The 72,089-nt window shown below is 30.6% G+C and overlaps 5 protein-coding genes across 5 annotated transcripts in view; 2 read left to right on the top strand and 3 right to left on the bottom strand.

Annotated features, from left to right (window-relative positions):
• Nucleotides 1–11,744: 11,744 nt before the first annotated feature.
• On the bottom strand, nucleotides 11,745–12,641 carry Phum_PHUM221120 (uncharacterized protein; the record flags this gene model as incomplete). Its single annotated transcript, XM_002425754.1, has 2 exons — nucleotides 11,745–12,535; nucleotides 12,629–12,641. The coding sequence occupies 2 exons, from the start codon at nucleotides 12,639–12,641 to the stop codon at nucleotides 11,745–11,747; spliced, it is 804 nt and encodes a 267-aa protein (XP_002425799.1).
• Nucleotides 12,642–28,477: 15,836 nt separating this feature from the next.
• On the bottom strand, nucleotides 28,478–30,899 carry Phum_PHUM221110 (uncharacterized protein; the record flags this gene model as incomplete). Its single annotated transcript, XM_002425753.1, has 3 exons — nucleotides 28,478–28,674; nucleotides 28,912–29,110; nucleotides 30,642–30,899. The coding sequence occupies 3 exons, from the start codon at nucleotides 30,897–30,899 to the stop codon at nucleotides 28,478–28,480; spliced, it is 654 nt and encodes a 217-aa protein (XP_002425798.1).
• Nucleotides 30,900–34,819: 3,920 nt separating this feature from the next.
• Nucleotides 34,820–36,753, top strand: Phum_PHUM221100 (zinc finger protein DHHC domain containing protein, putative; the record flags this gene model as incomplete). Its single annotated transcript, XM_002425752.1, has 7 exons — nucleotides 34,820–34,874; nucleotides 35,134–35,397; nucleotides 35,480–35,643; nucleotides 35,751–35,900; nucleotides 35,996–36,145; nucleotides 36,256–36,530; nucleotides 36,609–36,753. 7 exons carry the CDS (start codon nucleotides 34,820–34,822, stop codon nucleotides 36,751–36,753), a joined length of 1,203 nt encoding a protein of 400 aa, XP_002425797.1.
• Nucleotides 36,754–38,730: 1,977 nt separating this feature from the next.
• On the bottom strand, nucleotides 38,731–59,443 carry Phum_PHUM221090 (uncharacterized protein; the record flags this gene model as incomplete). The annotated part of the gene is made up of 10 exons (XM_002425751.1): nucleotides 38,731–38,815; nucleotides 38,959–41,080; nucleotides 41,164–41,279; nucleotides 41,358–41,512; nucleotides 44,656–44,844; nucleotides 44,934–45,108; nucleotides 46,022–46,310; nucleotides 49,994–50,191; nucleotides 53,045–53,194; nucleotides 58,804–59,443. The coding sequence occupies 10 exons, from the start codon at nucleotides 59,441–59,443 to the stop codon at nucleotides 38,731–38,733; spliced, it is 4,119 nt and encodes a 1,372-aa protein (XP_002425796.1).
• Nucleotides 59,444–69,215: 9,772 nt separating this feature from the next.
• The window catches only part of Phum_PHUM221080 (uncharacterized protein), a gene marked incomplete at both ends in the record, with an annotated part of 49,640 nt that continues 46,766 nt past the window's right edge, over nucleotides 69,216–72,089 (top strand). The window contains 2 exons of the mRNA XM_002425750.1: nucleotides 69,216–69,275; nucleotides 69,603–70,050. Of these exons, the coding sequence (XP_002425795.1) occupies nucleotides 69,216–69,275; nucleotides 69,603–70,050 (508 nt within the window). The remainder of the gene's footprint in view (nucleotides 69,276–69,602; nucleotides 70,051–72,089) is intronic.

Raw genomic sequence — 72,089 nt, 5'->3', positions numbered from 1 at the left:
GGTAAAAAAAAATCGACATTGAAATAATTTTTTCTTTTTAGGAAAAGAGTGAGGAGAAGGGAATAGGAGCGGGGGGGGGGGAATTTAGAAAAAGTAAAACCTGTAATTGCAAGTCGTAGTCGTTAACACGTCGAGTGTGTTTTATTCATTATTATTATCATCATCATCATCGCCATTGTGTGTCGATTGTTGTTAATCGTGATGTAAACAACAAAGTAATAAATTAATTAAAAATCGATTGTGATTTTATTGATTTTTTTCGAAATGTGAGAGAGAGAGAGAGAGAAAACGAGTTTATCGCGAGTTGTTGCGTTTTTTTTCTCGTTCTTACACCTTAGAGACTGATAAGTGCTGCTCTCGTATGGAAATTATTACGACTAATTGAAAAAGAAAAAAAAAATTTTATTTTTTGAGTAATTTTAAATTTTATAATTATGAGAGAGAGAGAAAGAGAGACAGAAGGAGGGAGAGAGAAACAAATAGAAAATATAAAGACCGGGCGATAGAAAAATAGAGAAAGAGAGAGAAAGAAAAAAGGAAAATAAAAAATGAGAAAGTGACAAAGAGGGGAATCGAAAGAAAGAAAAAAAATAGAAAAATAGAGAGAGAGAGAGAGAGAGAGAGATAGAAACAAAAATAGAGACAGACAAATAGAGAGAAATTGATAATCCTCAAATAGAGGAAAAATAGAAAAAATAAACAAACAGAGAAAAAGAGAGAGAGAGAAAAAGAGACAAAGAAATTAATAAAAAATAGACAAACAAAGAGAGAGAGCGAGGGAAAAAAGAAAGAGAAAGAAAAAAGGAAGATTTAAAGAGACAGAAAGAAAGAGAGTAAGAAAAAATATGAAAACAGAGAGAAAAGAGAAAAAAAATATGGGAAGTGAGAGACAGAAAAAGAGAGAGAAAAAAGAGAAACAAAAAAAAGGAGAGAAAGGGGAGAGAGAGGAGAGAGAGAGAGGAATTTTGTGTAAATAAAAACATGAGGGATTAATTAATTAATTAATTTAATATATTTATTTATTTATTTATCGTAGGAAATTTTTAATTCAACACGCGCGTGAAAATTTAGGGTGGGGAAGGGGGAGGGGAAAGGAAAACCGCGAAAATTAAAAAAAATATATTTTTATTGTTATTGAATTCAAAAAAAAAAAAAATTTTTTTTCATTTTTTTGTTTGTTAAACAAACGCGAAAAAAATGATTTAGATAAATTTAAATTAAAATAAACAACAACGAACAACAACAACAACAAATTTTCGAGGAAAATTGAGAAGAAAAAGTTTTTTTTTTTTTTTTTTTTTTTTTTTTAACAACAAACGACGTATTCGTAATTAGTTAAAAAAAGGGGGCAAGAAAAAAAAAGTTTTTAAACTTTTTTTTTTCTTCATTTCTCGCTTTACCGACTCTCTTCTCCCCTTTTCAGCATTTCCTCCACCATTTTCTCCCCCCCCTCATCCCTTAAAAAAAAGAAAATCTTTAAACAAATAAGTATAAATAATTAAAAAAAAAAAAAAAAAATGAAAAAGTTTCGCGAGAATTTAAAAATTTAATTTGAAAAAAAAAAAAAAAACTTATTTTTTTTTATTATTAATTAAAAAACATGAATATTATTATTATTATTATTATCATAATCATAATCTTTATCGAAAGGGTCGTTGACCCTTAATTTTAATAACCAACACGTTCGGTAATATGCAATAATAATAATAATATTTTTACGTATTTATTAAAAAAAAAAAAAAGAAAAAGATTATTGATAAAAGCCAGGTGAAAATATAATTACAATTATTATTATTATTTCTTTATTCTTCTCGTTAAAAAAAAATTCGTCTGCTTTATTATTATTATTATTATTATTATTATTATTATTATTATTATTATTATTATTAAAAAAAAATTAATTTTTATGTACGAGTGACTGGTGGTGGTGGTGGTTAACTAACTGTACGTAAATATTTTCTATAAAGAAGCAGGTGGCGTCGTGGTGGACACGTAAAGAAATCAAAAAAAAAAATTTTCTTTCTTTTGTTTTTGGTTAATGACCAGAAGGCAAAATTAGCAGACGACGAGTCTTAAAAATATTTACGACGAGAAGCAGAAAACGATAAAAAAAAATATAAACAAAAGAAAACGAACACGGTGACGAAAGTAGGCGAAAAAGGGAAAAATCGGTCGAAAAAAGATTTTTTTTCTTTCTTTATTTTTTTTTTTTTTTGCGCTAATCGTTTGTCGTTTGTCGTTTGTATCGATAATAATAATAATTGATATCGATTTAAAATCCGTGAAAATTAATAATAAAAAAAAATCCATTAACAGGTGAGAAAAACTTGTTAATTGGATTATTTACGAGTTTTTAATTTTTTTTTATTTATTTATTAAATGAAATTTATTCAAAATGACCTTTTATTATTATTATTATTATTATCATCATTATTATTAATAAATTTTTCTGGGCATTAAAAAAAAAAATTAGAAGAGGATACGAACGAGATACGATATTTGCTGTTCAACGGGACGAATTTTCTTTTTTTTTGTGACGTCATCAAAAACCCCGTTAATAACGAAAAGTTTGTTGTGGAAAATGGAAAAACAAACGCAGCGTCTTCGATAGGAATTAAACGAAGAAAAGGATTTGTCGTATGTAACAAACAACGAAATATCAGGATGACAGGAGGAAAAATAAAAATGGCGATCGAGTTCACAGAGAGAAAATCGAATTCAATGGAAGAACGACAAAGGAAGAGGACGGTTAATCTCTTGCAACAACAACAACAACAACAACAACAAAAAACCACGTGGAAAATTATTTAATCGAAGGATACCGTAAAAATGCCATAAAAATGGCAACACTGCTCGATGGAAAAGTCCGACGGATTCGTATTGAAGTTTTTCTCGAAACACACTCAGGCGAGCGAAAATGTGTCAGGAGACAAACCGGATGTGTCATAATAATTACGTAAAATAATATAAAAATTTTTAGAAAGGAGGTCTGAAAGGGGAGAGTGAGGAGGGCGGGGGTTGCTTCGGGCACGATCGCCAAATGACGAATTTTTTTTTTTCAAAATTTAAAAGAGGAAAAAAATCATACAAACGCCGTCGCCGTCGCCACCATCATCGAAATATCTCGAATCTGAAATTCTGAAAAAATTCAATATATAAAAAAACTTTTCCTGATTAAAAGCGATAATAATAATAATAATAATAATAATAATAAGAAGGAGGGCGCTGGTGTTCCATGGTTGACAAGCCTTTTAGTCATATCGTTTTCTTTAATTAATTTTAATAGTTTTTTTTTAGGGTTTATTTATAAGTTATATATCAAAAGTTTTGTAATTTAGTCTAGTTTACAGTGATATAATTAGTTTTTTAAATTATTTAGTAATAACTATATTATCTCAAGTTTAAATTTACAAATTGTTCAACGATTCCATGTGACAAAAGGAAGCGTGGGCAATAAAAAACCTTAGAAGGCACCTTAGTACATATAAGTTAAACGGATAAGTACCTCATTTTAAGACTTAAATTTCAATTGTAAAACGTTAGGCTAACAAAGAAATTGAACACATAACCAAAAAATTTTTTTTATTTTTATTTTTTTTTTTTATATTTCTTTGATTAATTATAAGTGATTTGACTATTTATATCTTTATCTTATTTAACAAAATAAGAATTAAAATATTTTTACAATAATATAGGTTGATACATGATTTTTTCAGGGTGTAATTTCTATACCCCTATTGTTAAGTGTTAACTTGTGATTGTATGCTATTTTAGCCTTGTCTTAAGCTAACTTAATTCATTGTAGTAAAGTTTATTAATAATAACATAGTGTAACTAATACCTTTCTTAAATCTGAATCAAATTAGGAAAGTATAGTAGTAGTCTTTATATTAAGTGATATTAGTGTGAAAGGGTACAACAGATTTCTCTTTAACCAGACTTCATTTAATAAATTTTGCATCTTTTGAATTACTTATAAGAGTTAAATATCATTGTCATACTAAATAAGAATAGAGGTAGTTCAATATAAATACTCATTATTTATTGGTTTAATGTAATGTATAGCTGGATATAACATCTCTGTACTCCTGTGTTAATCTACTGATTGTTTTAATACAGAATATTTTGCCATATACTTTATGCAAATCTCCATTTTGATCTACATTAACACTAGCAGAGATCAATTTCTTTTATACTACTTAATAATAGTACAGAATTGTAATTTGTATGTTGTGCATACAGTTAAGTGTAGTCTATGTAATCTCTTTTATCCTTAAATTAGTTTGTTTTGTTACTGCTTAGTTTATAATCTTGATAGTGTAATATTGCCTGTAAATTTGATTCAAGATCAATTAATTAAGTTATAAATAAGTAGCCTTTTAGTATTTGTTTCTAATGTAAAAATTGTGAAAAAGCATTATACATTTGAGGGACCACAACTTAAACAAACCTTATACAACTTAAGTTGAAGTCTAATTGCATATTATAACTAAATAGTCTAGCCAAATATCTCTACCATACTCATTGAAAATAGGGATGGCTTAACAAAATAGGTTAATAAGATAGTTAGTAATATCTGATTTAATATATCAATTGGGTAAAAAATTGGTTCTGTCTAATCCAGTTGTCTGATAACTAATGTTCTAATTGTATAATATTTAACCTTACATTAAATTGTTTCTGCCTTATTGCAGCATATTTTACATGATTTACAGCAAATTGACTTTTATAAGTATAAGAGACATAAGTGATAAGTTTAATTAAAAATTTTATAATAGTGAACTCTAAATACTGAATTAGAAAATGTTTTGTTATAAAGGTGAATGAATTTATAAATTTATATATAGGTAAAAAGAGCAAAATGAGAACAAGACAAAGTAAGAACCAAAACAAATCTTGTTCTACTGTCGACCTGAGGCAGCTCGACGAGAATGTGAATTTCACTGCTTCTGACCCTGGCCACTCCAACGATGTTAGTCACCGGAGCCCAGTTCAGGAGACAACTCGTTCCCATCGAATAAGATGGACTCAGGAAGACCTTCAAGAATTGATGTGGTGCTATTTTTACTCTCAAAAATTTGGTTCAGGATCGGAAAGTGACACCTTTAAAATCTGGAGAGGGAGAAACCCAAACAGCAGGAAGGACATGACATCGAAGAAGTTGGCTGCCCAAAGAAGATATATAATAAAAACACAAAAAATTGAAAATGATAAATTAGAAGAAATTAAGAAAAATGTAGACTCCTCGTGCAGTAATGTTATACGAGATAATGCACAAATAATAACAGAATTAAATGAGTCTAACCACAAGAGTAAAACCGATACTGACGAGCAATTGTTGACTGATGCAGAAATGAAGAGCATCGAAGAGAGACTAATTGAAGAGATAAAAAAAGTAAAGATGTGCCCATTAATAAACAGGGAGCCATTAAGGAAAATTTACAAAAATAAAAAGGCAACTGAAGTTTTACATCTTATAGATAACACCCTCATAAATGTATTAGAAAAAGTGGTAGACATTAATTTAACCACAATTAATGAAATTATATATGCTGCGGGGGTAGTTGCCACAGATATTATACTTGGGCCAAGAAAAGAAGCTCGTCATAAAGGAATGGAAACAAAAAAGTCAACATCACCAATATGGATACAAAGAATAGAGGGAAAAATAGAAAGAATAAGATTACATATCTCCCTGGTATCCGAAATGAAGAAGAATAATAATTTAAAGAAGAGGACAATAAAGAAACTGGATCACCTTAAAAGGATCTATAAATTGAAGACCATGGAAGATATAGAACTTACCATGGAAACTTTAAAACAAAAGGTATTGCTCTATTCTCAGAGAATAAGAAGATATAAGAAGAGAGAGCAGTTTTGGCGACAAAATAAATTGTTTGAATCGGACCCAAAGAAATTTTACAGAACAATTAGAGAGCAGAACATACAAAATGGATCCAGCACCTTAAATGTAGAAAAAATGGCAGACTTTTGGTCAAATATTTGGGAAAAATCTCATCCATTAAATAAGAACTCTACATGGATGAATAAAGAAAAAGAAGCACATGCCTGGATTGCTTCTTCAACAATGTCGGATGTAAGAATGGCGGATTTAGAAACATGCCTAAAAAACACGGCCAATTGGAAAAGTCCCGGATTAGATAGGGTACAAAACTTCTGGATTAAGAATTTTACAAGTACCCATAAGTATTTACTGGTATCCATAAATAAATTAATAATGGGACGGCAAGAAATGCCAGAATGGATAACCACAGGTAAAACGTATTTGCTGCCTAAAAAATCAGGAGCTACGGAACCGAAAGATTTTCGGCCGATAACCTGTTTGCCCACAATGTATAAAATAATAACAGCTATTATTGCTGAAAAGATTTATGGGCATTTAAGAAAAAATAACATTTTTCCTCCTGAACAATATGGATGCAGAAAAGGGTCTTACGGCTGCAAGGAGGTTTTATTAATAAATAAATTGATCATGGCCAGTGCAAAACAAAAGAGGAAGAATTTAAGCATGGCATGGATTGACTATCAAAAGGCCTTTGATAGTGTGCCTCACGAATGGATTATTGAGGCATTGAAAATATATAAAGTAGACCCTAATATTACAGCGTTCTGCGAGAAGAGTATGAAAAATTGGTGCACCCAGCTGGAAGTGCAAAAATACTCTTCTAGAAAAATATTTATAAAAAGAGGAATTTTTCAGGGAGATTCATTGTCGCCACTTTTATTTTGCATGTCTTTAATTCCTCTATCCAGACAGCTTAATATCAAGGATCAAGGATATGAGTTGGTACCGGGAGGCAGGAAAATTACCCATATGCTATATATGGATGACTTAAAAATTTATGCCAAAAATGAAGAGGAGTTAAATAAAATGTTACGGACGGTTCAAACCTTTTCCTCTGACATCAACATGAAATTTGGGTTAGAGAAATGTGCCAGAATAAATATTGTCAGAGGAAAGTTAAAACAAAAGCAAAATATAGAAGACTCCGAAGAAGAACTTATTAAAGAATTGGACCCTGGATCATCATACAAATATCTGGGGATTGAAGAAAATTTTGGGATAGCCAACAAGGAAATTAAACCTCGATTGAAAAAAGAATATTTTAAAAGATTGAGGCTTATATTACAGTCGGAACTGAATGGAAGAAATAAGATAACCGCCGTCGGCACATTAGCAGTTCCTGTAATAGAATATAGTTTTGGCCTCGTAGACTGGACGAAAGAAGAAATCACGCACCTAGATAGAAGGACAAGAAAAATATTAACCATGAATGGTGCGTTACATCCAAAGGCTGATGTGGATAGATTGTACGTCAGCAGGAAAGATGGAGGAAGAGGATTACGACAAATAGAAGCGGCATACCAGAATGCCATAATTGGAATGGGAAAATACATAGAATCCCATCGAGAGGACCCCATCTTAGCCCAAGTTATACATGCAGAAGAAAAAACTACAAAAAAAGGAGTTCTAAAAAGGGCAAAACAAATCGTCCAAGAAAATAAAGAAAACGAGATAATGGAAGAGGGGCAACTTGCAACTTATAATAGCAAAGCCCAATCTCAGAAGAAATTAATAGGCAAATGGGAACAGAAAAAATTACATGGGCAATACCTAAAAAGAATAAATGCCGAAGATATTAATAAGAAGAGCACGCACAATTGGCTACGGCGTGGAAAACTTAAAATTGAAACAGAAGCCTTTATTACAGCGGCTCAAGATCAGGCATTGCGGACCCATAACTATGAAAAAGTAATTCTCAAAGTCCGCCAAGATGACAAGTGCCGAATTTGCCAATCACAATCGGAAACCATCGATCATTTAATTTCCGGTTGTCCGATACTGGCAAAACATGAATACTTAGAAAGGCACAATAAAATATGTCAATATCTCCATTGGAATATATGCCGAGAATATGGAATGGATGGATTACCCAAGGAGTGGTACAACCACATTCCAAGCCCGGTTACGACAGTAGGTCCATGCACAGTTCTATATGATCAACAAATCCACACTGATAGAACTGTGCCAGCTAACAAACCGGATATCATCCTCAGGCATAATGGGGAAAAATGGTGTAAGTTAATTGAGGTATCCGTGCCGGCAGAAAAAAACACCACAGCCAAAGAAGCAGACAAAAGGCTGAAATACAGAAATTTGGAAATTGAAATAACCAGGATGTGGGGAACAAAAACTGAAACGATTCCGGTCATCGTGGGAGCATTGGGAGCCATGCCAAATTCAATAAAAGGAAATTTAAAGAAGATTATGAAGAACCTAAAAGAAGAAACCATCCAGGAAATCGCACTATGTGGGACGGCCCACATTCTTCGGAAAATATTATAAATAGCACCACCGATATTCGAGTATTTGTCCCTAAGGAATCGGGTAGAGACCTGGGATAAATGCTTAAAAACCCCGACAAATAAGAGCCTTGTCGTGTTTAAGAGTGACCATAATAATAATAATAATAATAATAATAATAATGATAGTAATAATAATAATGATAGTAATAATAATAATGATAATAATAATAATAACAAAAATATGATTATTATTCAAAATAATTTTTTTTTGTTCTAAACCGTTTTGATGTGTCGAAAAGTTTTCTTTTTTTCTTTTTTCTTTTTTTTTTTACTTATTATCATTATTATCATTCCGATCGGGATGCTAAAAAAAAAAAAAAAAAAAAAATTTCAATATTTAAAAGTTAGAAAAAAAAAGGGAAAGTTTTTAAGTAGTTTTTTTTGTTTTTCCATTTTTTTTTTTTTTTGAAATTCAATTATTTTACAAAAAAAAAAATTTCCCAAAGAAAAAGGAAAACTTTTTTTTAAAATAAGTTTTAAAATTCTATTGAATGATAAAAAAGAGGAGGAGAAAAAGGAGAAGGAGGAGAAAGAGGAGAGGGAAAATGGGATGAAGAGGAGGAGGAGGAGGAGGAAGAAGAAAAAAAAAAGCTTTGGACAAAATCAATTTTTTTTTTTTTTTAATTTAAACCTCATTATGAATAATAATTATTTATTATCATCATCATCGTCATTGTATATAATAATAATAATAATAATAATAATAATAATAATGATAATAATAACTCCCGTATTTTGTTCGGAAATGATAATTTTTAAACGTATTCGAAGATTTGTTTGTTTTTGTTTAAAGTCGTGGCATTAGATTTTGTTTTTTGTTTTTTTTTTTTTTTTTTTTTGAAAATTATCCAACGAAAAAAAAAAGGGTTTCGAATGTTTAAAAATCAATGGTGAAGAGCATTTCCGGTTTCGTTGACATCTTGAAAAAGAATAATTCGGTTGGAAAAAAACAAAAATTTCAATTTAAATTCGTTTATGTATAAAAGATTTTCTCTCTCTCTCTCTCTCTCTGTAAAAAGGAAAAACTGGGAATAATTTACAAATCAAAAGAGAATATATAATGATAATAATGATGATGATGAAGGAAATAAAGTATTATCCTTTTAAATGATAAAATTACAACGGTAATGCGATTATTATATATATATTTATATGTATTTTGGCAATGACCCACTAGCCTTAAGTTATATAAGAGGTTTAACCCATTCTTAACGTTATTAAAGTCGAATTGAAATTGACAGTAAGTGGCAGATGGTTTTAACTGTTTTATGTAATTTTATTTTTATTTTTATTTCACTCTCTCTCTCTCTCTCTCTCTCTCTCTCTCTCTTTTTATCATTCATTCATTCTCTCTCTTTCTCATTCTATTTTTTTTTTATTTTCTTTACCATTTTTACTTTCTTTTTTGTTTATTTTTTTCTCTTTTTTTTCCTCCCTTTCGTCCATTTCTTTTTCTCTTTCTCTCCTTTCTATCATTTAGTTCCTTTTAGTCCTTCTCTCTCTTTTTTTTTTCTTTCTTTTATTAATTTTTTTTCTTTATCATTTTTTACTTTTTTTTCTCTTCCTTTTTTTCCTTCCCTTTGTTCATCTCTCTCTCTCTCTCTCTCTCTCTCTCTCTACCTTTTTCCTTTCTTTTTCTTTTTTTTTCTTTATTTCTCTCTTTCTCTTGTTCTCTCTCTCTCTCTCTCTCTTTATTTTTTTCTTCTTTTTTTGTTTTTTGTTTTTTTCTTCTTGATTTGTTTTTCTATCTGAAATTTTTTACTTTCTTTATTTTTATTCTCTTTTTTTCCTTACTTTCCTTTCTCTCTCTCTCTCCCTTTCTTTTCTTTCACTCATTTTTCTCTTTATCATGTTTTACTCTCTTTTTTTCTTCTCCTTTTCAAATTTACATTTCCTTTTACACTTCTCCTTCTCTCTTTTCATTCATTTATCCTTCTCTTTGTCATTATCTCCCTTTTGACCATTTCTCTTTCTTTCTCTTTTTTCCCTTTTTTTTTATTCAGTTCTTTTTCATATACTCTCTCTGCCTTTCTCTCTCCCTCTTCTTTTCTCTCACTCATTTCCTTTTGTTTACTGCGTTTCACATTCTTTCTCTTTTCTTTCTCCCTCTCTTACTATTTTTTATTCTTTATTACTCGCCCTCTTTCTCTCTCTCTCTGACACATGATATTAACATAAACATCATCATAACCATAAAAGTGTGAATGATGCAGTAGTAATAATAATAATAATAATAATAAATAACAAAACATGTTTGTTAAAGGATATTCGATATGCAATAAATCGAATATCGGAAGAGTAGCAGAAGACAAAATTGTTGTTGTTGTTGTTAAACGCGTTTAGATAATGATAATAATAAAATAAAAATACGACGTTGAATTTTTTTTTAAAAAAGGAAAAAACAAAAAAATTTGTTGTTAAATCGTTCGGAAAAATAAATATTATAATATATGTAAAAAAAAAAAATTTCGACCACCTACCGAATCCAATATTCGTCTCAATATTTTTTTCTGTCGTGCCTTTTGACCCCCGCGTTTTTTGTTTTGTTTTATCGTCGTGACGGGACGGGAAAGCAAGAAAAACAATTATTGGGAGGGGGGAAGGGTGGGGGGATTTTCTTAATTTGTTTCGCAAATTTAAAAAACGACGAATTTTTTTTTTTTTTTGACGTGTCAAAATTACAATTTTAATCTAAAATTGTAAATTTTTTTTTATGCCGGTGGGGTTGGTAGGCGTGATGGATTCCTGCTGTTTTTTTTTTTTTTTTTTTTTTTTAAAATCATTCATCAATTTTCGAGGGTTGGACTGAGCCGCCGCTGCCGAAACCCCCTTTCCCCGCCCCCCTCGCCATCACCCTTAAATATTTACACCTTTAATAAAAAAAAAATTTGTTACGTGTTACGATCCGATACTTTGCCGACAAAGGAAATTTTTTTTTTTTGTTTCCTTTGTCGCAAAAAAAACAATTGCAATATTGTAAATTAATGATGCTCGTAACGTTTTCCAATAGAGCGAGAATAATGATGATGATGATGATAATAATAATAACGACTCGCAACAGTTATAATAATAACGGAAAAAAGGAAAACGATGACGATACGCGCTGGAGGAAAAGGGGAAAAAATTTATAATTAAAAAAAAAAAAATTTTGTCGTGGCACCAGAAAAAAAAAATTTTATTTACAAAAAAAAAATTGACTAGAAAGTGATTTGCATATAATTAAACAAAAAAAAAAAATAATAATAATAAAAACTCTCGTGTGCATCATACAAAAATCACAAAAAAAAAAAATAAATATTTTTCATAAGTTGGCAACACTCGTGTGCGATCGATATACATAATAATAATGATAATAATCATAACAAACCCGATTTTTCTCTTTCTAATAAATCGCAAAGTGCGTGTATGTAACTTTGAGCCATTTGTAATGTTTCAAATTTTGATAATTTATGATCGGCTCCCAATGAGGGTATGACTTCTCTCAATCTATCGAACGCTTCGTTCAAACCGTTCATTCTCCTTCTTTCTCTCGCGTTTGCTGCCAAACGTCTTTTTTTTAAAACGGCCGGCGGCGGCGTTCTATCAATCGTCATTTTTCTCCTTCCACGTCCTCTTCCGCCTCCACCACCGCCACCTCTATAACTTGGAATTTTTCGTAGTTTTAAAAAGCTCGCGTTTTTTATTGGAAAATTTGGATGTTGTACGAAATCCCCAACGTTGTCGTTCTCGTTGTTGTTGTTGTTGTTGTTTTTTTCTGACGTCATACCAAACGTTCCTACACCGTAATCGATATTTGTAACGGTTTTATTTCCAACCGGAAGTGACGTAAATGCCGAATATCTCGAATGATCCGTTTTACCGCCACCACCACCACCACCACCGCCACCTACGCAATAATTTTCTCCGACGTTTGTTTGATAAATTTTTGTCTTTGGTTCACCGTAAAGCTTCGAACAGTTCGGACTAGATGATATATCGTGATAATCGTTTAAATTCGTGACGTAAACATCGTCGCCATTTTTTTTAAATTTTGTTTCGTCTGGAATTCTTAAATAACAAGATTCAATATGTCTCGCTGATTGCACGTCGAATATGTTATCGTACCTTGATTGTTTGTAATCGTCACAATACGAAAAATCCATTTTTCCTACGTAAAACGTAACGCGAACCTGAAAAATAACGATGATGATAATAATGATAAGGTTTTTTTAAAATTAAAAAAGAAAAATTTTGCACTCACCGATTCGTGTCATGTCTTCGAAAAAAATTTTTTTTTTTTTTTTCGGCTTAGTTTACGTTCGGCATGGTTGAATTAAAACAAATTAGGTACGGGTAGCAAATTAAGAATAATACCTGTTTTCTTTAACGAAATGAAAAAAAAAAATTTATTAGGTTCGTTTGATGCAAATTTTTTCCAAATCGATTAATTAAATTTTTGAATTTAAATTAAAAAATTGGATAAATTTAATTTTATTTTTTTTTGTCGTGCCTTTAGTTATTCAAGGCACAAAGCCAAAATTACTTTAGGCGTGGGTGTACCTTAAAAAAAAAAAATTTTTTTCTTTTGCCACTTTCTCGACCTCAATAAAAATTGCCAAACTTTTTTTTTTTTTTTTTTTAAATATTTTAACTCGTTCGCGTTTTTTTTTTTTTCGTACACGTCAAAAAAAAGTTATGACGTGGAAGTAGAAAGTTTTTTTTTTTTAAATTAACTCGAAATATTTTTTAACGAAACGGAAACGGAAAAGTAAAAATTTAAAATTGAAAACGTAATTTAAAAAAAAATTTTTTTTTTTTTGTTTTTCTACTGACACTTTTACCGATTTAAAAAAAAAAAATCGATCGATAAATTTTCACGCACCGATTTATTATTATTATTATTAAAAAAAAAAAAAATGAATGAATGATGAAATTTTTTTTTTCGAAAATCACAAATCAAAAAAAAAAAAAAAAAAAAAATCACTAAAAAATAATTAATTTAAAAAAAAAAAAAAAATCACTAAAAAATAATTAATTTAAAAAAAAAAAAAAAAACTTGAAACTGGAAAATAGGTACCCAAAAGAAGCAACTGGAACCTTCGACAAACAAAAATAACCTCTTGTCTATATACCAAATGTTGTCCAAAAATAAAAAAAAATGAATCCAACTGTTCCTTCCTTCCTTCCTTCCTTCCGTCCTTCTTTCCTCTTTTTTAACACTATAATTTTATTAAGAACACCACCACCCTTGTGGTTCGGGGGAGGAGAGGGAGAAAAGAGGCGCGGGGAGCGGGGCGGTACGATCGAATATTTACAGGTCTCACAAGACGTTTGTTATATTATTTTAAAAAAAAAAAACAACTAGAGTCACGTGATATTTAAAATTAACCAATCGCGAGGGTCCCACACCGCGAAAATAACATTTGAGTGGTAGAAAAAACGAAAACAAAACTAGTTCGCGAAATCTTCTGCTTTTTTCGTTATAATCACGTGACACGTCCGCCATCTTCATTTGTAAATTTTGCAGTACTGACAACATAAAAAAAAAAAATTGATTTGATCGACTCAAACGTGTCTTTAATTTATTTATTTTAGCGAATTCATAAAAAGTGTCAATAGAAAACAAAATTTTATATTATTGGTTCGGAAGTTTCAAAAATTTTCCGACGGAATATTAGAATGAAAAAGAGGGGGGGGAATACAGTAACAAACGAACGTTTAAGGTTTGCTCCAAACGGAAATGAACGGGGATTAAGAATGGCGTTCGTCTAAGGTTTCGTCGTGGTTTTTATTTGTACTAAAAAATTTTTTCGTTAGCAGATGACACGTCTCAACAAGAAAAAAAAACCTGAAAATTAGTTTTGCACCTGAATGCAAATACGTGGGAGTCCATCTCAATAATTTACTTTTTTGAATTAATAACAAACCCAACAACAACAACCGAGTTGTTGTTATTGTTTTAGGTACCGTAAAAAAAAAAAAAGTTGAAATTTTTAATTTATTAGGTCGAGTTTATTATTATCATTATTATTATTATCATCATCGTCGTCGTCGTCGTAGTTTTACGTTCAGGTACGCACAGGTGAGAATGAAAAAAAAAATTAATGTGGTTTTTTTTTTTTAATATGAATTTTAAATGCGTTCGTAATGAGATCGATATATGAGATAACGCGCGCGTATCGTAATATATTGTAATGACGTATGCACGCGAACGCGCACGCACTCACTTCCACACCTTTCCTATCTCTTTCTTTCCCTCTCTCTCCAGAAGAAAAAATTTTGCATTTCGATTCGAAACACACAAACCAACCGAACGTCGTCGGCAGTTTATTATTATTATTATTTTCACTTTTGAACGCGACGACGACGACGACGACGACAACCTTCTTTAAATACTTGTCGGAGTTTTATTATTATTATTATTATCATTATTATTATTATTAGGATTTTGTAATAAAATTTAAATTGTTAGTCACAAGTGACCCATTTATTTGATAACTCTCTCTCTCGAAAAAATTTTAATTTAAAATTTTTTTTTAATCGAATTTTTCCCTCCCCACCCTCCCCCCTCCTTCTCTTCATTTCTTTCCTTTTTTTCCCTTTTCCCGGATAAATAAGAAAAAAGGAATGGGGGAAGAGAGGGGGAAAGGAAGAAGATAATAAGAAAGAAGGAGTAAAAGAAAAAGAAGAAGAAGGAGAAAAGGAAAACAACTTTAAATTTTTCGTTAAATTTATAATTAATGAAGTAATAATAATAATAATAATTGTTGTTTTTTGTTGTTGCGATTACGTCATTAAAAGTTATCATTATTATCATTATCATCATTATTATTATCATCGAGGGGTGTTTTTTTTTTGTTTTTAATTTGATGTTGTCGGTAATGCGGATTTAAATTTTTTTTTTTATTATTTTAGGTTTTCCGATTTTGTTGGTATTGTTGTTGTTGTTGTTTTTTTTTTTTTTGGAAAGTTCTGGAAAAATGATGGTGGAGAAATGATAATAATAATAATAATGATAAAAGAGGAAACCGCGTCGATAAACTTTAAAAAATATTTTTTTTTGTTTTTTATTTAAAAAAAAAAACGCGTCGCTTTAAATAGAATCAATTTTTTAATAATAATAATAATAATAATAATAATAATGATAATTTACTTCCATAAATTTTTCTTTTACCTCCCCACCTTCTCCTCCTTCTTCTCTTCCCCTCCTTTTTTTCAACATCTTAAAATTTTTCGACCGTTTCCGGTTTATTTATTTAATTCTTAACCGACGGATGAGAAAATTTGCAAAATTCTCTCTCTGATGTCGGTTCCAAACGTAAACGATAACGAATTTTTACGTCATCATTTTTTTTATCATTATTATTCTTATTTTTTTCGGGATCAGGTTTGCCAACTTTAGGAAAAGAACTAAAATAAAATTTAAATATTACGTAACGTTACGCGTAAATCGGTCGCGTGTCCGTCGCTACGCCCTCGAAAAAAAAATTCTTATTTATTTATCTGTGATTGCAAAATAATAATAATAATAATAATAATAATAATAATAATAATAATAATAATAATATTAATAAAAATAATAATAATAACAGTGACGTAAAAACGTGTTTTATTGTGGGGTTCGTGGCACCAAACGACAATTTTTTTTTTTTTTTTTTGAAACGGTGGAGAAATGATTCAGGGAAAAATTTCATTTATGACGTACGAAGAAAAAAGAAAAAATTATTTTTGTTTTTTGATTACGCGTGCGTATGTGCGTGTGTGCGTAAGTACGTACGTGCGTACGCACGCACGCACGTGGCACGATCCAATTGTAATTATAAGACAAAAGAAAAAGATCCGAAAGAAGATAAATAAGAAATTTCCGACCTGGCGTTGTAACCGATTCAAGATTTTTATGAACTTCCGGACACCTTTTGACTATTAACGATAAAAAAAAAAACCTGGAAAAAATTTGCATTTTTTTTTTTGTTTTTATTAAGTTGGTAGTAATTAAAATTTTTTTTTTTTTTTGTAATTCACAAAAATGATAAAAATTTTCTGGGGAGAAATAAAAAAAAAAAAAAAATTTTCGATGGTTTTCCATAAGCTGTAAATGATTTTCGATTGTTGTATATATATGTAATAAACGTTTCCGTTCCGGTTGTTTGGTTTTTTTTCTTTTCAAGCGTTTGTTTGTTTGTTTGTTTGCGTTTGCCCTGTCATCGATTTAATAATAATATTTTAAAATTTTTCAATTTGCAATATGGAATTTTTTTTTTTTCGTTTTATTTTGAATCGAAAGGAAATTAAAAAAAAAAAAGTTGAATGTATAAAAGGTACGACGACGACGACGACGAATTGCATTAAATTAACGTGGAACGAGATTCATTCATTTTTTTTTTCGCACGATCGAACGAATGCATGGATGAACAACGCAAAAAAAATTTTTTTAAATTTTTTTGTTGGTGACACGGCAAAAAAAAAAATAAAATAACGTTCGATCCTTTTTTTTTTTTTTATTTTTCAACAGGAAATTATTAGTTTGCCATTATTATTATTATTATTTTATCGAACGTGGTTTTAGATAAAGAAAAAATTTATTTATTTATTTTTTTACACGTTATAAAATTTTTTTCTATTTTTTTTTCATTAAAATTTTAAATAATAATAATAATAAAGATCGGGTGTGCGTGATGTAGTTCGCATATGTGACGTTGTCTAATTCCACGTACGTATCGCACGATCCGATACACGGCTAATAATAATAAAAATCATCATCCTACTGTTTAATATTTATTTAATGGGGTGCCATAATTGGCGAAGTGTGTCATTTTTATAAACCATAAGGAGGGATCCCGTCCCCCCCATCCCTTTATACCTTTTTTTTTTTTTTTTGGGTACCGTGACGAAAGATTTTTTTTTTCTCCATTCGAGGGTAAAAAAAAAAACAACGACTGGAGAACATCTACGTCATCACCTTTTCCAAAAAAATAAATAATAACCGTAATTTATTGAATGAATTATTATTATTATTACTGAATTTTTTTTTTTTTTTGTATTTACGATTTTATCGGTTTTGAAAAGTTGTTGACGTCATTTTTTGTGCGTGAGGTGCGTAAGGTGGTGCGTAAGGTACGTGAGGAAAGGGGTTGATGAAAGATTGGTTCTGTCGCAAAATCAGATTTCATTCTTTTTATTTATTTATTTATTCTTCTTCCACGATTTTCAAGTCTCGTTATTAATAACGTTGAAAAAATAAATAAATAAACGTAATAAAAAAATTTTTTTCTGTTCTTCTTCTCCAGGTTTTTTTTCTCCAGTTTTTTGTTCTTCTTCTCCAGTTTAAAAAAAAAAAAAGATTAAATAATTTAGATAATGAAAATTATAACTTCCTAATGTCGTTTTTGGTTGTTGTTGTTGTCGTGGTTGACCTTTTTTTTTTTTTTTCGAACAATCTCGATTGTTTTTTTTTTTTTTTTTTGTTTTAGTTGTCAGATTTTTATCGTTTCTTAAATGTATATTCTATTGCCACGATGTTGCTCCCGGTAAATTTTTTTTTTTTATCGTTACGTAGGTTAAAATATTTAAATAAATTTTAATTGGGTTAACACTTTAATCAGGTATATAAAGGTGTTGTTATAAAAAACAAAATGGCGGACGTGATTCAAGCAGAAAAGAAAAAAATTGAAATTTTTTTGAACGGAAAACATTTTTTCAACCGGAAAAAGATGAAAAAAAAATAATAATAATTATCCATTCTTCTTATAAATTTTTTGATAAGATTGATCAAGTTTTTGTTTTTCTAGAAAATTCTATTTTAGCTATTTTCCGCCATTTTGTTTTTTAAGTTCGCGCGCCATTTTTTTTTTTTAAATTTACCATTTGATTACTTAACGGAATTTTATTAGGACTTTAAATATAACGATACAAACATATATATTCGAAAATGTTTGTTTGCTGTTTGTTGTTTGTTGTACTTGATATTATCATTATTACTATCATAAATTATTATTATTATTATTATTAAAGAATTAGTAAAGTAAATAATTTCGAGGGAAAAAACGTTAATTTAATTTAATTTTTCTTTTTTTTTCGGGAATTTTCTGGAAAATGGAAAATGAGGGAGAAGGAAAAAAATTAAATAAATTTAAGGATTTATCATTATTATTATTATTATTATTATTATTATTATTATTATTATTATTATTATCGTTATCATCATTATTATTATTATTGCTATTTGAGTAAAGAACAAATTTTTTCACTTTAAAATGTCAAATTTATTTAAGGTCGATTAATTAAATTTATTTTTTTTTATGATTACTCATGAAATGAAAAAAATTTCCAGGCGATAAATTTTTCCTTTTTTTTTTTTTTTTTTTTTTTTACAAATTTCATTCGACGACGAATGCATTATTCATTTGAATTGGAAAGAAATTTAAAAAAAAAAAAGGATAAGGAAGAGAGAGAGAGAGAGAGAGAGAGAGAGAGAGAGAGAAAGAGAGGAAAAGACAAAATGAAAATGAAGGAGACAGAAAGGGATTAAGTAAAAAAGAAGAAGAAGAAAGAAAAAAAAGATAGGAAGAAACAGTGTGTGAGTGAGAAAGAGAGAAAATGATAAAAAAGAAGAGGAAGAGAGAAAGAGAGATTTAATGAACGAGAAGAAGGAATGAAAGAGAGAGAGATAATGTGAAAAAGAAGAAGAGAAAGAGGGAAAGAAAGAAAGATTAGGTAGGATCTTGTGGGTGTGTGTGTGTGAGGGAGAGAGAGAGGGAGTGAGTGAGAAGAGTACGGGAACTTGAAGCCCCCCCCAAGTAAAAATTTTCCTTTTCCTCTTCTCCCTTCCCCCCTTCCCGTTTTTTTTTTTCATTTCATTTCCTTTTACTCCAGTTATCCGACAAGTTTTTTTTCCAATATTCATTTAAAACTCACTTTTTTTTTCTTCTTTAAACGTTTCTTAGACATTTTACAACTTTCTATTAATCATTGTGAATGATTTAACCGCCCCCCCCTTTTCACCTCCTTCTCTCACCTCCCCCTCTGCTTTCCTTTCTTTCTTTCGAAGAAAAAAATTGGAGAAAAAAAGAAAAACAATTTTTTTTACCCTCACTTTGACGAACGAAAAATAAATTCACAAAAAGAAAATTTTTTATTTTTCGAAATTATCAATCGGGAAAAAAATGGGGGGCGGTGGGGGAGGGGAAAAAACGTACGTAACGATTTTTACTAGTGCCACGATTAATTTTATTATTATTATCTACATACGAATTTATGGAAAAAAAATTTATTTGTTTTTTTTATACTACCCTAATTTTTTATTTCGTAAAAAAAAAAAATGCGTTACTGACTGTCTTCTGTCTAATTCCACGTATTTTTTTTTTGTTGGTATTCAATTATACGTGGGATCATCTGCTTTTTTTTTTTTGTAAATAGAATAGTTGTAACCTTAGCACAAATAGATATTAAATTTCCGTGAAGGGGGGAAACCACCGACAACAGGTAGCAGGTGAATTCCGATCGAACCTCGTCGTGAGTCGAGTAAAATTATTATTATTATCATCATCACTACTTCACAGGGGTTTACGTTAGGTTTCTGTCGATTTCGAATTCCTGGATAAATTTCCAACCGTCGATTATTCCTTTACAAAAAGAAAAAAAAATTTTCTGGAGTTTTTCTAGAAGGACGTACGTTAAAAAAAAAAAAAAAAAAATTTCAGGTTCAATGCGGTTGAGTTAAAAATTTTTTTTTTGTTGTTTGGTGGGTAACCGACCCGCCCCCTCTATAGTAATTAAAAAAAAATGACCCTCCGCCATGATGGCACGTGTTAGTTTTGGATTATCATGTTATTATATTATAATTTGAGTTTTTTTTTTTTTTTTACTAATTAATCATTTTCCTTTTTTTCAAAGTCCGTGACAAAAGAGAGAGAGAGAGAGAGAGACGATGATTTCAGCCGGTTTTTATTATTATTATTATTAGTTCGTAAGGGTTGTTGTTAGAGGAGGAAGAAGAGGAGGAAGGGGGAAGTACGTCGATGCATAATAAATAGATAAAAAAAACGTTTAACGGCGACCGGTTTATCATAAAGATTGATAAGAAACTTTGACGTAATTTCCGAAAAAATTAAAATAATAATGATGATGATGATGATGATGATAATTGTTCAGCCGTTCCAGAACTCGTGGAATTTAAATGATAAAATTCAAAATTTTCGCGTTTTTTTCCCGTCGGAATTTTTTCTCGCTGATTCACTTTCCCGATTTTTTCGAATTGTTTTGAACATTATTATTATTATTACCATCATTATCATTATTATCACCACCACCAACAGCACCAACAGCATCATCATCATCATTTGCCGTTGGTCACGTGAGCGTGTAGTAAATAAAAAACTTACGCAACGAAAAAATTAACGATTTAAAAAAAAAAAAATTAATTTAAACGTGGAACTAGAATTTAAAAAATTTTTTCGTTTAACTCAAATTCTAATGACACGATATTCGAACGAATTCTTAAAATGATAATAATAATAATACTACGCCTGTTTAATTTCGAAAATCCTTTTAAAAAAAATTTCTTTTTTGCTCTTTTTTCGTCATTTTACGATCGTTACCGACAATTGACTTACCTTATGGGGTTGAATAATAATAATAATAATGATAATGATGATAATAATAAAACCATAAAAAAAACGGAATTAGTCGTATTTAGTTTAAAAAAGGTTCACGGTTGGGTGATCAAGTGTGTGAGTACGCGCGTGTGTGTACTGAGGGGGGTGGAATGGGGTGGGGGGCAAAAGCATCATCATCATCATAATGTGTGTCGCGTGCCTCATGTCACCTTGTTTCTTTCGTAAAAAAACTTTAACATTCTTTTTTATTATCGTCGAATCATCTAGTTAACTTCTCCCTAATTATACCTTATTATTATTATCATTATTATTATTATTATTATTATTATTCGAAACACGAAAGTAAAACCGTGGCGTAAAAAAAAAGCCATGTGGATATGATGATGATGACGTCGGAGAGGGACGGCGGCGAGGAGAGAAAAATCGAAAAAGGGATTAATAAAAATTTTTTAATTGTATTAACTATTGACACGACAAAAATCATTTTTCCGGTACAAAACTCGTCACTTCCGGTACTGAAAATATTTTCCTTTAATTCGATAAAATTATTATTATTATTTCACAAGACTTTTCGTTAAGTTTTACCCCCGATTCCTTTTTTTTTTTTTTTTTTTTTTTTTTTTGAATAGGAAACGGAAAATACGACGGACGAGTCGTGGCACTAGAGACACGTGATCATCATCCTGCAGTCAAAATTTAACGATAATAAATATTTTAAAAACGTTGACGTGTGCGCGGTTAAAAATTGACGTGACGTACGATTCCTGTTTTCGTATACACATATAAATTTTTTTTTTTTTAAATGAACGTATTCGCACATGTTGAATTAACGAAATGGATTGGTCTTTTTACAAAAAAAAAAGAGAAAAACTAATCGCGTGCTTGCTCTTCGTCACTTTTTTAGTTTTTTTTTTTTTTTTGCGTTCCTACAAAATTATTATGTAAAATTTATTACGACGAGGGTTTTTTTTTTTTCGGCTTTTGTTACTTTTTTTTTTTTTTATAGATTTTTAACGAATTTTCCAGATGTTGTTGACCGAAAAAAAAAAAAATGTAATAAATAATAAGGGGAGGAAAGATGAAAACACGATGAGAGATTAAAATGTCGTCTGCTTGATTTTGTTTGTAACGTAAAAAAAATGGAAACTTTATACTCGATGCAAATTAATGTTGAATTTTCCGGACGAAATCGAAAACGTCGGAAAACGAACGCGAACGGGGGAAGTGAGAGGTCAGGAGGTCAGGGAAAATAAGTTCGGAGTATTTTAAACTTGTTCAGAAAATCTGGAGAGAGAGAGAGAGAGGAGAGAGAGAGAGAGAGAGAGAGAGAGGAGAGAGAGAGAGAGAGAGAGAGAGAGGAAAAAAAATTTAACTCGCGAGTATATGCCGCGATTCGAATAAAATTTTGAAAAATTGGAATTGTGGGGAGGGAGAAGAGGAGGGGGAGAGAACGGGGGGAAATGATTTTCCGTTATAGATTTACTCTTAAACTACATAAATTTACCGCGTTTTTTTACCGCACTCCCCCCTCCCCCCGATTTGAAAAAAAAAAAATAAAAGTTTTCTCATATCGAGAGTAGAAACATTTTGTTTATTATTTTTATTTTTCGAAAAGTCGTCGTCTGCTAGATGACGAAATAAAAAAAAATTCAGGTATCGAAAAAATAAAATCGATGATGGACACATAAAAAAAAAAAAAAAAAATTTGTTATTTTCTCACGATGGAAACAAAACAAAACAAAAAAAAAAAAAAAAAAAGAAAACGTTTTCACACAAATTTATATTGAATCGGAAATGAAAATGATCTGCCAAAGGGTCGGAAGACATCATTTATCTCCGAAAGAAAAAGGAAAAGAAGAGGGAGAGAGAGAGAGAGAGAAAAAAAAAACAAAAACAAAAAACTTTTTGTTTGTTTGTTTGTTTTCGTGTCGAAAGACAAGCGATGGAAGTCGGTTTCCTTTTTTTTTTTTTTTTTTTTTTTTAACCGCCGATTTCACCGCCCGCCATTTTCAATCGATAATTTTTTTTTTTCGATATCCCTTCGTCGATTTTTTATTTTTTATAAAACAAAAAAAAATCTCATTTCGTTTGCCGCCGCCTTGGGAAACAAAAAAAAAGAAATAATAATAATAATAATTTTTTTGGTTTTTTTGTAAAGGATGGAGAGAAAGTGGAAGGAGGGAGTAGGGGGAAGGAGTGAACGCGGGGTAAAAATAAAAATGGTTACGAACAAATGACACGTCAGATTTTTTGTAACAGAAAAAAATTGCCACCAAATTTTTTTTTTTTTTTTTTTTTTTTTTTTTATCAGACTTAAAAAATCTTTATCGTATCTTTACTGAAAAAAAAAGTTTACTTCCGGTTTTAAAAAAAAATGTTTTCGAACCTTTTTTTTTTTAACTGATTTATTATTAATTTATTATTTTATTAATTATGTTGGTAGCTTTGTTTTCTGTTTATTTTTCCTAACGAATTTTTTAATTTTATTCGTTACACATTAAATAACAAACCGAAATGATAGATAGATTGAGAAGAAAAAAAGGCAAAGGAGAGAAAAAAAAGAGAAAGAAAGGAAGATAGAAATAAATATTGGAAGAAAAAAAGAGAAACAGAAAGAGAAAGGAAAAGAGGGCAAATGAAAGGGAAGGAAAAGTGGAAGAGAGGAAGAGAGAATGAAGGAAAAAGAGAAAGAGTGGAAGAGAGAGAGAGAATGACGAAAACAAACAGAGAGGAAAAGAGAAGGAATGAAAAAAAATGAAAAAGAATAATAGAAACAGAAGCAAAAAGAAAAAAGTAGGAAAAGATAAAGATAGAAATAGAAATTTGGGGTAGAATAAGGAACATAAAAAAAAGAAAGAGAATGAAGGAAAATGAGAAAGAGTGGAAGAGAGAGAGGGAAGAAGAGAAAAAGAGAGAAAATAAAGGAAGAAAAAGGAAGAAAGAAATAAAATAAACGAAGAAAAAGGAAGAAAGAGAGAGAATGAGGTAAAAAGAGAAAGAGTGGAAGAGAGGGAGAGTGTAAAAGAGAGAGAGAGATAGAAACAAAGACGTAGAGCAAAAAGAGAATTTAAAAAAAGAAAAAAAATAGAAACAAAAGCAGAAAAAAAAAATTAGGAAAAGATAAAGAAAGAAACAGAGACATAGGATAAAATAGAAACATAAAAGAGAGAAAAAATGAGAGAAAGAGAATGACGGTCAAAGAGAAAGAGTGAAAGAGAGAGAGATAGATAGAAACAGAAGCGGAAAGATAAAAGTGAGAGACGATAAAGAGAGAGAAACAAAACAGAAAGATATATAGGGAGAAAATGAAGGACATAAAAGAAAGATAGAAAGAGAGAGAGAGAGAGGCGAGACCCGATATTGTTGTAGGTGATAATTTCAAAGTTGAAAAAGGTAATTGCCGCCGTCTCGAGTAAATCACCAGAAGAAATTGATTGCAACAAAAAAAAAAGTTTAAAACCTTGATATATATATTTAATGAAGGTGTTGTTACCTTGGACAAATTTTTATAAAATTTATTCGGAAATAAACCCCCTCCCCTCCCTCTTTAAAAAAGAAACCGAAAAAAGAGGAGAAAAAAAAAAAACTTAAATGAATATAATTTGATAGTAAAGCAATTCATCATAAAAGAAAAAGTGGAAGAAGAAGAAGAAGAAGCGGATCGAATGTTCTATCGAGACCGAACCCGATAAAAGATGCGACTTATTTGTGAACCGATAATTTTCACGTGTTAATACAACATCATGACTAAGAAAAAAATTTTATTTTTCGAGGGGGGGGAGGTGGACGAGTTTTCGATTTGTGTAACGATCAATTAGGAAGGTCGTTTGATGAAAACGATGGTGATGATGATGATGATGATGATGATGATGATAAATAAAAAAAAGGGTCAAAGGATGATTTTTTGTGAGGGGAAACATTTTGGAAAGAAAACAAATGCGAAATTTTTATGTTTTTTTTTTTGTTTTGATATTCGTAAACGGCACATTGGAAGCAAAAATTAAAAGGATAGGTAGGGGAGGAAAAAATGAAAGAAGAAGGGGAGAGAGAAAAAGAAAAAGGTAAAGATGTGGGATGATAATATAAAGAAAAGGAAAAACGTATTGGATTTAAAGAAAGAAAAAGAAAAAATAATGGAAGAAGAAGGAAAAGAGAAAAGGATGGAGTACTAAATGATGAGAGAGAGAGAGAGAAAGAAAAGAAGATAAAGAGAAAAAGAGAGAGAAAGAAAATAAGACAAAGCGAGAGAGAAAAGAAGACGAAGAGAGAGTCATGAAACATTTAAAGCTTAAAAATATTAACACAAATTAATAAAATCCGCCATTTTTTTTTAATAATTATTTTAAACGATTCGATTAAAAATAGAAGAAATAAACATAAAAATTAAGAAACATGACGATCTCACGCACACGCACACACACACACGCACCGAACGTTGATTAAATAAAAAAATAAAAATGTCGTCGTCGTCGTTCGAATTAATTTTTTTTTTTTAATAGCGGATTCTCATTAAAAAAAAAAAGTAAATAATTATAAAAATTAACGAAGTAGTAATAAAAAGTCGTGTCACTAACTAATTCGCACATTCACTAACGCCACGTCACCTACATAACGTCGTCGATTTTTTTTTTTTTCGAACTAAACGTTTGTCAGTCATTTAATTTTTTTTACACTCGCACGGGGATTTTCCGACGCGCCGCGAGTTCCCATAATTTTCCTCTTATTAAAATGTCGTGGAAGAAGAAAACACTTTCCCCGAACTCCCTTCCTTCCTCCCTTCCCTCGTACCCAAATCCTATTCTTAACGATTAAACCGGATATTAAAATGTGTAAAAAATAATTAAAAAACGTTGTTGGTTTCTGCTTATGGAATATTGCGTGCGTGCGTGAGCGAGTGCGTGAATGCGCGCGTGCGTTCCAAGTTTTCACCTGGAATTTTTTATTAAGCAAAATCATTATAATTAATTTATTTGAATTAATAATAATTTTTTTAATTTTTTTTTGTAACATTCGGAGAGAAAGGCATTTAATTTATTGTTATCATCATCATCATTATCATCTTTATCATCGTCATCATAATAATCATTATTATTATTATTATTATTTATAAAGTTTATATTAAAAAAAAAAATTAATCGAGAAAAATTTTTACACGCGAATAAATACAGAAATACGTGCGTGCATTCCGGAGGAAAGGAGGAGAAGAGGGGTTCGAGATTTGGGAGAGGTACAAAAAATTCCTTCCTCTCCCCCCTCTCCTTAAAAAAAAAATAAATTATCCAGGGACTCGTTTTTACTTTTTATTTTTTAGTGACGTCACATTTAAAAAAAAATTTTCCGATTGTTTTTATTTTCAAGGGTGAAATTTATTTTTTCAAAGGGAGGAGGTAAGGAGGAGTTGAAATTTTCGAAACCGTCGGAAGGTGGGATGGGATGGGGAGGGGTGGAGGGTGGGAAAATGTAAAAAGCAGAAGACGTTTTAAATTTTTTTTTTTGTTTGTTTTTTTTCGTTATTACATTCAACTTATCGTTATCAAAAATCGAGAAATGTATATATATATAAATTTTCTTATCTGACAAGGAACGACGTTATCATCGCCTCCACCCTCTACCCCACCACTCCTTCCCCATTTCCCGAAAAACCAATAATTTAACGCCGCGTTTATTTATTTACTTATTTTTTTTTTAAAAAAATTTTTATTTTTTTCTTTTTTTTTCGGGTTGAACCGGAAAATTTTTTCTTTTTCTTTTTAATTTTCGTGATAAATTTAACAAAAAAAAAAAAAAAAAAATTTCAACAGATTTTTTTTTTATTTATCGATTATTTCGATATTCGATATAAAACATTTTTATTTTTCCAATAGTTTCCGGTTTTCTGTTTCCTTCCAAAGAAAAAAGAAAAAAGAAGGAAAAACAAAAATTCTTTTTATTGCCATCCATAAAAGTTTATTTATATATAAGTTTTTATTTTCTCTTATATTTTTCTTTTCCGGTTGTTGGGGCAAAAAAAAAAAAATTACTCTTTTTCTCTCTCTCTATTTCTTTTTCTCTCTTTCTGGCTCTCTCTTTGTTTCAGTCTTTCCTTTTCTTGTTCTCTTACTATCTCTCAGTCTCTTTTCTCTCTCCTTTCTTTCTGCTTTCTTTCTCTCTGTTCACACTCTTTTGCTTCTCTCTCTCTATTTATCTCTCTTCTTCTCTTTTTTTCTATTTCTGGCTCTTTATTTCTCTCTCTCTCTCTTCCTCTCTTCTTCTATTTTTTTCTTTCTTTTTCTCTCTCCCTAACATTCTCATTCTACTTTTCTCTTTTTTTCCTGTCTCTTTCTCATTTTTTTTCTTTCTCTGTTCCTCTCCCCTCCCTCCCCTCCCTCTCTTTTTTTCTCCCCTTTTTCCCCATTTTTCTTTGTATCTTTCTGTTTTCTTTCTCTCTTTTCCTTTTTACTTCTCTTTTTGCTCTGCCTGTTTTTCACTTGTTTTTTTTTCCTATTCCTTTGTGTGTGTGTCTCTCTCTCTCATTTTCCCCTTTCTTTCTTTGTATCTCTCTCATTTTTTCCCTTTCTTTCTTTGTATCTTTCTCTCTCTCTCTCTCTCTCTCTCTCTCTCTCTCTCTCTCTCGTTCTTTATTGTCTATTTTGTCCTTCTCTCTCTCTCTCTCTCTACTTTTTTGTTCTTTATTTGTATATAGTAATAAAACAGTAAGAGAATAAACGGAACAAATTTCCCTTTTTTTTCAACCAGTAAAAACAAATCGTTTGAAAATGAAACGCTCGCCCCCCGTTCGCCCGCACGTTTTTCACGTTCGTTCTCAAAATTTTCCAAATAATTAAAAATAATTTTCAGAATAAAAAAACAACAAAACGTTTGTCTTAATTTTAATTAATTAAATTTATAATAATTAAAAGAGAGAAAAGAAAAACGATTTTTTTTTCTGCTGGAGCTGGAGAAAATTTTTTATTATTATTATTTTTAATACTCGCATCGTCACACAATCGTAATAATAACAACGCGTTATTATTATTATTATTAATACCGGAACCATTACCCAAGAAGATTGAAAAAAGAATAAGAAGATGAAGGTGAAGAAGAAGAAGAAGAAGAAGAAAACATAGAAAAAAAAATTCCAGTTGAACAATCCCTGGAATGATTTACGAGTATTAAAAGTAATAAAAAAAAAAAAAATTTTTTTTTTTTCTAAAGTTCGCCGCCGCGTTTATAATTGAGATGTTTTTAAAAATTATTATTATTATTTAATTACGGGATAAAAAATGGCACCGAGCGTACTTTTTCATTATTATTATTATTCTCCTGCCACGTGATTCTCTTCGTTTTTAGTTTTATTAATAATAATAATTATTATTATTGTTGTTGTTGTTGTTATTACCACGTCGCGAACGATTTAAGTGAGGAAAGTCGTGAATTTTTTTTTTTTTGTATTTTCCGGATGTGTTTGTAAATAATAATGATAATAATAATAATGATAAATAATTTATTATTTCCGGTCAATCTTTTAACAGAGCATAAAGTGCGCTTATATAGGTTTGAGCCATTTGTAACGTTTCGTATTTTGATAATTTCCGGTCGTTTCCCAAACTCGGTACAACTTCACGTAGTCTATCGAAAGCATCGTTAAGACTGTTCATCCGTTTCCGTTCTCTCGCGTTCGCCGCCAAACGTCTTCTTTTTAATATTTCTATTCCTTTATCGTTTGTTATTTTTGTTGTTCTGAACGTTTTGTTTTTTATAAAACCGCCACTGCCACTGCCACCGCCACCACCACCACCATCAACATGTTCGTCGTCGACGTCGCGATATTTTTCAATCGAATTATCACACACGTAATTATTATTATTATTATTAATAATTTTTTTAAAAAATTTTTTATCGTCGTAGTAGAAGTTTGTTTTCGTCACTCGCGTCGACGCGGTGACGTCACCGTCACCATCCTCACGATAGTTTTCCGTCTTTGAATTTCCACGCCGATGATTTTCCGTGAATGATTTTTTCTTACTCTCACATCCTAAATATTTTTTTTCCATTATGGATTCGCCATTTTCCATTTCGTTTTTTTTACCCAGGATGACAGGCACGTAATTTTCTTTTACGTTTCCTTCGTATGATTTTTGATTAACGCCCTGGAAATAAAGTAATAATAATAATAATAATAATAATAATAATACTAATAATAATAACTACAAAGACTGTGTATTTAATATGGATTTAAAACTGTTAGTGATGATAAAAAAATAAAGATGGTGGAGGAGAGAAATTAGGAGGAGGAACGGGGAAGAGAGAGAGAAAGTGGGAAAGAGAGATAGGAAAATGGAGATAGGGAGATAGAGGAGAGAGGAAAGACAGAAAAAAAGGAGAGGAAGAAAAAAAAAAGAAAGGGAAAGGGTGAGAGAAAGACAGGCAGAGAGAGAAGAAGAAAAAGAAAAGGGGTGAGAGAAATACAGACAGGGTGAAAGAGAAAAAAAGATAAAGAGAGAGAGAGAGAGAGAGAAAACAGAGAAAGAGAAATGGTGAGAGAAAAACAGACAGGGAAAGAGAAAGCAAATAGAAAGGGAGAAATTTGACAGGGTGAAAGAAACAGAAAGCAGAAAAAAAGAGATGAAGGAAATAGAGAAAGAGAGATAAGAGAGAGAGAAAGAGAGATAAGAGAGAGAGAAAGAGAGAGAGAGGTGGCGACAGGATATATAGCCGGTATAGGATACTCACCGTTGTTTTTTTAAGACAATGATAATGATGATGATATTATTAAGGAAAATATTTTTCCAATTCAGGCATTCATATATTTTCAACTTGCCCACATGCATATATTAATAATAATAATAATGATAATAATGATAATGATAAGGGAGGAGTATGAAAATAGGTAATCTTTTTCTTTAAGACACGAGGGAAAAGTTTTCCTTCATTTTCCTTCTATTTTCCCTAGTGGGGAGTCCACGTTAATTTTTTTTTTTTTTGTACTAACGCCGTAAAACTTTTTTTTATTTTATTGTTAATAATAATAATAATAATAATAATAATAATAATAATAATAATAATAATAAATTATATTTAAATTCATTCGAAACCACGTAAAAAAAAAAAACTTTTTTTTCAAAAAAAAAACTTTTTTTTTTTATTGTAATCGTGTATAAAAAAAAAAAAACTTTTTAACAAATATGGAAGTTAAAAAATTAAACAATTTATTGTCGAGTAAACTTCAATTCAAAAAAAAATGACGATGATAATAATAATAATAATAATGATAATCATGATGATGATGATGATTAGAGTTTTACAAAAAAAAAAAAAAAGGAAAAAATTAATATTTTATTATTATTATTATTATTATTATTATTATTATTTTATAATTATTAATCTTGTCCTTTATTTTTTATTATTATCATTATTATTATTATTATTTTATTTCGTTCGGAAAAGAATTGAAAAAAAGGAAATCAAAAAAAAGAAAGGAAGAAAGGAAAAAAAAGGAATAAAAAAAAGGAAACGGGAATGAAAGAGAGAGGAAAAAAAAAAGAATGAAAAGGTTTAAAATTATTATTATTATTAAAATGTAGGAATGTTCAAAGGGAAAATTTGGAAGAAAGGAGGAGGAAAAAGGAAAAAAGAAGAAAAAAAAAATGATGATGATGATGATAAATTAATAATAATTACCTTTGTGAAAAAATCATTGAAATTTTTAAATTCTTTTAATTTTGATTCATCATCGGAAAAGGGAATTCCTTCCGGTTCCGTTATTTGAATATTTTTCATTTTTCCAAAGCAATTAGAATAATATTCGTTTGATGAAAGGTTGGCTAATGTTGATGAATGAGTAGACGAATAAAAGGTTTCTGGACTTGATGTCGGACTGTAAAATCCTCCTCCGGAGGTTTCAAATTCACAAAAGGTTTTCCGACCTTTTACGAACATTTTCATCCAAAAATTTTCCCCGTCGTCGACGTCGTCGTTGTCGTTGTGTGTGTTTGTGAGCGTATGGTATAATGATTACATTTCGATTTTATTGTAAATTCCTTTTTTTTGGGGGGGGGTTCCCTCCTTCACGCATACGCACGCACTTCTTACATACACGCACCTGCGTTTTAATAAAAAATTTTTTCATTAAAAAAAAAATTAATAATAATAATATTAATAATAATAAAGAGAGAACGTAAAAGGATATCGATTAATTAATTAAATAATTATTTTTTTTTTTTTTTGCTTTTTTTAACTGTATCGTTTTTCTCTCTCTCTCTTTCTCTTTCTCTCTCCTTTCTCTATTTCCTCTCTCTCATTTCTTTCTCTCCACACTATTTTGCTTCTCCCTCTCTTTTCTACACTTTCTCTATTTTTTCTCTGATTTTTCTTCCTGTTTTTTTTCTCTTTTTTCCTCACTCTTTTGCTTCTCTCTCCTTCTCTATTCTTTTTTCTTTTCCTATTTTTTCTCTCTCTTTTCTTTCTGTCTTTTTCTCTCTTTCCCCACTCTTATTCTCCCTCTCTCTTTTTTCCTTTTTCTCTCTCTCTCTCTAATTCTTTTTTAACTTTCTCACTTTCTCTTTTTTTCTTACTTCTACTTTACTCTCTTTCTTTCTTCTCTTTCCTTTCTTTCTGTTTTTCCCCACTCTTTTGCTTCTGTCTCTCTCCCTTTCTCTCTTCCTTTCTCCCTTTCTCTATCTCTTTTTTAACTTTTTCATTCTCTCTTTTTCCCCACTCTTTTGTTTCCCTCTCTTTCTCTTTCTCTCCCTCTTTCTCTCCTCTCTGTCTCTATTTCTTTTCTAACTTTCTCACCCTCTCTTTTTCTCTTTCGCTCTCTTTTGTAATAAATAATAAACTTTTTATATAAAAAAATTTTCCATTTTTAATTTCATTCTCGACATCTTTCTAAACAATTTTCTCATTTGGAATAAATCGCGTTACCAAATTTACAAAAAAAGAAAAAAAAAAAAGAAAGAAAACTTTGAAAAAATAATTTTATTTATTTACCTATTTATTTATTTATTTTTATTATTAGCAGAAGACGCGAAAACTTATAACGTTTTTCAAACACACACACACACACAGAAAAAAAAAAAAAAGAAAAAAAACTTTTCGAATAAAAATAAAATAAAATAAATTAAAGTTTTGAATTTTATCGAGCGAAAACCTTTTAGTGTAATTTTAACTGGGAGGCGCGCGGGGGGGGAGAGTCGAGGAAGATGGGGGGGTGGGAAACGGGTATAACACGACAGGAAGAGGAGGAGAAACAACACCCACAGCAAAAAAAAAGTTTTTTCAAATTGACTCCTTATTTACCGAATCAAAAAAAATTATTAAAAACGATTCGTACGCGTTCTTATCACTCGTACGCGGCGTAAAAAATCTTTTTTTTATTAAAACGCAAACGGAAACGCAACGCGACGTATTTTCATACGAACCATCAACCGTCAGGTACGAGATAAAATTAATAACTGACAACCTGTTCGTTAAACGTGAGATATTTAAGGTATACGTTATGGGTTGTCGTGGGTCCAGGGAAGATGCTGAGTTTGCATCATTAATTGTTACTTTTTTTTATTGTATATTATTTACGAAACCTCTTCATTTTATAATTTTTTTATTATTTTTTCCCCCTCCCCTCCCTCCCTCAAATCATTCGAAAAAAAAAAACTACGAAAAATTGTGAAAGCGAGAAATTGTGTGGAAAACATTAAAAAAAAAAAAAAAAAAAAATTTATTGATTGATTGATCGATTAAAAAAAAAAAAAAATATTAAATTAATATTTTATCTGATATCAATAAATTTATTATCATTATTATTATCATCATCATCATCATTATTATTATTAATAATTAAAATCGTTTCGCAGGGGGACAGGTGTTTATTATATTAATTACCACCTGGTATTAAAAAACGGTCATAATGTTTTTGTCATTCTTTTTCACCACCACCATCATCATCATCATCATCATCATCATCATCATCATTATCATTAATAAAATGCGAAAGGATTTGATGCGTGAGGATCGTTAGAAAGAGATGAGAAGAAAAGTGAGTGAGAGAGAGAGAGAGAGAAAATTAAAAAGTTTTATCTCAAACCAGGTTTTCTTTATCGATAGGAAAAAGCTTATATATATATATATATACGCACCACACACACACATGATTTGCTTTTGATAAAATTAAATAACTTTTTAGAAAAGTTTTTATAATTTAAAGAAAATATTTTTGGAGGGGGGCGACGGGTGTGGGGGTAAGATGGGAAAGGTTAAAGTGGGGGGGGAGCTAATTAAAGTTTCGAAAATTAAATTAATAGTTTCCCGGGTTATTTAATTAACAATTTTTCCTTTTTATTTACGAGACTTTGTCAAAACTTATTAATTTATTATTTATATATATATATACGTACGTGTACATATGTTTGAACGCGCACACACGCACTCACGCACGTGCACACGTGCACACGCATTCCACTCTTTTCATTAAAAAATTTTTAATTAAATTCGCATTAATACTCTCTCTTATGTAAAGTGCATGCGTACTTAAATCCCGTTCGTTAGTGCGCGCGTACTTTCGTGTCGTCGTCGTGAGGATTCAGGTACGCGCGTACCCACACATAATATTTCGTTTATATAAATCGATATATCGAATCGTCGAGATATGTAATGCCTTTCGATTTAAATTTTTTTTCTTATTATTAATATTCATTCACGCGCGTGCGAAATTTATCATATGACGCCATTTTGAATTTTATTTATTTATTTATTTACTTACCTTACGAATGAAAAATCAATCTCGATTGATGGAAAATAAATTTTTTTTTTTTTTTTTTTTTAATTTTTTTATTACTCGCCGCCATTTTTTATAAATTCAAATGAAAATAAATCACGATGAAATTAATTATTATATTTTATTTAAATTGTAAATATAAATCTTGTTCTTACAAAAAAAGGAAAATAATAATAATAATTTTTATGTATATATAGAAAATGTTTGTAACGAACGTCAAATCGCGATCGTCATCATTTTATTATTATTATTAAGCGAACTTGTTTTTTAGTAAAAAAAAAAAAAAACGATAAATTTTATCGGTACCGTTATTATTATTATTATTATTATTATTATTATTATTACTGGACAATTGAATATATATTTATATATATATTGACTTCGTGTCAATTGTTTAAATAACCCGTTAAATAAATTTTTTTAATATTTTACTACTAACTGTAACCGTGTAGATTCAATTAGTCTGTTCGTTTTATAACCATTATTATTATTATTATTATTATTATTGTTATTATTATTATTATTATTATTATTATTATTATTATTATTATTATTTACGACAAAAGGAATAGTCATTCTTTGTAATCATTCCGTACAATCTCCGTTTAATTATTATTATTATTATTATTTTATTTTTTTGTTAATTAATTAATTTAAAATTTTCGAAAGTTGTAACGACGAATTTTTTTAGTGCCAACCATTAACGGGGGGGGGAAAAGATTCCCGCCATTTTGTTTGTTTTGTTTTGTTTTGTTTTCCGGTCAAAATGACGTCGACGTGGTTTTAACGGGATTTTTTAAAAATATTTGTTAAAATAAATTATTTTAATTGTTAGCGGTCATCAATCAAGAGCACGCGATTAAAATTTTTTGAAAAAAAAAAAAAAAAGAAAAGAAAACCGTTAAAAAAAAATAAAAATAGTTTATTGTTTTTTTTTTTTTTTGAAAATCAAATGTGGCAGCACTGCAAAGTCGTAAATCAAATAATAAGAAGAGGCAATGAAGATAATGTCTTTATTACATGTGCCAGTGAATATTTTTCTTTTCTTTTTTTTTTTTTTTTTGATTTATTAAATTAATAGTAAAATATGTGCGTTACTCCATTCGATAGATTATACGGATGGGGACCCATAATCACTCTCTGTTAGTAAAAATTATTTAATTTTTTTTTTTTTGATTTGGATTTGGTTGTTTTTACTAACATAACCTAACCTTGTCAACACTTTATTAAATTTTTCATCATTCTTTATATTCATTATTTATTTTAAATGATGTTAAAAGAATAATGATAATAATAATGTGTTTGTGTGTTTTATGTAATATATAAGAATTCACATGATGAATTGACATGACAATAATAATAATGATGATGATTTGTTTTATTTTTTATATATATTTTCAGTAATTATAAAAATAGTGTCGTTGACAACAGTTTATTGTAATGCACAGTGGTGGCCCCCACAACATTCAATAGGTGGACTTTTAAATGCGACAACATTTCTTTTTTTATGCGTGTTAGTTATATCAAATTTTTTATCAACAGTTTTTAACGGACCTGGTTTTCTACCTAAAGAATGGAAACCTGGTAACAGTGATACTAAATATTTACAATTTTGTAATGTTTGCCTCGGTTACAAGGCACCCAGATCTCATCATTGTAAAAAATGTAAGTTTTTTTTTTTTTATCGCTCGAGTTTAAAATTTTTCTGTTGTTTGTTTTGTGTTTGTTTTCAAATTGAATATTTCAGGTCAGAGATGCGTTTTAAAAATGGATCATCATTGTCCATGGATAAACACTTGTGTTGGTTTTAAAAATCAAGCTCAGTTTATATTATTTCTTTTATTCGCTTTTTGTGCCTGCATTCAAAGTACTGTAATATTATCATGTTCCCTTTACAGAGCACTCAATCGAGTAAGTTGATTTTTTCTCTCTCTTTCTCTCACTCTGTCTTTTTTCTCTCTCTCTCTCTCTCTCTCTCACTTTTCACCACATCTCACTTATAAAATTTTTATATTAAGACGTGGAAATTTAAGGGATGGTATTTACATTTTGGAAGGGGTACAGATCCTCTTGTGACACTCAGTGGAATCGGAACAGTTTCATGTGTTTTTTCATTAGGTTTATCAATTGGTGTTGTTTTAGGAGTTGGCATATTACTTTTCTTTCAAGTGAGTTTATTATTATTATTATTATTATTATTATTATTATTATTATTATTATTCCAATCAAAATTAAATTTATAATAATAATGATTTTTTTAAAGGTGAGAAGCGTTATGAGAAATCAAACAGGAATTGAAGATTGGATAGTTGATAAGGCCGTTCATAGAAGGTTGGTGGCACATGCAAAGGGTGAACCCATTGAACCTTTTGTTTTTCCATATAATTTGGGACTCGTTCAAAACGTACTTCAGGTAATGAATAAGAATGTGAAAGGTTTTGATTGTTTTTATTTACGTTTTGCGAAAGTTTTAATTTTTTCCCTCCTCCCCCTTTCCCCTTTCCCCTCACCTTTTTCCGATAGGTTTTCAATCGGGATTTGACACCGATCGGTGATGGAATTTATTGGTCGATCGCATCGAATTTAAATTGCGATCAATACACTCTCACGAGAGAACAAATCGAACAAAAAAGTGAGAAGAAATCAAGAGCGAAACCTTATGCCGTTGTGAAAAAATATTCCGGACGTTGGTTTCCGGTTGTTTTTGGATTCAAAGTTTTATTTTCGATTCCGTGCACGGATGAAAATAGATTACGATTAAACGTCGGTGATAACGTTTTGGTTACCAGATGGAGAAAGTTTGTTATCAATTATTATCATTATTATTATATCTGTCTGGAGAAAAGGATGTTTAACGTTGTTTTTTAAAAATACAGGAATTGGTTGTTTGGCGAAATGATAAACAAAGAGGGTGGAGATCAAATTGAACAAAAGGGTTGGTTTCCTCGTTGTTGCGTCATTGAAATCAACGGTAACAAATTATCTAAATCTGTGACTGACGACGATAAAAAAACGCGATGAAGGAGAAGATGGAGGAGAAGGAGGAGAAAGGAATGGGAAAAGAAACGAAAAGCCGAAGAGGAAATGGGGAAAAAAAAAAGTATTTATTATTATTATTATTATTATTATTTTTCGCGTCATTTCTTCTCGTATTCTTTTCTTTTCTTTTTTTTTCTACGATCGGAGCTTTTAAAAAAAAAAAAAAAAAAGTGAATTTGTTCTCATGAAAAACGTTTTCATTACTCTGGAAAAAAAAAAAAAAAAAAAAATGGCAGCTCGACGACGTAACGTCAAACGGTTTTTAATTTTTTTTTTTTTTTTTAAATTTTACGCCGCGGAAAAATCATTATTATTATTATTATTGTCACGTTACCACCGCCGCGTTTTGTAAAACGATCTGATTTTTATTATTATTATTATTATTATTTATTTATTATTTTTTCTAAAAAGTATTACGCGTCATGTACATATTATTATTATTATTATTATTATTATTATTATTTCGTCCGTTATATTAATTATTTATTTATTTATTTAATATAAATATATTATTATTTTAATTATTTTAATTATTTTAATTATCGGTAATGTAAAGAGAAGTCGATTAAAATCTTTAAATTGTGTCACGCGCACGATGTCGATATATATATATATATATATATATATATATATATATATATATAGATCCTGTGGGATCTTCGCGTGAAGTCAATAAAAAGTAAAAATTTCCTTTTTGATAAACGGGAAACGGGAAAAGAGGTTCGTGATGAAAAAAAAAAAAAAAGAAGAAAAACCGACGACGTAAAAGAAAACGTGAGACGAGAACGAACTCACAAAAATGCAAACAAAACAAACGCAAACGTTTTCGATTCGAACGAGGAGCAGCAGCAGCAACAGAGGGTGAGAGGGGGTTGGGGGAGAAGGAGGGGGTTTCGTAAGGGAGAAAGCGCAAGCGTCGGAGAGAGAGAGTTAGATAGAACGGGAAAAATGTGAGAGAGGGAGAAAGAGAGAGAGATTCACTCAACCTTCCCTATACTTTTTGACGTAAGTTGAAATCGATTACGTTCGAACCCCCCCTCCCCCCACAACCCCTCAGTCCCCCCGTATCTCTTCCCCTCATCAGAACATGTTGTTGCTACCGCCCATCAAAGGTAAATTAAAAAAAAAAAAAAAATTAATTAACTTTTTTTTTCTTTTACCTGTTCGATGTATCGCTCGTATTATTATTATCATTATCATTATTATTATTATTATTGTTACCGTACCGATTTTCGCGACTTTCGAGAGAGAGAGAGAGAGAAAGAGAGAGGGTAAAATAATGGTGGAAGGATAAGGATTCGTTTGACTTATGTAAATATATATATATATATGTAAGATAAAATTAATTTAAAATACCGGAAACCGAATTATACCGGAAATAGAATCGAAAAAGTCAGAGTAATGAATAAGAGAGAGAGAGAGAGAGAGAGAGAGGAAAATTGAATTTAAGACGAAATTTTCTTTCCGTTTAATTTTCTTTTCTTTTTTTTCTGTTTTTTTTTTTTTTTTTTAATTTTTAATTTTTTATTTTCTTATTCGTACGTTTCCGTTTCCGGTTTTCGATAATCTCGAACTTCTTTTTTTTTTTTTTTTACCTTTTCGATTGTTTTTGTTGTTGTTTGTCTGTTTGTTTGTTGGTTTGTTGTTTTTTTTTTTTTTTTTTTTTTTTTTTTTTGTAAATTATGATTTATGTAATGAAAACGATACTCTGCGAAATAATAATAATGATTTTTACAAGGTGTTCGAGAGGGAAAATTAAAAAAAAATTGTTCGCATCGTCTGCTTCGAATTGAGTGGGGAGGGAATGGGGGAGGGGAGGGGAGGGGGTGGTGGACAGGAAAGAAAATAATAGAGAATAAAAAAAAAGTATCGCGATGATGAAGTGCCTGTGAATTTTCCAGTTTTTTTTTTTTTTTTTTTTTCGGAAAAGTTGTAAATCAGTTACATATGTGGCAGGTTCTATTGTCTTGTGTTGCCAACGTATCCTGGACGTAACCGCACTTCCGGTTTTCTATTATTTTCTTTTTCCTCTTCCTTTCCCTCCCTTCCCCCTCCGAAAAAAAAAATAAATCACTTTTTTTTTTATTTCTTTCTTTTTCCTTTTCTTGTTTATTATTATTATCATCATCATCATTATCATTATCATTTTTTTTTATTTTTTTTTATTTCTGGCTCTCTTTATCCGACGGTCCTTTAGAATCCAAAACCGGAAAATTTTTTGACTTTTCCACTTGGTTCAATTGAAGATTTACGTGAGCTTTTTTCGTTCCGGTTTGACTACTGCTACCACTACTACCACCACTATTATCATTATTATTATTTTCTCGTTGGCTCGTTTTTTTGGGCCCTATTTTCGAACGGATTATAATTGAGGGTTTTAAACCGGGATTTTTAACCGTTTTCGTCGGTAGCGATTTGTCGAATTTATTAAAATTCGATTTATCGATAATCGATTCTGTCGTTTTTAATTTTTCTCCATCTGGAAAATTATTATTATTATCATTTTTATCATGGAGGGTTTCGGTTTCGTTATTGTTATCGACGACGACGACGTTTTGATCCGATGTCGACGCCATCGTCGTCGTTGTCGTCGAATCTTTCAATTTATCGTCTTTTGTTGTAAAAGTTGAAAGTTTTGTTTCGTTTCCTTTCGTTTTCTCTTCATATTGTTGTTGTTGTTTATCTTTTTTACGTAGGGTCGAAACTCTCGGTGGTGGCGGTGGGGGTGGTGGTGGTGGTGCTGGCGAACACGTCGACGACGACGACAACGACGATTCTGGAACCGAATGTAATTTATTCCGATTCGATTCGTTAAAATATAAAACGTTTGTAGAAGGTTGCGGAAATGAAAATCTTTTATTCGATATAAATTCTGGAAAATCGGGGAGAACTTTTGGAAAATTTCTTCTCTGTATGTTTTCCAACGGGTCAACGCAATGTTTCCCATTCGAATTTTTATCATTATTATCGTAATCACGCGAATCGCGAGACGTGACGTTTACTATGACGTCGTTTTCTTTCGCGGAAAATGTTTTTAAATTATTAACCGTGGAATTTTCACGAACTTTCGGTTCGAGTTTAATTATATCCGGTTCGAATTTCCCATCCGACGTTGGTAATAACTGTAAACTTATACTCGTTTGAGATTTCACAATGGGTTTGTCTGCGTCGGTTATGACGTCATCAACGTCGTAACCGGCGTCGACGTCGACGACTTCCGGATTCGTTCGTGCGTTAAAAGTGATTCCTCTATCCAAGGATTTTGTTAATTCTATCGGGATTTGTTTTAAAACGCTTTCTGGTCTCGACGATGGCGTCGCATCTATGCCGACGGAAATTTTTTCAATTTTCTTTTTATCAAATGAATCAATTTTTGAATTTTTCAAAATGGGTTTTAATATGAAATTGTCTTTTTTAGGCGGGTGTGGCGGCTGTGACGACGGTCGTTGGTGATTTTTCCTAACGGATTTGAATTTATTCGGAGTTTTAATTTTAAATTTCGCCGCGTTTCCGGCGCTGTCGCCGTCGTCGTCGTCGTTTCCGTATTTTTTCTTATATATATTCGTTTGCAACAACCATTTTTTAAATTTTGATCCATTTTCCGCCGCGTTATCAATTAATAAAACTCTACGTAATTTTTTCGGAATGTTTTCCCGCGTATCGGGTTCCATGACACTCGTCGAACATTCTCCATCAGTCGGATAAAAATTTTCCAAAGATGTATTCGATTTTATTTTACATTCGTTGCGGTCGTCATCGACGTGGTCATCGTCGTCGCCATTTTGCGTCACGCGATTCTTTTTTTTTTCTTTTTTCGTATTCGAATTCTTTCTTTTTTTTTGTTTATAATAATAAACGGATATTATAACGGCGTTGATTATTAGTAAACAAACGCTCACGCCGACGAGTGACGTCACCCAAGCATAATGACTTCTATCGTCGTTTGTACGTTTGTCATCATTTTCCGGTGTTTCGATATCTCGAGTTTGTACGAAATCATCTTCGTAAATATCTCGATTTTTAAAAGGTATCGACTTCCGGTTATCTTTTTGATATTCGTTGGGTGATATTTTCATGGCGTCGTAACTCCAAGAATATTTATCGTCGTTTGTTTTTTTCACTTCATCATTATTATTATTAAAATTGTTTGACGGAAATGTCGTCGTCGTCGTCGTCGTTTTTTGATAAAATGGTATTTCCGGTTTTTGCTGTTTTACTTTTGTCGGATTACTTAATAATTCCGGTAGGATTTTATTCCAATATTGCATCATTTGTGTTCGATAGTGACGTCCGACAAATGGTGGAATGCCTGTCGCGAAAGAAAAAAGAAAAATTAGGTACGTCGAAAAGAGGGGGGTGAAAGGGGAACAAGAGGGAGGGGGAAGTACTTACTCAATGCCAAATAATTTTGATTATTATTATCGTATTCGGGCCAGTAAACGTCAAATTGTTGCCACTCTTTGGGTCCCAAATTTAAATACTCGGATCTTCTCGGTGCGTTTGGATTACTGTAAAATTTATCATCATTATTATTATTTTTGCGCGCCCTTTTTTCGCGCGTATTTTTCCTTTTTTAAAAAACTTACCCGGTTTTAGCAAAATTGGTAAAATACGTTATTATTGATTCCGATAGTAATTGTTCAGTAAGTGTAAATTTATGATGAGAAAGCGATCCTTCTTCGTTCAGTAAAGGACAACCAAAAACGTAAGAAATTTCTTCACCGGAAACGCTCCTTTCGACCTATTAATAATAATAATAATACATGTTAAAAAAAAAGGTTGTTTAGATTACGTATGGGGTGGTAATTAGGAAAAAAAAAGAAGGAAAATTTTCTCTTTTTCCCGGTGGGAAAAATAATCCGAACGTTTCGAAAAGAACCTCAATCAAATTCAACAAATTGGGGAAGGGGGGGGGGAAAGGTTCGATAAAAAAAAAAGAAAGAAAGAAAGAAAAATAAAAGGAGGGAGAGAGGTGGGAGAATGATTCTATTGACCTTTCATTTTTTTCTTTTTTTCCAGTTTTTTTCCAGCATTAAAAAAAAAAAAAAATTTTTTTTCTACAGTTTTCTCCAGGAAAAAATTTAATGAAAAGAAAGAGGGAAAAAAAACCTTTTTCCCTTCTCCCCTATACTCCCCCTCCCATACTCCTCTTACTTCGTTCCCTTAAATCGTGTCGCTAACGAAAAATTTTTCCCCCTTTATCTCTCCCATTTATCGCTCACCATCACTCCCACGACCACTTCTTCTTTCTCTTTACCTTCTTTCTACCTCCACGTTTTTTTTTAAACACCTGTAGCTTTGAAAAGTTTTTTTTTTTTTTTCTTTTAAGGGGCAAAAAAAAAAATTTATTTATTTATTTATTATTCGCGCGTACGAGGAAAAAAAAGAGAAAATATTATCATTATTATTATTATTATTATTATTATTATGACGTCAATCACATTTTGACGTTTTGTCATTTGTAAAATTTTATCAGTAATTTGTCTTCGGATAATGATGATGATGGTAGTAGATCTTTACATGTAAATTAAGGAATAAATTTATTCTACGTTTTAATATATATTGAGTGTAATATTATTATCATCATCATTATCATAATCAAAACCGATAGGAAAGAAATAAAAAATGATAATAGTGTCACAATGGTATATCGGAGATAGGAAGTTCGGTGAGGAGAGGGAGAGAGAAAGAAAGAAAGTGAGAGAAGGAGGTAGGGAGAGAGGGGAAGTCGTACAATAAATTAAACGCCCCCCCCCCCATAACACGTCGTCATTAACAACAACAACAACACGTAAACATTAAAAAATTTTTTTTTCTTTTTTATTATTAATAACATTATTATTATTATCGATTAATTGATTGATTGATTGATTGTTTGATTATTACTTTTATTTTTAATTGCGAAAGGAAAAAATGAATGAATGAAAAAAAGAAAATTTTTCTAATTAATTATTATTATTATTATAACTTAATTAATTGTGATGTTATTATTATTATTATTATTATTATTATTATTATTATTATTATTATTATTTTCCAAAATGAAAATGATTAAAAAATGAAAACGTGAGAGCGGAAAATGAAGGAAAGAGGGAGAGAGAGAGAGAAAGGAAAAGAGAATGAAAGTAGAAAGGGGAGAGAGAGAGAAAGAGAATGAGATGAAAGTGGAAACGAGAGATAGAGAATGAAAAGGAAAAAAAAATGAGAGAGATAGAAAGGGAAATAAAGAAGGAAACGAGAGAAAAAGAGAGAATAAAGAAGAAGACGAGAGATAAAGGGAGAGAATGAGAATGAAAGTGGAAACGAAAGAGAGAGAGAGCGAAAAGACAGGAAAAAAGTAGAGAAAAAAAAAGAGAGAGATAGAGAAAAGACAGAAAGAAAGGGCAGAAAGAGAGAAAGTGAAAATGAAAATAAGAGAGAGAAAATTTCCAGTCCGGAGGTTTTTTGATAAATTTGAAAAAAAAAAAAAATTTTTTTTTTTTTTTTTGTTAAATGAAAACTTTTTAAACTGTGGCAATAAGCGGAGTAAATTTTTTTCCTTTTTTTTCCTCCTTTTTTTTCCTTCCTTTTAATCCCTTTTTTTTCTTCATTTTTTCCTTTTCTTTTATTTTAAAAGGAAAAAATGAATAGCGTGAGTTAAATTTTTTTTTTTACTGGCCCTTTTTTTTCCTTTTCCTTTTTTTTTTTTCCTTTTTTTAATTTGACCCAACACCCCCTTAATTGCTACCAAAAAAAAAAATTATCTCCATCTTTTAGTTTCCCTCTCTCTCTCTCTCTCTCTTTTTTGGGTGGGGGGTTGGGGAGGGGGAGTAAAAGGAAAAGAGTTTAAATTTGTACGAGCGAGTTTTTAATTTTCTTTTGATTAATTTAACTAACCTCCCTCTCATTTTTTTTTCTTTTTCCCTCATGAACTCACCTTCATCATCATCATCATCATCATCTGTTAATCGTAAAATTTCCGTAGAAATTTTTCAAAAAGTAATAATAATAATAATAATAATGATAATAATGATGATAATTCCCGATATAAAGTTCATTCATTATATATACGATATCCGAAGGAAAATTATCATCATTATTTTAACTTATACGTAGATTTTTCGGCCGCAAACCGCAAGAGTGCGTGCGTGCGTGTGTGTGTACGTGCGTTACTTCCGCTTTTGATTCGTTAACTTCCCAAAGGAAAATATTATCTTTTTATTTTTTTTTTTTTAAAAATCTCGATTTAATTTCTTTTTTTGTTTTGCCAGTTTAAAAAAAAGGAAAAACTTTTATTTAATTATTTATTTATTTATTAAAAGTTTTTTAAAACTTTTTCAAATTTTCCGCCAAAACTTTCTTCTTCTATCTTTCCCGCCGTCAAAACGGAAAAAAAAAGAAAAAAATGTCAACGATACGTAATTTATGAATGAATGAATTTTTTTAAAAATTTTTTAATTGGATTTTTTTTGTTTTGAAATGACGTCATTGTTTACGTTCTCGTTTTTGATTGGTCGAATTAATTTCATACCGAATTTAATTTTTCCCGCGTGCGTTTCAACGTATTTCCCGGTCGAATCCGTAACGGTCTGTCGGTCAATAGGTCGGTTTGTGAAAAACAATATGGCGGAGTTTGTTTATTTACTTTTCGGTCGGGTTAGGGAGATTTAAATTGAGGTCAATGAACTTTGTTTACGGTTTTTAAATGGTTTTAATGAGATTAATTGCGTTAAAAAACAAAACAAAAAAAAGTTTTAAATCTCTTTGATTTTTAATTATTATTATTATTAATATTAATATTTTAAACACGATTTAAAGTTTAGTTAATTGGGAGTTTTTTAGTAGTAATAATAATAATAATAATAATTTTTAGTAAAAAGGTTTTTAACAAATAATTAATCTTACTCCGGCAAATTCTCCCATTTTACTCTTGTGTTTAAATACGTATAGATAAGATTTTGGATTTATTTTGGAATGATAACCCGCCATTTGTATAACCGGTGCCGAATATCTTACGTCGCTTAACAAATCCAAAACTAAATCTCGATGTTCTTCCGCTGCTGATTTTATGGAAGGTACGGGTTTTCTCCAGTCCTTAACGAAAAGAAAAATTTAGGGGATGTGCGAAAGAAATTTTCTTTAAAAATAAAAGTGGGGGGCGGGTCGTTCTTATTATCACTCACCAAATATTCGCTCAACGTCGTTGCGAGTGCAAAGTATGGAAGTGCTTCGTATCTCGCGTACATAAATTTTCTCAAATGTTCGTTTCTTTCTCCCTCTAACATGCCGTAAGTTAAACTAACCGGATCCAATGAATGATACGTTTCCCACTCTGTCATTCCGTACAACATGTCGTACCTGTAAGGGAAAAGTTTTTCAAAAAAATATTAAGGCGTTTTATAGCGTGAAATCGATAATGAGCGCGTTTTAAAGCGTGAAAGCGAAAACAAGGCATTTAACATCGTAAAAAAACGCGTTTTATCGCATGAAAACAAAAATAAGGCATTTTATAGCGTGGAGACAAAAATAAGGCGTTTTAAAGCATGAAGGCGAAAACAATGAGGCATTTTATATCGTGAAAAAAACGCGTTTTATCGCGTGAAAACAAAAACAAGGCGTTTTATAGAGTGAAATCGAAAATGAGCGCGTTTTAAAGCGTGAAATAAAAGAAAACAATAAGGCGTTTTATATCGTGAAATAAAGGCGTTTTATCGCGGGAAAACAAAAAAAAATCATAAGGTATTTTATAGCGTAAAAATTTAAATTTTTCGTCATTTTCGAAGGAGTTTCTCGCGATTATTTTTTCGTTTTGCTTTACGTTTCGAAGCCATTTTTTTTTTTTTTTACTCTATGGAAAATTTATAACTCGATGACGTCATCAAAGAGCATCGATATTCTTTTGTGTATAATTTTTTTTTTTTTTTATTAATTCTTGAGGGGTTTTAATTATTTTTTTTCCTTTTAGGAAGGGGGGATTTCGTTTTGTTTTTCCTTTTTTGAAACTCTTTTTCTTTTCTCTTTTTTTTTTGTAACCGATTTTATAAAACCGCTAAGACGACTAAGAAGATTTTTTTAGTTTTTTTTTTTTTTTAAAAGGTTTGTCGTCTTGGGAATTTTTCCGTTTTGTTTGTTTTTCTGTTTTGTTCTCTTTTCTTTCTTCTTCCTAATTCAACTTTCATATTTTTTAAAAAAAAAAAAAAGGATGAGAAAATTATTAAGGATGAAGTTGGGGGGGGGGGTTTGTGGGAAATCGATTTTTTTTTTTTTTTACCTCGTGAATAAATTTTGATAAACTCCCATAACTTGTTGTGGAGTGTTTGGTACGACGCTTCCATCGACGATGGGTCCAAAAGGGGTTTGAAATTCAGGTACGTCGACTTTGACGGACATTATATCAGAAAGTCTTTTACGTCTCAGACAATTGGACAGTTCATCATTTTCGTCGACGAGAGGACAGTTTAAAGATTCCGCAACTTGTATGGTAAATTGTAGAGGATTTTGTGTTAGTGCCCAATCCGAGAGTGCCGTACCCGACATGAGTATGGCTTTGTGAAACAAACCTGGAAAAAAACGATAATAATAATAATAATAATAATACGGCGTTGATTCGATTTAACAGAAAAATTTATATATTCTAATAAATAATATTAAAACCCCGGGGAAAAGTCGTCGTTTTTTGAGAGAGAGAGAGAGAAAGAGAGAAAATTTCGTACAATTTGTTAGGAAAGAAAGGATGAATAGAGAGAGAGAAAGGAAAAGGGTACACGTGGAAAAGAGGGTGGTTGATAAAAAGGGAAGAAGGTGAGCTCCTGCCGCCACTGCCACCGCCGCCGCCATATTGCTTTGATTCTTTGAAAAACGATTGAAAATATTTGGACCGTAAAAATTTACGGGCGTTCGGTAAAATTTTCTAACGGGAAGGTTTTAAAAGCAATTGCTCTTTTAGATTTTAATGATTGCCAACATCTTTTTTTTTTTTTTTTTTTTTTTTTCAATCGTTGCCTGCCTGCCTGCATATCGACGGTTACGACGACATTTTTTTTTTTTGGTAAATAAAATCGAGATTCGATTAAAGGAAAATGTGGAAAGAGAGAGAGTGAGAGAGAGAGAGAAAGAAAAAGGAAACAAGATGATGTATCAATTTGGCAAAAATTTAATGTTGGCTAAATAGTAATAATAATAATAATAATAATAATACTGGCAAACGTCCATCCGCCGACGATTAAATTTTAAACAATTTTTTTTTTTTGTTAATTTTGTTAATTTTATTATTATTATTATTGTCATCGACAGCGTAATTAAAATCCTATCGTGATTCAATTCATTTTCTTTTCTTTTTTTTTTTTTTTACATAAAACGCCTTCATTTAATTTATCCCCCTCTCCCTCCACCATTTTCTTTTTTTTTTGAATGCCCCTTTTACTCATGATAAAAAATTTCGTTTGATTACTTAAATGAATTTATTTTATCTCTTTCTATATTCTATTTTTTATACGATCTTTTATTAATCGTTTATCACGTGTTATTATTATTATTATCATTATCGATTCAAAGTTTTAAAGTGATTTATTTAAAATAATAATAATAATAATAATTATTGTAAAAGTGAGAATTTTTTTTTTGTAGGAATTATCGTTTGATTAATGGCAAAAATTTAACATAATAAAAAGTGATAAAGCGAGAGAGAGAGGGAAAAAGAAATAAGAATGTGCGAGTGAAAGGAAAGAAGAGAATGAAAGAGGTAAAGAGAAAAAAATAAATGAGAGAGAGAGAGAGAGAAAGAGGAAAGAAAAGAACGTGTAAGAGAAATACAGAGAGAGAGAGAGAGATAAGTAAAAAAGAAAACGACAGAGAAAAATGGTAGACAAGAAAATGAGAGAGAAAAAAAGAAGAAAAGAGACCTGTAGAGAGAGAAAGAGAGAGAGAGAGAGAGAGAGAGATGCGTGACAAATTCGCGTAACGGTTTTTTTTTTTCCAAATGAAACGTCAACAATAACCGGGATCAAATTTAACGAACCTGGAAAAAACAAATTAAAGGATTAAAAGGTCAATTAACGACTCTCTGACTTTTACATACATGCGTGTGTGCGCGTATTAAACATATTTAACATTATATAATCCATCGGATATGAATTTTCTATTTCCCCCTCTCCCCCCTCACTCTCTCTCTCTCTCTCTCTCTCTCTCTCTTTCACGTTTGAATCGCAAACTCGAAAAAAAAAAAAAAAAGAAAAAATTTAAAGGACGAAACATTATAATCTCTTGTTTTGTGTCTTTTATATCAAACCCACCCTTCACCCCTCCCCTCCTCTCCTCCTTCTCTCTCTCTCTCTCCCTCCCTCTCTTTCAAACTTTAAAAAATTTTAATAATGGTATTAACAAGGTTTGAAACCAAAGTTTTTTTTTTTTATTTAATTTTTCTAAAAAAATTCTAAAAACGAAAAATCATTTAAAAAAAAAAATAAAAAAAAAAAAAATAATAATAATAATAATAATAATAAAATAATAATATTATTATTATTATTATTATTATTTCTATTGACCGAATTTGTAACAAAAAAAAAGAAAAAAAATTTTTTTTTTAAAATTCGATAAATTTTTGATCGATATGAAAATCGATTAAACATAAATAAAACCCTCTTAATAATAATAATAATAATGAGAAAGGAAGGAGGGAAGTAGGGAGGGAGGGGGGATGGGAAAATGGGGAATGAAATTCGCATCGATTGTTTTCTAAAGCACCTGGAAATTTATTATTATTATTATTTTCTTTTTTTATTTTTTTGAACAATAAAAGAAAAATGTAAAGAAAAGAAAGAAAAGAATTTTTTTTTTTAAGAGAAAGAGAGAGAGGGGGGGAAGAGGGAAGAGGCAGAAAATGTGAAGAGAGACAGAGTGGGGGAGGAGAGTAAAGAGAAAGGGAAGGAATAGGGAAAGAACGAGAAGAAATAAAAAGAGACAGAGGGAAGGAAAAGGAAAGAGAGGGGAGAGAGAGAGAAAAAAGAAAGGAGAGCGAGAGACGGACAGAGAGAAAAAAGGGAAAGAAAGAGAAGAAAGAGAGGGAAAATGGAGAGAAAGAGAAAAGAGAGAGAGAGGGAGGGAGAGATTGTTAAATATTAAAAATATGAATAAAACAAAAAAGGATTTTTTTTTAAAGAATTTTCAAAAAAAAACCTTTTGCGAATTTCAATTGTCAATAATATTTTTTTTTTTTTTTTTTTTGAAATTAAAAAACAAAGAAATCATTATTATTATTATTATTATTATTATTATTATTATTTTCATTACGTGAGTAAATTTAAAAACAAAAGGAAAAGCGAGGACGATGACGACGACGACGACGATAACAACAAGAAAAATTTTTTTTTTTATTAAATTACAAAAAAATTTGTGTCGTTTTATTACCCCCCCCCATCTCCCCGTTTTTTTTTTTTTTTTTAGTTTTCTCGGAGGAAAATTTAAAAGTTTAAAAAATTAACTTTTAGTCGTAGTCGTTGTAGTCAAAAAAAAAAAGAAGAAGAAGAAGATAAAGTGGAAGAAAAAGAAGAGAAAAAATTTTTTTTTTTTTAAGTTTCTTAGTAAAAGATAAAAAAAAACGGGGGGGGGGGGAAGGAGGGGATTATGGAATAAAACATGGAAGAATTATATGGGGGGGATTTTCCACGTTTGAAATTTGTTTTCTGGAGATTTTTTTTTTTTTTTTTACTCTCAAAATTTTCCAGGAGGAGAAAAAGAAAAAAAAATTTGTTTTTATTTTATCATCACGTCTTCGCTTTTTTTTTTGTAAAACAATCTTATTATTTATTTCCACGACTTTTTTAAATACGAATTTGTCTTTTTTTTAACCTTTAACCCTTCAACTTGTTTTCCGTAACGTCTGAACATTTTACCTGAACGAAAAGTTGGAAAAAAAAACGGGGGGAGGGGCGGGGAAGAAATAAAAGGAAAAAACGTGGAGAAAAAAATTTTTATTTTTATTATTCACAGACGCGTTTTAATTTTTTTTTTTTTTTTTAAATATAATTTTATGACGTCTGTTTGTTTGTTTGTTTGTTTGTTAGTAATTTTTGTCTTCTGCTTGTCTCGATAAAACAAAAGAAAAATTTAATAAAAATAAGTTGGGGAACGTTTAAGAGTGAATTGTTTTGTTATTCGATCTCTCTCTCTCTCTCCTTCCCCCTTTGGGGCTTTTAAACGTGACGTCATCGTGACGTCACAACATGGCGATTCAATAAAAATTTACCTTCGGATGCCATCGAAACAGGTGAAACCATTAAAAAATTAATGCAAGCAGCTCCGGTTCCGTGACCCATGAGTGTGACCATTGACGAATCTCCTCCGAATTCTCCGATGTTGTCTTTTATCCATTGCAAACCTGCTATCTGATCCAAAAGTCCGAAATTGCTAACCGTGTGTTCGTTTAAACCGGGTTTTAGAAAACCTGAAAAGAGAGAGAGAAAGAATGAAAAAGAGAAATAAAAAAAAAAAAAACAATAAAAAAAAAATGGTGTGTGTTTCGAAGGAATAAATATAAAACTTTTGCGTTTTTTTTTTTTGGGGGGGAGAAAAAAAAGATGGAGAAAAAGAGTAATGAGGATGAAAGAGGAAGAGAAAGTAGGAAAGAGAGAGAGAGAGAGAGAATGAGAGTGAGAAAGGTAAAAAGGAAGAGAAGGAGAGAAAGAGAATCAGAGAGGGAAAGGTAAAAAAGAGAGGAAGAAGAGTGAGAAAAAATGAAGACAAAAGAGAGAGAGAGAGAGAGAGAGTATAAGAAAGCGATAGAGAGAAAAAGAGAGAAAAAAATGGAGAGAGATAAAGAAAAAAGAAGAGAACAAGGAAGAAAAAAAAAGAATTAAAAAGAAATCAAGAAAAAAAATAAGAGAAAGTGGGAAGAATCGAGAGAGAAAAAGAATGAATAATAAAAAGACAGAGAGAGAAAGAAAGAACAAAAAAGAAGAGGAAGGGAGACAGAGAGAGAGGGAGAGTGTGATAGAATAAAAAGAATAAAGAGACGGAATGGATGAGAAAACGATAAACAAAAAAAGAGCGTTAAAAAGAGAGAAAGAGAGATAGAAAAGTAAACAAATAGAAAAAGAAGTAAAAGGATATGAGAGATAAAGAGAAAAGATGGGAACAAGAGAGAATGAAGAAGAGCGAAAGAATAAAAAAAAATGGAAGAGATAGAGAAAAAGGTAAAGAATAAAAAAAAGAGAGAGGAAATGAATGAAAAAACCATAAACAAAAAATGAAAGTTAGAAAGAGAGAGATAGAAAAATAAGAAATAGAAAAAGAGGGAGAAAATGAATGATAGAAATAAATAGAGAAGATGAGAACGAGAAAGAGAGAGGGAGAAAGGAAGAAATAAAAATCGCGACCACAAATGACATTTTTATTTTTCCAATGGAAAAAAGGAAAAGAAAGAGAAGGAGAAAGAGAGAGAGAGACAGACGAAGGAATGTTTAAATAAAATCTATGAAAATTTTATAAGGAAACAAAAAAATAAAAAAATGATGAATAGTGATATATCAGAGTGATAAGATGTTGAATACGTCAGGTTGATTGATTATGTATCACAGATCAACAAGTTATGAACAAAAAAAAAGGAGGAGGGGGAGGAAGAAGAAGAAGAAGAAGAAGATGATGGTTGATAAACATTGATTGGATGCTGTATATCGTGAAAAAAGGATCAAAATATGGTATGTTGATGTTCATCTTTCATCCTCGATCACTTTAAACTATTAATCATATATATATATAATATAATTTATATACATATTTTACTTTTTTTTTATTCACTCTCGTTTGTTTGTTTGTCGTCTTGTTTGTTTATTTGTTTGTTTGCACCCTCTTGAATCTTCTTATTTTTATCTTCTGCTATTTAATATCGATACGAATAAATAATTTTTTGAATTTTTACGAAAATATTTTTTTTTTAACGTAACTTGGGTGGATGGGGGGAGTGGGGTGGGGGGCGTGAGTGCGTGGGTGGGGTGGGCGAGGATGCGTGCGTGCGGGGGCGGAGAAGAATTCAAAATGAAAGAAATAATTTTTTATTTAAACTGGATTAAATCCAAAAAAAAAAAAAATTCTTACGGTTATCCGTCACGAATTCCTCTCCTGTTGTGTCCGTTTAAAACGCGAGGGCAACAAGACGAATAACCGAACGATGACGTAGACACAGCGAGGTAAACAAATAAACAAACGAACAAACAAGCAAACGCTCCATGTAAAATTTATATCGCTCCCGTTTTTTTTTTTTTTTTCCTCATCGGGTGTAATTTTTGCCCTTTTCACCACCACCCCCTCCTCCCCTACCTTCCTACTCCCCCAGCCCTTTCCCTCCAATTCAGGCGTAATAATTTTAATGTTAATAATAATAATAATTAAAAAAGGTTTATTACGTAAAAGGTTTTGAGTTTGAAAAAGGTTTTTTTTCATTTAATTTAAAAATACGTATAAATTTTTATTTTTTTATTTTTCTAGCATCCCTGCACGTATTCGCGCGCACGCACGCACGCACATTCACGCACACACGCACGCTGGAGAAAACAGGAAAAAACAAAATGGAGGAGGAGGAGGAGGAGGATGAGTAAATTTTTTTTTTTTTTTTTTTTCATTTCGTGACGTTTTATGATTTTCTCCAGAAAGAAAAAAAAAAAATTGAATTTAATTCGAACGTTTTAAAGTTGTTTTCCCAAGTCGACCCATTTTTTTTTTTATTTTAAATAATAATAATAATAATAATAAAAGAAAAATTTGTTTTAAATATTAAAAAAAAAAATGGAGAATGCAAAAAAGAAAAAAAAAAAGATAATTTTCACTTGTTTTATCTACTGGAAAAAAAAAGAAAAATCTACTGCTGGAGAAATAAAAAAAAAAAAATGTTCGGGCGTGCACGTGCGCGGAACTCTCGTTTGTTCGTTTGTTCGTTTTGACAACTCACTCGATGAAATTATTTTTAAAAAAAAGATCGTGGAAGCAGTCAAAAAAAGTTTGAAAAATTTTCTTCGTCTCGTCATCGTTTTTTTTTTTTTTTATCCCTTTGATAAATAATAATAGTTGAAAAAAAAAATGGCGGGAAATTTAAAAATTTTGTTTTCGTCGTAATTTAATTTTAATTTTACAACGTTGCCAAATTTAATAAGAAAAAAAAAATGAATTCAGTGAATCGAATTTTTTTTTTTTTTCCGAGAAATTTTTTTTCCGATTCGTGATTTTTATTCGAATTTTTTTACGTGGCGCTAGAGCAAAAAGAGAGGAGGGAGAGGAAGGGAAGGAGGTTGAGTGCGAGACTTACCTAAAATTCCCAAACGAAAATTAATTGTAACAACGACAACGTTTCCATAACTGGACAAAACGGAACCATCGTAAGGATTTCCCGAATTCCATTCAAATGATTCTCCATGAATGTAAACAATGACGGGATATTTTTTTTGATATTTATTATCTGAAATATACAAAAGATTATAAACAAAACAAACATTACAGACAAACGAACAAACAAACAAACAAACGACAATTTTTTTTTTTTTTTTTATTTAAATAAACTCGAATGTTTATTATTTATTTATTAACACCATTTTTTTTTTTATTGTTCCAGGACGCAAATTTTTTTTTTTTTTATATTATCCAGGAAAATCAAATTTTTTTATTAATAACGGACTCTCCCCCCCCTTCTCCCCTTTTCTCCCTTTCATTCCTTTTCGCCTTCTTCCTCCTTTTCCTTCCCTTTGTAAAAAAAAACATAAAAATTTACCCGAAAAAAAAAAAAATTCATTCTTAGTAATTTTTTTTTTTTATTCATTTCCGGTTTTTTTTTTCCAGCGAATTAAATTCATTATTATTATTGCGGAGGTTAAAGGTCATTTAGCCGGGAGTGGTGGTGTACTCCTGTAATCCAACTACTTAAAGGCTGGGTATAGAGGATGTTTTTAGGGCGGGGATTCTGGGATTGGATTTTGCACGTTGACTAGGTATCCGCTAGGGGTTAAGCTACAGCTTGGATACCTTTGGGGAGCCTGAGGTAGCCAGGTTGAGTCTGGAAAGGAGAAAAATCGGACCAAAAATCTCACCGAGTTGAAAACCTGGGAGTGGGAATTCAATTTCAGCTCGCTCAAACAAGAACAGACCTGTACCTACAAAGTGACCTAGTACCCTTTCGAGGCATTGTGGATGCACCGACCCTTGACCGAGGGGGTAAAACTGAGTATTTGACCCAAGTAGGGTAAAATGCGGAGCTGCGACGTGGAAGGAAAATAAATGAACGATCTACGGGATTCACGACACCGGACATCTCGCAAACTGAGCGGAAGAAGCAGAAACGATGGTGGGAGCTCGAAGCTGTCTCTCGAAGGGAGAAAAGGGGAAGTACCGGGATCTTCTTTAAGTGGGATTTGAACCGTCGGGAGTGTGGATCGGACGGTTCTGGCTCAGAAGAGAGTTGAACCTGCAAGCGCCCCCCTCCAGGAATAAAAACACGTTGAAACACGTCCAGGAGTTTTAGTAGGGTAGTGGCTTCTACCGAGCCCCCCCCTTCAGTCTCTTTGCTACCGAGTAAAAAGGTAAGTACAAAATACATTTCTCATAAATTAACAAAAAAAAAGGGGGGGGTTAAAAATCATTTAAATAAATTTTTAAAAACGTTTTCGATTAAAAAAAAAAAAAAATCAAAACAAAACGACGTGTAATCAGAAATGATTTAATAATAATATTTAAAGCATCTTCTTCCGGTGGGTGGCTTGTGTATATGTAACTAACGGTCAAGTTTTTTTTTTTTTATCCAATATTCGTGTTTACTTAAAAAATTCAAAAATGATAAAACGTTCGTTGAACGTTTAAAATTTTTAGAATTAATCCAATCGTTCGGGTTCGTTCCAGGACTCTGGAGATTTCCCCCTCCCCCTCCTCCCTCTCTCTCTCTCTCTCCCTTCCCATCCCCTTTTTCCTTTTTTTTTTTTACGATCGCGTTTAACCTTTCAACATTATTAAATTTATATATATATATTTTTTAATATTTAAATTGATTTCATCGAAATGATAAGAGTTATCAAAAAAAAAAAAAATCGAGAGTATATTTAACGACGTGTAATTAGAAAACTAATGACACGTTTGAAAAATTTTTTTTTATTATTTTATTTATTGATTTTTTTTTTTTTTTTTTTACTAAATGTTTGTTTTTCATTTTAACTATTATTATTATTATCGTGATCGATTTAACGACTTGAATTTCTCGTAGGTTTTTTCCTTTGTTTACTTTCTCCTTTTTTTCCTTTGAATTTTTTCCTTTTTTTCCTTTTTTTTAAATTCCTATCGAAGATAAAAAAAAAAAAAATTTTCCGTTCGTTTGTTTGTTTATAATTAATTTTTCTTTTTTTTTTTTGTGTGAGAGATCGAGTGAATTTAATTTTATATATATGAGAAATTATTATCGTGCGATTAAAAAGGAAATAATAAGAAAGCGGAAGTTGATGGGGGAGTGGTGGGGAGAGAGGGAAGGGAAAAAATGGCGGGAGTTTTAAAATATTTCAAAAAAATTTTTTCATGCGAACATTTTTAAAAAAAAAAATTGTTCGTCGCGTTTAAATTAATTTTTTTTTTTTTTTTTATTTTTATTTTTCCTGTTGCTGTTTGTTGCCGTTAGTTGTTTGTTGTTTGTTGTCTGTTGCTGTTATGAATAAGAGTTAATTTTTATTACGTTTTGTATAAAAAAATAAATAAATAAATAAATAAACCGGGGGAGGGAGAAAAAAAATATAAAAAAGTATGAGAATGAAATAAAAAATTATTATTATCATGACATACCGGAACCGGAAGTTGAAGAATAACATTTTCTTTCTCTCTCTCTCTCATCGTCGTCGTACGTGTAAAATTTAATTTTTTTTTTTTTATTGTTAATGAATCTTTATTGTAAAGTAAAAATTAGGAAATAAAAATGAAATTCGTTGGTGGGGAAGGGGGAGGGAGCAAAGGAGTCGAGTAAAAGTTGATTGGAAAAAGAATCAAAAGAAAAAGGAAAGTAATGTATTTGGACGAGTTTCAACCTCACGATTCGAATGAAACGATAATAATGATAATAATAATAATAATAATAATAATAATAATAATAATAATAATAATAATAATAATAATAATAATAATAATAATAATAATAATAATAATAATAATAATAATAAAGGATATGAAAAGAAAAAAAAAGGAGATTGAAAAAAATCAAAAAAAAAATTTTTTTTTGTTGGCTTAATAAGTCGATACTTTTGTGTGTGAGAGAGAGAGAAAAGGAAAAGTGTGTAAAGAAAAATTTTGGCAGATTTTAACGTAAGGAGAAAGAGAAAGAGAGAGAGAGAGGAAAGAAAGAAAACGGAAGCGATGTGATTAAATAAAAGGAAAAACTGGAGAAAAATAAAAAAATATTACACGCTGGAAAGTTTTTTTTTTTTCTTTTTTATTATTAGAATTACTAAATTGAACAATAAAAGAAGTTTGACAGTCTGAGAGAGAGAGAGAGAGAGAAAAAGAAAACAATTTGGTGACAGGGGAGAGTGAGAAAAAGAGAGAGAGAGAGAAAGAGGAAAGGGTGAAATGAAAAAAAAAAAAAATGAAAAATAAAATAATAAAGTGAAAGCGAACGAACGAACGAACGAACGAACGTACGAAACGTGGAAGAAGATAAATACAGGAAGGAAGTGAGCGGAGGGAAGATGACGGAGGGAGGGAGGAAAGGTGGGGGGAAAAGGAAGAGAAAAACGGGAACGAAAGGGAAAAATTGAAATTGAATACAGATCCTTCAGGAAATCAATTTTAATGAAGCTTAAAAATTATTTTATATTTAATCTGGTAAAAGGTTTAAAATAATAATAATAATAATGATAATGATAATAATGATGATGATAATAATAAAATCTATACAGAAATCCGCGGCGGCACTGTTTAATGTTTCGAAATGATGCGTAAAGACAGAGTCGAATAAAAAAAAAAAAAAAAAAAAGTTCTACTGCTAATAACGATTCGGAATCCGTTCGTTTTTGCAATTTCCCCTCCCCCTACTACGGCTACCCCCTCACTACCCCTCTTCTTCTCCTCGCATTCCTTATTTTCTTTCTTCTGTTGTTCCTGCCAAATAAGTTTTTGCAAAAGATTCAAACGAAATAATTTTAAATAAGACGATTATAATTAAATGAATGAACTTATAGTCAATGTTTTCATATGACTTTACGATTATTATTATTATTATTATTATTATTATTATTATTATAATTATTATTATTTTAAATAAATTTGTTTTTAAGAAGGTTGATAGAAATTAAACGTTGATAAGAAAAGGTTTTCCTTGTTGATAACGCGCTCGTGCGCACACATACTCAAGTGTACAGACGTATAAAAGATTTGAAATAGAAAAAAGGAAGGAAAAAAAGGGGATTTAGTAAATAACAAAAATGTTTCCCCCTCCCCTTCCTCCCTTTTTTTCGTAGAAATGATAAAGTTAATTAAAATTTTTTATGGTTTTCAATGACGTGTCAATAGAAAAATAAAAACAAAGTTTAATCAAATGATTACGTAATATTTATGTTTGAATAACGAAAACGCGCGGAGGGAATGAGAAGAAAAAGAATGAGAAAAAGGGAAAAAAGAAGAAAGAGGGTGACGAAAAGAAGGATGAAGAAAAGGGAAATGAGAAAAAGAAAGAAAAGAAAACGTAGAATGAGAAAAAAGAGAAATAGAAGAGGATGAAGAAAGAGAAGAAAGAGAATAAAGAAAAAGAGAAGGAAACGTAGGAAGACAAAAAGGAGGATAAGAAGAAGGAGAAGAAGAAAAAAACGAAGGATGAGGAAAAAGAGAAAGAGAATAAGGAAAAGAAGAAAGAAAAGAAAGAGGAGAAGGAGAAAGAAACGTAGGAAGAGAAAAAATGAAAAACGAAGGAGGTGGAGAATGAAAATTAGAAAAAGAAGGAGGTTAAAAATGAGGGAAAGAGAACAAGGAGAATAATGAGATTGAGGAGGAAAAAGAAAGAAGGAAACGGGAGAAGGAGAATTAAGAGAAGATGGATGAGTATGAGGGAAGAAAAAAAAAATGAAGGAGATGGAAAATGAGAAAGAGGAAGAAAAAAGGGATGAGAAAGAAGTGCGGGAAAAAGAGATGGAGAAAGGGGAAAAAAAGAGGAAAAATCGAGAAGGAGGAAAAAAAACTTAAGGAGATGGAAGATGAGGAAAAAGAGGATGAGGAAGAAGTATGGAAAGGGTAGAAAAAGGGGAACAGTTCGAGTAGGAGGAGAAAAAAGTGAAGGAAATGTAGAATGAGAAAAATATGAGAAAATAGGAGAAGGAAAATGAGAACGAAGATGAGAAGGAGGGGAAAAAGAGTGGGATGTGTAAAAAAAAATTATAATAATTTTAGAGTGGGAACGAGAGAAAAAATAATTCGGGTATAAGTTAAACATAAAGAAGTAGGGGAAAAATAGGAGGGGTAAAAATAGTGGTGGGAGGTAAATAGGGGACAAGAGACAAAGAGGTATGAGGTAGTAGAAAAAAAAAATTTTCATTCAACTAATTTCCCAATTACTACTCTCTAACATAAACAAACAAAACTCGAGTCGAGGAGATAATTGAGGGGGGAGAGAACGAAATGGAAGGGGCGGAGCGGGAGCCGGTGAGGGGCGGGGGGACCCAAAAAAAAATTTTTTTTTCTTTTTTTTTTTTAATACGATGGAAACAATTGGATTAACGCCAGTATTGATTTCTTCAGTAATTCATATACGGTTGCCAAAAAATTTTTCTTCTTTCTTGCTAAACAGCTTCCCTTTCTTCCGTGGACCGCCGCGCGCGGATTTTTTTCTCTCTCTCTCTCTCAAACTAAAATATGTGCCACGTAGCTTATTATGAAACCACTTTGAGGTTTTCTATTCCTTTCAGCCAAAAATAAAAAAATTTTTTTTTTTTTTTTTTGATCCTCGTGTGCGTGCGCGATTAAAAATCCTAACCGGAAAACCTACTTAAAGTTGGGGGAAGGGGAAAGAGGGCGGAAAGAGGGTTAATACGCGGCGTAATTATTTTTTCATCTTACCTCTTACTGGTGCGTAAACGTTTAAATAAAGGCAATCCTCGCTTTGATTCGTTAAAAAAGGCATGAGCCTTTTCAAACGATTATAATAACCGGCGTTGATAGTTTTCAAAGGTTCGTGATTTAAATCCGGTGCCTTTTGAGGGCAAACAGGTTTGAAATAATCGAAAATTTTAACGTCTTTCCACGTTGGCGGACTTCCCGGCGGCATAAACCTTAGGGATTTAACCGGGGGCGCCGCATATGGGATCCCCAAAAAAGTTTCGACATTTTTTAATTTTTTATTTTTAAATTCTTTTACCAGGCCCCTCAATTTACCCTGTTTTATTTTTATTTCACGCGTTAATATTTCTCCCGTTTTAGAAAATTTACCCACTCCACCACCACCACCACCACCGCCATCCCGATCAGGTAATTTAAAACCTTTTGTTATGGATTTGTAAAACCATTCTCCACTACGACTACCCCCACCACCACCGCCACCACTTCCGACATCCTTTTGTTCATCCGGTGACATTTTTTGCGGTGAAAATCCGTGCAAATCACAAAAAACGCTAAACACGTGAAATTGCAAAAGTATCAATACGGTCAATATTGTTATTGTCGCATTATTATCACTCGAAAAAAACCTTTTTTCCGCCATTTTTTTTAAAAATAATAATAATAATAATAATAACGAGAAACAACGACGACGACAGCAATAATTATTATAACGATACGTTCGCGAACATCATGAAAAAAACGTAAAACAATCGCGTTCTTATTTTTTATTATTATTATTACCACCGTAAGTCGTGAGTTTTTTTGAAATCGTGGCACGAAAATAATAATAATAATAATTTGTTTCTTTTATTTTCACTTTTCTTCCTCCCCACTTCTCCCTCCCAAGAGTCTAAAGAATTATTATTAATTTTTTCACATAATAACCGTACCCGTCACTTTTTTATTTTGCCACTGGAAAAACCGGAAATACGCGAGAAGAAAAAATTAAAAAAAAAAAAAATGTTTAAAAAACACGTTCGTACTTGAGTGCGTGTGCGTGTGCGTGTACGTGTGCGTGCGAGAGTATAAATAAAAAATAAAATAAATGATTTGCGTGCCACAATCGAATATCACCCTGAAATCGAACTCAACTGACGTCCAAATAATGGCCGTCACTGGCAGAAATTCAAAAAAAATAAAAAAAAAATTGAAAGTTTTATTTTCGACAGCAAATTCTTTTACGAAAAAAAAAAAAGTAAAATTCTAAATATATAAAAAGGAAAAAAGAAAAAAATTTATATTTATATAAATAAACGTGTGTTAAATCCGGTTCGAACAACGACACGACGACGTGTTTGTTTTTTAAACTTAAATAGGTACTTTTTTCAACGAGAGTCTGTGTGTGTGTGAGAGAGAGAGAGAGGAGAACAATCGTCGTGAAATTAGAAAATTTATATAAGCGAATGAGAGAAAATGTTTGTGCGAAAACGTATCAAAGGTCAATACGAATAAAATATTAAAATTTATTTATGGGAAACTAATAAATTTAACTTCGAGTGAGAGAGAGAAAGAGAGAGAGAGATAGAGAGAGTGTGTTTTAACGTGGTCGGTTTATTTTATTTTTACTGCCACGACGTTCCGTACGCGCGTTTTTTTGAAAACCCTATTACGCGACGACAAGGTTTCTAAGTATTATATTAATCCCTTCGAAGTGTTAATTTTAGTCGTGTAATTAACACACTTTTTCAAAACTTTTATCCTCCTTCCTCCCGCTCCCCTCCCCATTCCCTCCCCGCTCCAGAAACAACGTTTAACAACCTCCCATTAACAGAAAAGAAAAAAAAATTTTTTCAAGTAGATCAACAAAACTTTTTCCCCGCGTTTCGTTTTTAACCCGATATGACGTCACTAAGGGTGTAAATATGTCGGGTACGCATACGTAAGTAATTAATTTTTTAGTTAGGGTAATTTCCCGATAGGGGTCGGGCGCGTTCGTTAAAAAAAATTACGCGAAAAAATGCCTTCCGGAGCCTTGTTTTCTTTTTACAATTACTGATGATTTTTTTATTTTTTTTGTACAAAATGGTCGTCGTATTTTGTTTTATTATTATTATTATTTATCGATAGGTAAAACGTGATCGCCATTTTTTTTTCTTTTATACCGATTTATTCGTTTTCTCTTTCTCTCCCCCTCTCTCTCTCTCTTTCTCTTTCCTTCTTTTACCACGAAATCATACATCATTTAAAAAAAAAAAAAAAGGAAAAAAAAATCTTTTCCAATTTTATTTTCTATGACTTTTTTATTTTTTTATTCTATGATTTTTTTTTATACCCCCCCCCACCATATTATTATTATTATTATTTTTTTTTAAACTAGGTGTTATTACTTATTATTTATGGGATCATTATTTATTCATTTTTTTTTTTTTTTGTTTTTCGCATGGAAATATGAGAGGGCGTGTCGTAGGTGACACGTACGTATATACGTAAAAAAAAAAAAAAAATTTGCTTTTTTTAGAAAATTCTAGAAAATTTTAGAAAACAAAAGAAAAAAAAATTTTTTATAAAGAAATTGTTGGTTGGTTGGTAAATTTTTTTTTTTTTTTCATTATTTTCTTTCCTTTCTTTCATTCTTTTTCTTCATTTTGTTTTCTTTTTCTTTTGTTAAATTATTGTTTGTTTGTTTGTTTGTTGTGTTTTTTCTTTCCCAATGCGACCGTTTTGTGTTTGTTTATGCTAGACGAAGCGGATTATCATTTAACAGACAACAACAAATCGAATTTCTCTCGAGGCAGAACTAAACTTTTCTTTTTTTTTGTACTTTCTAGAGATTTCTTTTTCTTTTTGGACAAATCAATTTGTTGATTTATTTTTAATTTAAAATAATAATAATAATAATAAATTTAATTTTTTAATTAATAAAATTGTTTTTAAAAAGAGAGAGAGAGAGAGTGGGTTTGTTGTTTTAAAAGGAAAATTTTTTTTTTGTTTGTTTGTTTTTTTTTTTTTTTTAAAAAATGTAAATAAAATATTTTATTTATTAAATTTTTTTTTACTCGTTGATGCTGCCAACTTAACCCCAACAAATAAGGGAAAGGAGGAGGGGTGGGGGAGGGAAAAATTCTCCGAAAAAAAATTTTTTATCTCCCCCCCCCGTGATAAAAAATTTAAACTTCGTGTAAACTAACTCAAACAAAGTCATTTAAATATTTGCTTTTCTCTCTCTCTCTCTCTCACACTCTCCCACTCTCTCTCTCTTTTTTTTTGTCGTTGTTGCTGTTGTTCTCATTTTGTATATTATCTAATTTTGAATTTTAAAATCCGACAGCAATTAAATCAATGAAATATTTATGCGTTGATTCGATTAATGAGTAAAACCTTTTTCGAACATTTTTTTTTTTTTTTTTGTTTTTCTGCATACGAGAACGTTAATGGATGAATCTTATGCATTTATTATTATTATATTGGTCAATTGAACCGCATTGCGGATTCTGGATTATGTTTTAAATAAAGAGTGAATGACGTAAGTAATATTATTTTCCAGGTGGGAAAAAATTTCTCCAGGAGAATCAAATTCCAAAATAAACGAATGGATGAAAATTTTTTTTTTGATTTTCTCTCACTTTGTTTCGATTTTGCACTTTATATATATACATTGTATTTAAAAATTTTTATCATGGAAAAAATAATGATAAGGAATGTCTGGAAAAGTTTTTTTTTGGAGAAAGAGAGACAGGGAGAGAAACGAATTTGGGGAAATCGTTGGAAAAATCGGTGAATTTTTTTTTTTCTTTTTCTTTTTTTTTTACAATAATTTTTATTTAATTTTTAACTATTTTGTTCTCTGGATAATTTTCTATCGTTTCCAGTAATTTATTTTAAAAAAATTATTATTATTATTTGAAAAAAACCGACTGGAAAAAAAAAAAAACGGAAAAAAAAAAATTTTTTTTTTCACTTTTTGTCACCGTACCATAAGCTAAACGTTTTTTTTTTTTTTTTTTTTTTTTTAAACGTCACGATTTATTTATAAACGAATGAAAAATGATTTATTATTTTTTTTAAAAAAAAATCTCGAAATATGTAACAAACGATTTTCGATTATTTAAATAATCGTTTCGATATATCGAAATTTTTTGCAAAAAAAAAAAAACAAAAAATAGGAAAATTTTTCATCAGGCGTCCATTCACTCACTCGGGAAAATTATTTTTATTTTAAAAAGATTGATAATTACGTAAACTAAATATAAGATTAAATGAAATGATAAATATTTTAATGAGTGGGGAAAAATTATAAAAAGAATGATTTTATCGTAAGGTAAATAATGGTGAAGGTGATAAACATACACGCATACAGAAAACGTGACATATTTTTTTTTTTTTAGTTGCCGCATTTTTACGCTCTGACGAAAACCTAACGAAATTATGACTCCATGGAAAAATTCCATAAAAAAAAAAGAAAAAAAAAAACGTTTTGTGATCGTAACATGTATACATATTAAAAATCAGGACCGTAATTAGGTTTTTTCTATTTAACTTTTTTTTGTAATTTAAAGGGGAAAGAAAAAAAATCGAATGATATTTATTTAAATTATAACGTAAAACGAACAAACGATTTTTATTTTATTGTTTTTTTTTTTTTTAAATAAGTTAAAAGCAGAAGACAAAAAAAAATGGAAAAGGTTGGGGGGAAAAAATCGAACAGAGTTTGAATTTTCAAAAGTAGTGAAAAAAAAAAAAAAAAAAAAAAAAATTTTCCGTGATTGATGAACGTTTTAACCGCTTGAGAAAAACATGTGACTTAAAGTGATGAATGTCAAAAGTATGGGAAAATTCCGCCGACGCCGCCACTGTCGCTACCGCCACCGCCGATACCGCAGTCGACTATACCGCCGACATTAAAAACAAACTTTAAAAGTGATTCGTTTGTTATAATTCTAAACCTTTTTTTTTTTTGTCGTAAGTCAAAGAAAATTTTACATGTTTTCTTGAAAAAAATATTGTTAAAAAGTTTTCTTTAATTTCCCCCCCCCTCTAAAAAAAAATGGCGGATGTTTAAAAGAAAAATGGCGGAATGTAAAAAAAAAAAATAAAAATTTTTTTGTACAAACGGTTGGCGGTTGTTCGTTCGTGTAACACTTTTATAATTAATACTTGGTTGTTATTCAAGGTTTTTTTTTTTTTTTGATTCTCCTTCCACTTCTATACTTTTCTATTTCCACTTTTTTTTTTTGATTAACCTTTTATACGCGTGTGCAATTATTTTTTTTTTTGTTAAACCTTTCCTAAAGTGTAATAAATCATTTTAAGACTTTTTCCAGTTTACTCGGTTTTCTCCTTTCATTCATGTAGAGCATGGAATGACACGCACGCATACACGCATAACAAAGAATTTACCTTGAAAGGTTTTCCCAGGTGGTGGTGGTGGTTAACTTACAAAAGAGAGAGAGAGAGAGAAGAAAAAGGTTTACATTTAATCCTCATACGATGTTTTTTTTATTCAATCTTTATGTTACTGTCAAAATGCGTTCGTTCGGTTTCTACACTAAACTATTTTCCGATATGTTTGGAAAATAAAAAATTTTCCAAAGGAAAAAAAAATAAAAAAAGTTCAAAATGAATTGAATAAAATTTATGTTTTTATCTCTTTCTCTTTCTCTCACTCTCACTTTAATTCTATTCGTATATGTTTCTCTATTTCTTTTTTAATTCTTTTTGCGTTTTTTTTTCTCTCTCTATCTCTCTTATTTTGTACTTTTCTTTTTATCTCTCTCTCTCTGTCTCTGTTTTATTCTCGTGTCTCTTATTATTTTTGTGCCTCTTTCTTTTTTTAGTTCTCCTCGTGTTCTTCTCGTGTCTCTCTTTCTTTAATTCCCTTCGTGTCTCTTTCTTTCTCTCTCTCTTTTATTTTGTTCGTTTTTTTCTTTCTCTCTCTTTCTCTATTTTATTTTCCTTGTGTCTTATTGTCTCTTTAATTCTCTTTTTGTTTTCTCTTTCTCTTTTTAATTCTCTTTGTGGTTTTTTTCTGTCTCTCTTTCTTTTTCATTTTCCTCGTATTCTCCTCGAGTTCTCCTCGTGTCTCTTTCTCTTTCTCTCTCTTTCACCTCTTCCTCTTTTGTTCTTTTTTTTTATTTTCCCAGCGTTGATTCTTCTAATTTTCTATCTATATGTGCCTATATGTAAATTTTTTCCCTCTTTCTCTTTTTCTTTCTTTCTCTTTTTTTGGATCTTTCTCTCTTTCTCTTACTGTTCATTTGAGTCTTTGTCTCTCTTTTTATCTACCTGTTCGTTTACCTTCCATTCGATCCTTCTGTATCACTCCTTCTCATTTTCCACCTATTACACCCTTTCTCTATCTCAAATATAAAAAAACTTTACTTAATAACAACCTTTAAATCGATTGACAAAATAAAAAAAAATAAAGGTACATTCTTGTTAATAAAAGAAAAGAAAAACCTTTTGAAACCTTTCCAAACCTTTCGTAAATTATTCAATAAAAAGAAAAAAAAAAAAAAAGAAAACCCGTCTTAAAAAAGATAAATTGATTTTAAAAAAAAAATAACCTAAATAACTTTCCAGAAAGAATAAAGGAAGGAAAGAAAGAGAAAGAGAGAGAGACAAAAGATACCTGAACCTTTTTTTACTTTTTGATTTTTCTCTCCAGAATTTAAGTTATAAATAAAATAATATTAACCTTATCTATTATATAAATAGAAAATCAAATCTCCGGATTGTAAATGACAAAAATTCTCTTAGAAAACCTTTTTTAACATTTATTTAGTGAAGTATAAATAAATCTTTTTACATTACATTTTATCCTTTAATAATATTTTTTGTTTTTTTATTTTAAGGTTTTTCAACTTCAAAGAATGACCGACTGAAATGACGACGATGTTGAAGAACGACTAGAACAACAGAAAAAGGAAAATTTACTTAAAAGGTAAAAAAAATTAATTTTTTTTTTTTAGGGGGTTGGAAAAGGCGAGAAATTTTCCGGAATGTTCTTTTTCGTAATATTGTCATAATTAAATTAATTGATTCGTTTGATGGGATTTCGATTACGAAATCGATATTTGAATTTTTTTTTTTTTAAACGTGACGTTTTGGAAAAGGAAAAGGAGGAGGGAAAGGGGGAAGGAGGTCATTACGAATAAACGAACTGGAGAAAAAGAAAAAAAAAAAAAATTTTTTTTTTTTTTTCGTTAAAAATTTTCGTTGGTGTCGAAAAAAGGGTTTTTTTTTTCTTCCTTCTTCTCTGTTCCATTTTCGAGGGGAGGTAGGGAGAAAAAAGAGAGTAGGAAAGGGGGGAAGTAAATTTTTTTGAAAATTGCAAAAGCCATGCGTTTTCCATGTATTTTTGGTCATGCGTCCTTTAAAACTTTTTTAAGGGTAATTCCGGGGGTTAGTTTGTGTCGCGATTTCGATTCGTACGCACTTTACGTTATTTTTTTTAACATTTTCGATATTGAATTTGAATTTTTTTTTCTTTTTTTTTTCTAGAAATAAAAAAATTTAAATTCGGTTTTCCAGTACGACTCCTCGCGAATATTAATTTCCTACCCTTTTTCCATTTACACTCCTCCACCCCCCCACCTCAGAAAACCTATCATCTCCCCGAAAAAAAAAAATTACTTACAAAAAAGGATAAATTACAATTTTTTTTTTTTTAAATTTTGTGCGTTTGTGCCTGTGTCATTCGCGGTAGTGAATTAATAATAATCTCTGGATAAATAATAATAATAATTATTATTATTGTTATCGTTAACGTCGACGTCGTCGTCGTCGACGACGCCTTTAAAAAAAAATTATTTCGGGAGTGCGTTAAAAAAACACGAAAAATTTAAAAAAAAAAGGTTGGAAAAATTATTTTTTCGCGTGCGTGAGTGCGTGCGTGCGTGTGTCGGAAACGAGAGAAAAGGGCAAAAAAAAAATTACAACCCCCTTCCCCCGTTACTCCCCCCTTTCTCTTACCCCCCGGGCTGATTTTTATTTTTTTTGTTTCTACCCGAAAAAAAAAAAACGTTTTCAACCCGTTTAAATGAATTTTTATCGTTAAATCAATCAATCAATCAATCTATCAGTTAGTCAGTCAGTCAGTTAGTCAATCAATCAATCATTTTAAAATTTACCTTTTATTATTATTATTATTATTATTATTAAAACAAATTTTTATGCGTGAGTGCGTGTTTTAAAAAAAAAAAAAAAAATTTTTGCAAGTTTTTTAAAATTTAAATCCCGGGGGGTCATTGAACTTTTTTTAAACTTTTCAAGGAAATCATCGTCGTCGTCATCGCATCCTTAAAACCGCACCTGATTTTTCTTTTCTTATTTTTTTCTCTTTCCCTCTTTCTCACTCTCCAACTCGAATAAAAATTTTTTTATTTTTTCAAACCGAGGTTTGATTTTTCATGACGTCATACAATTTATATCATAATCGGAATTTGAATGAAAAAAAAAAAATTTTTAGTGTGACGTCATACCAACGATCAAATCGGTCAATTTTTTTTGACAGGAAAATTTTAGTTTTTAAATGAAATTTTTTTTTTTTTTTTTTTGATTGATGTCGTGGTAATAGCCTGAAAATAACAAAGACAAAAAGGTTAAAAGGTCAAAATTATTTTCATTGGGTCGAAATAAGAGTAATTGAAGGGAAACGTCGGTGGTGGTGGTGTTGGAGGAGAGAGGGGATGGGGAGGAGTGTGAAAACTCTGTGGGAATGAGGTTGAAGTGGCGAATGAAAAAAATTTTTTTTGTAAAAGAAATTTTTACGTAAATTTTTGTTATTTTTTTCTGCTTCCACGTAGTTTCTCTCTCTCATTCACTCATTTTTAAAATTTTTAAAAATGGAGGAAAAGAAAAAAAAAATTAATTTTAAATCTTTTTAGGATGCCATCAATCAAAGTGGATTTTTTTTTGTAGATTCAGCCAAAAATAGAATTCGATCAATCTGTCTGTTTTTCTTTTTTTTTTTCTTCTGCTGCTGCTGCTGTTGGGAGTTAAAAAAACTGACTTGAATCTGTTTTTTCCTGTCATCAACAAAGACAATGATGAAATTTTTTCTCCTTTTTTTTTTTTTTTAAGGTTATTATTATTATTACCTGTTAAAAAAGTTGAAAGTTTTCTTCTTTTTCTTCTATCTTTTCTACCTTTAAGGCTCATTATACCTCATCTTCTCATTTTAGAAAAGAAAAGAAAAAAGAAAAAATGGGAAAAAGTTTTTATATAAAAAAAGTTATTTTTTTTTTTTTATTGTATTGTTTGTTTGTTTGTTTGTTGTGTGCGGATCGGATGTTGAACCTCCTCCTCCTTCTCCTTCTTCTTCTGTTACCATTCTTCTTCTTCCACTTCAATCTTTTTCTTTTCATCATTTTCCGTTGAGTCTTTTTTATTTATTTTTTTTTTTTTACAAAAGATGAAGAAAAAAAATGAAAATGAGAGTTAAGAAGAATGAGATTGAAAGGAAATGGTAAGAAAAAGAGAGAGAAAGATAGATAGAGAGAGAGAGAGAAAAGAATAAATAAAAAAATTACGAGGGAGGAAGAGCAACAAAAAAAAGAAATGTGAGAAGCGAAAAGATAATGATAATGATGATTATTATGATGATGATGGTGGTGGTGGGGGGTGGGGGGTGGTGTCAACACAAAGAAAAACGATTTAAAGAAAATTTTTTTTTGTTCGTTTGTTTGTTTGTTACTTTTAACGTTTTTAAATTTTTACCTTTTTTTCTTCTTCTTAATGGTTATAATAAATAATTTTTTTTTCGGGAGGGGGGAGGGTAATAAATATGAAGATTAAATCTTACTCTCACCCACATCGAAATAATTTTCTCTAGCAGACGACGACGACGACGAATAATAATAATAATAATAGACATTCACGGTATTGTATTTTTTTTTTTGGTTTTGCGTCGTTGACCTCCCTTGGTTGTCGTCTTACTCACTCATCTCTTTTAATTAAGTAAATAAATAATTTTCAAATTTAACCTTTGACCCTTTACCTCCCACACGCACGCACGCACTACATAATTTTTTTTTTTTTTTTAATAGAAAGTTTTAAATGTAATAATCAAAAAAAAAAAAATTTCCCCCCGTCTGCGTGACGCGTAAAAACGTAAAACAAAAATAAAAAATAAAATAAAATCGACTTCCGGTTTTTTTTTTTTAGGGGTTATGTAAATTAAATCGTTCGAGTTTTTTTTTTCTATAAACGGGAAGTGACGTCATAAAAACAAAACAAAAAAAAACAAAAAAGAAAAACAAAAGGAAAAAAAAAAGAAAATTTCATCCTCATGGTAAGTTTTTCTGCTGTTGTTTTTCGAACGAATTTAAAATCATATTATTATTATTATTATTATTATTATTATTATTATTATTATTATTATTATTATTATTAACAATATTTTTTTTTTTCATTTGACAGGAAGTCAAACAGCCATGGTTGTAATTGGTTGGAAATGCTGTCGTTACATAGGATCGAATCGATTTTCATTGGGCGTAGGATTTACCTGCCGCTTTATCGTCGTCACATTTATTTTCTTAGTACAAATACTTGGGGGACTCGTGACGAGCGACTCGATAGATTTTCAAATCAAAAACGGAAACGTTGGAAAATTTGAAAATTATAACGGCAACAACGCGAATAACGCCAAAAACGCGAACGTCAACAACGTCAACAACGCCAACAACAGGAGACAAGATAAAAGATATTTAAGAGACGTTGAAAACATAAATGGAAATATAAATTTAAATAATAATAATAATAATAATAATAATAATAATAATAATAATAATATGAACGTTCCATATCAAAGTTATAGAGAGTCTAACGTAGGAAGGTATTCGAGTTATCAAACGGTTGATACGGTTGAAAGTTACAGTGGTGGAAGTGTTGTTAAATCGTCAAAAACGACGCCGCCTCTAACGACGCGTATAGTTCGAACTAAATACGGTGACGTAAGCGGAATAATCGTATCGTTAGATTCGAGACATCTCGAACCGGTCGAAGTGTTTCGCGGTATACCCTACGCAATGCCACCGACGGGAAATTTAAGGTTTATGCCACCCGTGAGCGGTGCTCTATGGTCAGGAGTTAAATACGCAGATAAATTCAGTCCGGTTTGTCCGCAGCGTTTACCGGATATAAAAAACGAAACGCTCGCGTTAAAACGAATGCCCAAAGGAAGGTTGGATTATTTGAAAAGGTTACTTCCGCATTTACAAAATCAAAGCGAAGACTGTTTGTACCTGAACATATACGCTCCGGCACAAGGTGAGTACTGAGTCTGTTTGTTTGTTTTCAACAAACGCCAAAACTTTCTTTTTGTTTTCTTTTCCCGTGTATTGTTTTTTGAGGGAGGGCAGGCAAGGGAAAAAAGGACTGGAAAAATTTTTTTCGTAGATTTTTTTCTAAAAAAAAAAAAAACTTTTCCGACTTACCCTTTATTACTCCGCTTCCCCCTCGCCCCCCCGCACTCCACTCCCTTCCTCCCACTCCCCTCCTTTTCTATTCATAAAATTTTAGGGTTCGTTAAATAAAAGAAAAGAAAGAAAAGTTTTACTTCCTGTCGTGGAAATATTTTCATGTCGCCGATGTTTTTGTTATTTTTTCCTTCGTTCATTTGTTTGTTTGTTTGTTTCTTTGTTTGTTACCTTTTCGGTTATAAATCTTAATTTCGCCATATTTGTTTTTTTTTTTTTTTAATTTTTTATTCTTCATCCACTTCCACCTCCTTACTCCTCGTCTTCCTCCTCATTTCTTTTTTTTTTTCTTCTTCTTCCACTGTAAATTTTAATTACAACAAAAACATTCCGGTGATGTTTAAAAAAAAATTGTTTTTTTTCCTTTTGTTTGTTTTATCGAGTACAAACAAAAGTTTTCTAATTGACTGCGTGTAAAATTTTCAAAAAAAAAAAAAAACTTTTTACCTTCATCATTTTCCACGTTTTAATTGAGCTGTTGAAAGTGTATAATAATAATAATAATAAACATTACGAACGATTGTTTTCATAACTCAAAACTATTTTGTTTGTTTCGTTGTTTGTATTAAAATACAAAACGGGAGCGTTAAATCGTCGTTGACAGTTTTTCTTTTTTTTTTTTTTTTGCGTTTTTCTTCCCCGTCACGTACGTCGTCTTTTCTCTCATGTTTAGTTTAATTGTCATTCAGTCATTCATTCATTCAATCTTTTGAAAATTTTTTTTCTTCCTCCCTCCCCGGTTTTATTAATTCGTTTCCGGTTTTGTTAAAATTTTAGTTTTGTAAATAAAACAAAAAAAAAAAAAAACCGCAATAAGTCTTGTGTCTCGATTTTATTAAATTATAAACGAGTTACGTGAGTTGGTTGGTTATTTAAACTCTGACACGTACGAATACAAACAAACAAACAAACAAACAGACGACAGAAGGTTAGCGAATATAAACAACGAAAACATAAGCATTTATGTAAATTTACGTAAAACGTTTTTTAATGAAACAAAAACTCTTGTTGTGTAATAAATTTTTTATAAAATAATCGTTTGCATATTTATTATTATTATTATTATTATTATCCACCATTAAACACGACAAGGCTACTTGTCGGGGTTTTTAAGTATTTATCCGAGGTTTCTACCCGATTCCTTAGGGACAAATACTCGAATTTCGGTGGTGCCACTTTATTATAAGATAGCACCACATCAATTCTTGAAGGTCTTCCTGAGTCCATCTTTATTCGATGGGAACGATTTGTCTCCTGAACTGGGCTCCAGTGACTAACATCTTTGGAGTGGCCAGGGTCAGAAGCAGTGAAATTCACATTCTCGTCGAGCTGCCTCAGGTCGACAGTAGAACAAGATTTGTTTTTGGTTCTTACTTTGTCTTGTTCTCATTTTTGCTCTTTTTAAGCCAACGGCACGTGGAGTTCTCAAACGGTCACCCATCCAAGTTTGCACCACGCCCGATGCTGCTTAACTTCGGTGATCGTACGGGAACCGGTGTGACCAGCACGGTATGGCCGTTGACTTTTATTATTATTATTATTATTATTATTATTATTATTATTATTATTATTACTGTGGGTTGTTTGTTTGTTTGTTTCTGATTCGTTTTCGAAATTATTATTTTAAAAAAAAAAAATCCCGTTGTTAATTTGTTCGATTAATTAATAAAAAAAAAAAATGTTAGAGGAAAAGGTTTGTTATGAAATTTTTCGCATAATACGCGGAATTGCGGATTCAAGGGGAAATGCAAGAAAAAAAAATTTTTTTTTTATGATTTCCGGATTTTGAAACCGCATTAAAACAAAGTAAAAAGACTTCGGGGCAAATGA

The sequence above is a fragment of the Pediculus humanus genome, genomic scaffold (assembly GCF_000006295.1).
Source record: "Pediculus humanus corporis 1103172107574 genomic scaffold, whole genome shotgun sequence".
Taxonomy (NCBI): Eukaryota; Metazoa; Arthropoda; class Insecta; order Psocodea; family Pediculidae; genus Pediculus; species Pediculus humanus.
Note: the sequence above shows the minus strand (reverse complement) of the source record. Positions and strands in the feature narration are given on the sequence as shown.